At 44.1% G+C, this 72,089-nt stretch overlaps 2 protein-coding genes across 2 annotated transcripts; one reads left to right on the top strand and one right to left on the bottom strand.

The window, feature by feature from the left end:
- Nucleotides 1–27,519: 27,519 nt before the first annotated feature.
- KIAA0753 (KIAA0753 ortholog) lies at nt 27,520–61,887 on the bottom strand. The gene is made up of 16 exons (XM_066599615.1): nt 61,694–61,887; nt 57,353–57,902; nt 55,161–55,267; nt 51,178–51,240; nt 49,555–49,776; nt 48,977–49,178; nt 46,739–46,938; nt 44,764–44,924; nt 41,539–41,646; nt 38,312–38,401; nt 35,958–36,027; nt 35,716–35,850; nt 33,828–33,906; nt 33,628–33,748; nt 32,724–32,936; nt 27,520–29,423 (listed from the first exon to the last, which is right to left on the bottom strand). The coding sequence occupies exons 1-16, from the start codon at nt 61,754–61,756 to the stop codon at nt 29,300–29,302; spliced, it is 2,508 nt and encodes an 835-aa protein (XP_066455712.1). The 5' UTR covers nt 61,757–61,887; the 3' UTR covers nt 27,520–29,299.
- Nucleotides 61,888–62,133: 246 nt separating this feature from the next.
- Nucleotides 62,134–71,368, top strand: TXNDC17 (thioredoxin domain containing 17). Its single transcript, XM_066599614.1, has 4 exons — nt 62,134–62,465; nt 63,573–63,654; nt 64,601–64,676; nt 71,124–71,368. The coding sequence occupies exons 1-4, from the start codon at nt 62,321–62,323 to the stop codon at nt 71,190–71,192; spliced, it is 372 nt and encodes a 123-aa protein (XP_066455711.1). The 5' UTR covers nt 62,134–62,320; the 3' UTR covers nt 71,193–71,368.
- The last annotated feature ends 721 nt before the right edge of the window (nt 71,369–72,089 follow it).

Raw genomic sequence — 72,089 nt, 5'->3', positions numbered from 1 at the left:
AAAGCTCGGAAAAACGGCTGTCATGTGGTTCGGCTGTCACATGGCTCGGGATTAGCGATGAGCGAGCACCAAAATGCTCGGGTGCTCGTTACTCGGAACGAACTTTTCGCGATGCTCGAGGGTTCGTTTCGAGTAACGAACCCCATTGAAGTCAATGGGCGACCCGAGCATTTTTGTATATCGCCGATGCTCGCTAAGGTTTTCGTTTGTGAAAATCTGGGCAATTCAAGAAAGTGATGGGAACGACACAGCAACAGATAGGGCAGGCGAGGGGCTACATGTTGGGCTGCATCTCAAGTTCCCAGGTCCCACTATTAAGCCACAATAGCGGCAAGAGTGCCCCCCCCCCCCGCACTGTCAGCATAAAGATCGTTCTCCTCTGCCATAGCTGTAACCGCTGTGGCAGAAGAGCAATACAGCAGGTTCCACTGAAAGCAATGGGCTGCCGGCGATCGCGGGATGAATTGTCGGGAAGGGCTTAAATATATAAGCTCTTCCCTGCAATTCATCCAGAAATGTGTTACAATAAAAATATATACCGGCCTATAAGGCGATGGGGCGTATAAGACGACCCCCCAACTGTCACCTTATACGCCGGGAATACAGCGGAGCAAAGAATAAAAATCATTACTCACTTCTACTGGCGTTCTGCGGTGCTCCTGCAGGCTGTCGCTCCCTCCTGGTCCCCGGCAGAGCATTGCTTTCTGGACACAGGGCTTGAAATCCCCGCCTCCAGAAACACACGTGCCTTCAGCCAATCACAGCCATTCAATGACATCATTGTCATTGGCTGTGATTGGCTGAAGGCACGTGTGTTTCTGGAGGCGGGGATTTAAAGCCCTTCGTAGAGAAAGCAATGCTCTGCCGTGGACCAGGAGGGAGCGACAGCCTGCAGCAGCACCGCAGAACGCCAGGAGAAGTGAGTAATGATTTTTATTCTTTGCTCCACTGTATTCCTGGCGTATAAGGTGACAGTTGGGGGGTCGTCTTATACGCCCCGTCGCCTTATACGCCGGTATATATTTTTATTGTAACACATTTCTGGATGAATTGCAGGGAAGGGGGTTATATATTTAACCCCTTCCCGACAATTCATCCCGCGATCGCCGGCAGCCCATTGCTTTCAGTGGAACCTGCTGTATTGCCGGCTCCATTGAATTCAATGGGCAAACATCGTTCTTCTCTGCCACAGCTGTTACAGCTCTGGCAGAGAAGAATGATTTGTGTTCTATATGTTCTCAATGGGGTCGGCGCTGCTGCCGCCGGCCCCATTGAGCGCATATAGAGAAGAGAACAGGAATCGCAGATCGCACATAGGTGCGATCTGCGATTTCTATGGCCAAAGAAGGACTGTTGGGGTTCTTGAAGCCTAAAATAACTCCTAACGGTCTCCCTATAGCAGCAGCACTTTCCCTGATTTATGTCTCAGAAGGCATCTGTGGCGAGCCGCGGGAGGGCAGATTTTAATACTCGGGTGACACCTAATCTCGCCAGCCACTCACTGCAGGGGGGTGGTATAGGGCTTGAACGTTGCAGGGGGAAGTTGTAATGCCTTCCCTGTCTTTCTATTGGCCAGAAAAGCGCGCAAATTTCTCAGGGAAGAAAATGAAAGCACTTTCCCTGATTTATGTCTCAGAAGGCATCTGTGGCGAGCCGCGGGAGGGCAGATTTTAATACTCGGGTGACACCTAATCTCGCCAGCCACTCACTGCAGGGGGGTGGTATAGGGCTTGAACGTTGCAGGGGGAAGTTGTAATGCCTTCCCTGTCTTTCTATTGGCCAGAAAAGCGCGCAAATTTCTCAGGGAAGAAAATGAAAGTAACCCGAACACCGCGTGGTACTCGTTACGAGTAACGAGCATCTCGAACACCCTAATACTCGAACGAGTATCAAGCTCGGACGAGTATGCTCGCTCATCTCTACTCGGGATGTCAGAAAAACAGGTCTCCTCAAAAAAAAAAAAGGCTGAAAATATGCCAGTGTTCTGAAATTCGACTAGTGGGTAAGCCTCCCCTAAAAGTGCAAGGGAAAAAAAAGCACAAAAAGTAGAAGTGTTGAAAAAAAAACACAAAAAACAAAACAAAAGCAAAAAGGAAAATGTAAAAGAAAGCCAAGCAGAAACCTATAGGGTTGATCCTTGTTGATGGTCCTCCTCATAAAGAAAGCCTAAAAGCTTGCTGGAGCCCTGAAGGTTGACCACTGGACGGCACTGTTGAACAGCTCGGAAAAAAAAAAACGGTTGTCACATGGCTTGGCTGTCATGTGGCTCGGAATCACACATGGCTCGGATGTCATGTGACTCGGGATGTCATAAAAACGTGTCTCCTCAAAAAAAGGCTGAAAGTATGCCAGAGCTCTGAAAGTCGGCTAGTGGATAAACGTCTCCAAAAAGTGCAAGGAAAAACAGCACGAAAAGCTCAAAAAAGAAAAAGTGTTGAAAAGAACCCACAAAAAACAAAAGCAAAAAGTAAAAAGAAAGCCAAGCAAAAGCCTAGAGGGTCGATCCCCTTGATGGGCCTCCTCAGAAAGAAAGCCTGAAAGCTTCTGGAGCCCTGAGGGTTGACCTGTGGACGGGGCTGCTAAAAGGCTCAAAAAAAAAAGGGTGTCACATGCCTCGGCTGTCATGTGACTCGGGATGTCACATGGCTCGGATGTCATGTGGCTCGGGATGTCACGTGTTTCGGCTGTCATGTGGCTCGGGATGTCACAAAAATGGGTCTCCTCAAAAAAAGGCTGAATGTATGCCAGAGCTCTGAAAGTCGGCCAGTGGATAATAGTCTCCAAAAAGTGCAAGAAAAAAAGCACGAAAAGAACAAAAAAGGAAAAGTGTTGAAAAGAACCCACAAAAAAAACAAAACAAAAGCAAAAAGGAAAGTCATAAGAAAGCCAAGCAGAAATCTAGAGGGTCGATCCTGTTGATAAGCCTCCTCTGAAAGAAAGCCTGAAAGCTTGCTGGAGCCCTGAGGGTCAACCTATGGATGGCGCTGCTGAAAAGCTCAGGAAAAAAAACGGGTGTCACATGGCTCGGATGTCATGTGGCTTGGGATGTCATGTGGTTCGGCTGTCACATCGCTCGGGAAGTCAGAAAAACGGGCTTCCTCATAAAAAAGGTTTAAAGTATGCCAGAGCTCTGAAAGTAGATTAGTGGGTAAGCTTCTCCAAAAAGTGCAAGAAAAAAAGCACAAAAATGGAAAAATATTGAAAAAAACCCACAAAGAAACAAAAGAAGAGCAAAAAGGAAAACTAAAAAGAAAGCCAAGCGGAAACCTAGAGGGTCGATCCTGTTGATGAGCCTCCTCGGAAAGAAAGCCTGAAAGCTTGCTGGAGCCCTAAGGGTTGACCTCTGGACGGTGCTGCTAAAAAAAGCTCAGAAAAAAAAACAGGTGTCACATGGCTCGAAAGTGATGTGGCCCGGGATGTCACAAAAATGGGTCTCCTCAAAAAAAGGCTGAATGTATGCCAGAGCTCTGAAAGTCGGCCAGTGGATAATAGTCTCCAAAAAGTGCAAGAAAAAAAGCACGAAAAGAACAAAAAAGGAAAAGTGTTGAAAAAAAAAAACAAAACAAAGCAAAAGCAAAAAGAAAAGTAATAAGAAAGCCAAGCAGAAATCTAGAGGGTCGATCCTGTTGACAAGCCTCCTCTGAAAGAGCCTGAAAGCTTGCTGGAGCCCTGAGGGTCGACCTCTGGATGGCACTGCTAAAAAGCTCAGGAAAAAAAACGGGTGTCACATGGCTCGGGCGTCATGTGGCTTGGGATGTCACGTGGTTCGGCTGTCACATCGCTCAGGATGTCAGAAAAACGGGCCTCCTCATAAAAAAAGGTTTAAAGTATGCCAGAACTCTGAAAGTAGATTAGTGGGTAAGCTTCTCCAAAAAGTGCAAGAAAAAAGCACAAAAATGGAAAAATGTTGAAAAAAACCCCACAAAGAAACAAAAGAAAAGCAAAAAGGAAAACTAAAAAGAAAGCCAAGCAGAAACCTAGAGGGTCAATCCTGTTGATGAGCCTCCTTGGAAAGAAAGCCTGAAAGCTTGCTGGAGCCATGAGGGTCGACCTCTGGACGGTGCTGCTAAAACAAGCTCGGAAACAAAAACAGGTGTCACATGGCTCGGATGTGATGTGGCTCGAGATGTCACAAAAACGGGTCTCCTTAAAAAAATGGCTGAAAGCATGCCAGAGCTCGGAAAGTCGGCTAGTGGATAAACGTCTCCAAAAAGTGCAAGAAAAAAAAGCAGGAAAAGCACAAAAAAGTAAAAGTGTTGAACAAAAACCCACAAAAAAACAAAACAAAAGCAAGGAGAAAAAGTAAAAAGAAAGCCAAGCAGGAACCCAGAGGGTCAATCCCGTTGCCAGGCCCCCTCAGAAAGAAAGCCTGAAAGCTTGCTGGAGCCCTGACGGTCTCCTCAAAGAAAAGGGTGAAAGTATGCCAGAGTTCTCTGAAAGTCAACTAGTGGATAAACGTCTCCAAAAAGTGCAAAAAAAAAAAAGCACAAAAAAGAAAAAGTGTTGAAAAGAACCCACAAAAAACAAAAGCAAAAAGTAAAAAGAAAGCCAAGCAAAATACCTAGAGGGTCGATCCCGTTGATGGGCCTCCTCAGAAAAAAAGCCTAAAAGCTTCTGGAGCCCTGAGGGTCGACATGTGGACGGGGCTGCTAAAATGCTCGAAAAAAAAAAATGGGTGTCAGGGCGCCTACACACTTGCGTTGCCGATTTTCGCGCTGGAAAAACGCGGCTTTTCCGCACGTTTTTCGCGCCGTTTTTTGCAGCCCTCCATTGACAATCATGGGTGCATTAAGAGAAAAATAAGAACACGTATGCAACTGACAGTTCCTATGTGAAAAAACCCCACGAAACGGAAAAAAAAAACCCAGATGGACAAGAACACATTCTATACTAATTGCTCTTGAGAAAAAACGCAAAACATCACAGGAAAAAAAATCGCAAGTGGGTAGGCACCCTCACATGGCTCAGCTGTCATGTGGCTCGGGATGCCACATGGCTCGGCTGTCATGTGGCTCGGGATGTCACATGGCTCGGCTGTCATGTGGCTCGGGATGTCACATGGCTCGGCTGTCATGTGGCTCGGGATGTCACATGGCTCGGCTGTCATGTGGCTCGGGATGTCACATGGCTCGGCTGTCATGTGGCTCGGGATGTCACATGGCTCGGCTGTCATGTGGCTCGGGATGTCACATGGCTCGGCTGTCATGTGGCTCGGGATGTCACATGGCTCGGCTGTCACGTGGCTCGGGATATCAGAAAAACAGGTCTCCTCAAAAAAAGGTTGAAAATATGCCAGAGCTCCGAAAGTCAACTAGTGGGTAAGCCTCCTTTAAAACTGCAAGAGAAAAAAAAGCACAAAAAAGTAAAAGCATTGAAATAAACCCACAAAAAAACAAAACAAAAGCAAAAGGAAAGAAAACCAAGCAGAAACCTAGAGGGTCGATCCTGTTGATGGGTCTCCTCAGAAAGAAAGCCTGAAAGCTTGCTGGAGCCCTGATGGTCGACCTGTGGATGGCGCTGCTGTAAAGCTCCGAAGAAAAAAAAAACGGGTGTCACATGGCTCGGGATCATACATGGTTCGGATGTCATGTGGGTCGGGATGTCATAAAAACGGATCTCCTCAAAAAAAGGCTGAAAGTATACGAGAGCTCTGAAAGTCGGCTAGTGGATAAATGTCTCCAAAAAGCGCAAGAAAAAAAAGCACAAAAGGCACAAAAAAAGTGTTGAAGAAAAAAGCCACAAAAAACAAAACAAAAGAAAGTTAAAAAAAGCCAGGCAGGAACCCGGAGGGTCAATTCCGTTGACGAGCCTCCTCAGAAAGAAAGCCTGAAAGCTTGTTGGAGCCCTGGGGGTCGACCTGTGGATGGGGTTGCTGAAAAGCTCGGAAAAAAAACCTGCTGTCATGTGGCTCAGGATGTCACGTGGCTCGGGATGTCAGAAAAACGGGTCTCTTCAAAGAAAAGGCTGAAAGTATGCCAGAGCTCTGAAAGTTGACTAGTGGATAAACATCTCCAAAAAGTGCAAGAAACAAAAAGCACGAAAAGCACAAAAAAGAAAAAGTGTTGAAAAGAACCCACAAAAAGCAAAAGGTAAAAGTAAAAAGAAAGCCAAGCAGAAACCTAGAGTGTCGATTTAGAGATGAGCGAGTATACTCGCTAAGGCTAACTACTCAAGCGAGTAGTGCCTTAGCCGAGTATCCTCCCGCTCATCTGTAAAGATTTGGGGGCCGGCGGGGGAGAGCGGGGAGGAACGGAGGGGAGATCTCTCTCTTCCCCCCGCTCCACCCTGCTCACCGCCGCAACTCACCTGTCACCCGCGCCGGCCCCCGAATCTTTACAGACAAGCCAGAGGATACTCGGCTAAGGCACTACTCGCTCGAGTAGTTAGCCTTAGCGAGTATACTCGCTCATCTCTAGTGTCGATCCCAATGACAGGCCTTCTCAGAAAGAAAGCCTGAAAGCTTGCTGGAGCCCTGAGGGTTGACCTGTGGACGGCGCTGCTGAAAAGCTCAAAAAAAATAAACGGGTGTCACATGGCTCAGCTGTCATGTAGCTCGGGATGTCACATGATTTGGATGTCATTTGGGTCGGGATGTCACAAAAACGGGTTTCCTCAAAAAAAAAAAAAAGGCTGAAACTATGCCAGAGCTCTGAAAGTCGGATAGTGGATAAACGACTCCAAAAAGTTCAAGAAAAAGCACGAAAAGCACAAAAAAGGAAAATTGTTGAAAAAAAAACACAAACAGGAAAGAAGAAAAGTAAAAAGAAAGCCAAACAGGAACACAGAGGATTGATCCCGTTGACATGCCTCCTCAGGAAGAAAGCCTGAAAGCTTGCTGGAGCACTGAGCGTCGACCAAAATAAAATGTCATAGTTTGGCAAATATGTGATTTTAAAGGCAGGATTTTTTTTCTATACTACACATGAAAATGAGGATTTGAAACCAAAAATGGATACCCCTGTTTGTCCTGTGTTCAGAAACATATCCGTTGTGGCCCTATGGAGCAGCCGGAGGCTTTCAGAACAGACATATTGCTTGAAGATAATTTTGTCCACATAGCACACTTGTAGAGCCCTTGGGCTGCCAAAATGACGGAGGACCCCACTTTGAAAACTAGGCCCCTTAACGAATTCATCTAGGGGTGTACTGCATATTTGAACCCCACAGTTTTTGAATGAATCTAAGCAAAGCAGATGGAAAAAATTACAATTTTCATTTTGGCAATTTGTTATTTTAAAAACATTTTTGTACAGCACACATAGGAATGAAGACTGTCACCCCAAAATGGATCCTCCTGTTTTTTCTGTGTTCAGAAACATACCCATTGTGGCGCTAACCTTTTGTCCGTATGCAAAACCGGGCCCAAACCAAAAGGAGCATTACACTTCAACTGTTTTTTAACATGATTGCCATTTGCAACTGGATAATGGCGATCATGTAACCGTGGACCACTCACTGCGGAGCTCAGTCGCTGCTCCAGGGCCCTCCTCAGCTTCTGCACTTGCATCTGCCATTTTTTGCGATGGGCGTATGAGCCGAAGCTGGATAAGGAGTCTATTGGGGGACATCACCGGAGGCCTTAGATAAGTAATTTCACCTCCACTCATGGATCGGATCCATGATGGGAGGTGAAACTTCAATTTTGTTTTACTTTTACATGATCGCCCTTATCCTTTGGATGATGGCGATCACGTGACCAAGGACTGCGTACTGTGCTTTCATGTGAAATCTCCAGGCTCTCGGCTGCGTTTAGCCAGGAGAAGAGAGATTTTAAATTACCCTGGCAATCTGCGGCTTTTACGCATGAGTCCGGCATTTTGGCGGCGGGCGTGTGCACAGAAGCCATGGCAAGGTCCATGGATAAATCCGGGGGCCTTAGATACGTAATTTCATCTCCCCTTACGGATATGATTAGAGATGAGCGAGCACGCGCGGACAAAGCAGCTACTCGAGCGAGCATTGCTCTTCTCGAGTAACTGCTTACTGGTCCGAGCAGGCTCGGCGGGGGGGGGGGGGGGAGTGAGAGATCTCTCTCTCAACCCCTCGCTAACACCCGCCGCTCCGCGCTCGCCCTACCATGCTCCCGAGCCTGCTCGGACCAGTAGGCAGTTACTTGAGAAAAGCGATGCTCACTCGAGTAGCTGCTTTATCCGAGTGATCGCTCATCTCTAGATATGATCCATGAGGGGAGATAAAAATGAAACTTATAACATTTTTTTTTTAGACTTTTTTTTAAACTTTTACGTGATCGCTATTATCCATTGGATAACAGTGATCATGTGACCGGGAACCACATACAGCAGCTCCTGGTGACAGCTCTGTGCTCTGAGCTACTCATACTTGCCAGGAGCAGGGAGTTTTTAATCTTCCCGGGCTTCTGTGCATGTGCGTGACGTAATGACGTCAGTTCCTGGAGGATGAGAATGCCACAGGACATCGCAGAGGACAGGGGTGAGTATCCTCAGCTCCCGTTACAGATCTGATCCGTAAGGGAAGCTGAAACTAACTTTTTTTAAACTTATCATTGACTTTAATGCGATCACCGGTATCCAGGGTACCAGCGATCGTGTGGCTGGGGAGGGGCTTTCCGCGGTCCCCCATAAAAACTCCAGGATGTCGGCTACCTCCGGTAACTGACAGCATGGAGCTGTCACGTCCACAGTTTGCAGGGTTTTAACCCCTGCAGGGAACATGTCTTTACGTCCCTGGGGATTAAAGCCCAGCAAGCTAGGATTGAAAAAGGCAATGGGGTGGTCACTAAGGGCCTAAACCATCATTTTCTCTTCAATCATGCTAACATCAGCATGCCATTGTGAATCTGAGAAAGTACAGGCTCATAAAATGGAAGAATCTGTCTTAAAATGGCCGCTAGATACAAAATGGAGCATTATAAGATGTAAATAAGCTTGTGTGTAGTGAAACAATTATTCAAGCAGAAATAGCTTTAGAGCAGTATATTCGGTGCAATGTGTAATGATGTGTCTCTCTCTGTTCTTTTTCATGAGAACCAAGTCTGGACAACAGTTCTTATCAGAAAAAGTCCTCCCACACCTTCAGAAAGACTTGGACAAGGGAACTGACTGTCTTGCAACCACCTGAATAACAAAGTGAATACAAGGGAGGACGAGATAACGCTGAAGAGAAACAGACGCTTGAGAACATAACAAATATATTCTCACCAAACAATGCATGATTCTTAATGTTTTTCTAACCCAATGAGATTAACCCCCGTGACTAATGACGTATTCATTTCCTGTATTAGAACTATACCAAAGTGAATAAACTCTCAGTGTACGCGCCTTAAGCAGAGTGGGCTGTATATACTTGCCGCGGCTCATCTCTACGTATCTGTGGGAGCTGATTACTATAAATCATATAGTTTTTGACCTCCCTGATGCATCCAGGTACATACTAATTTGGAACCCAAGGCTTGAAAGGTTAATGTGACCGGTCATGTGTAACGGTCCTTAACAAATCGGTACCTGAAACAATTATTTTATTTCTTCCTGACAGGTTTATGAAGCTTGTAAACATCCTGTTGATTTAGCCATGCATGCTCGACTTTTTATATCATGTTTCTTAATGCTTCTGCATAGCTTTTCAAATCTTCCAAAAGAAGCTTCAGCCATTGCCCTAAAATAACAAGTTCTATAATATTTTTTCAACACATCTTGAAGGCATGACTTGAGTAAGGACTAAATTAAAAGAATCACGAGTTCTAAAGACCTGTATTTCAACTACTGAATAGAATAAGTGGTCATGATGAGACATGAGATATAGTTCAACAAATGTAAAGAAATGGTCGTTTAATAAAAAATTCCTTCCTGCGCTCACAGAACCTACTTAAAAGACATAGTATAAATATTCCTCCAGATAAAGGAGACTTACTTTGGAGGAGGGGGTTATGATGTCCAATATTCCCCCTCCTGGTTCCAACACATCTATGCAGCCACCAAAGAATTTTCCTTTCAGCCAAAAGGTTTCTTCTTTTGTATTTATTAAAGCCAGCAATATGACAACGCGTTTCGGTACACAATGTACCCTTATCAAGTCATATAAAATAGTTAAAACAGTAGATATATAGCGTTTTTACCTGGTAAATCCCGGTGTTTCTCCTTCTCAATCCCCTTGGGGGGAGGAGGGAGCGGTAGGTTATCGGCGCATTCTCATCGTCATAGAATGCGACTCCGATCGGTCTTACGTGCGACGTCATCCCGTCTGGATGTGCGTCGCTACGTTCTGGGATCCCAGATACGTCATTACGTATGACGTGGAGCATCACGGCGTGCTGCGTCAGCGCTCCCAGTTGCCGTCATCGCATCACGTGATGTATCCCAGAGTTCCGAACATCACGTGATGCGATGACGGCAACTGGGAGCGCTGACGCAGCACGCCGTGATGCTCCACATCATACGTAATGACGTATCTGGGATCCCAGAACGTAGCGACGCACATCCAGACGGGATGACGTCGCACGTAAGGCCGATCGGAGTCGCATTCTATGACGATGAGAATGTGCCGATAACCCACCACTCCCTCCTCCCCCCAAGGGGATTGAGAAGGAGAAACACTGGGATTTACCAGGTAAAAACGCTATATATATCTACTGTTTTAACTGTTTTATATGACTTGATAAGGGTACATTGTGTACCGAAATGCGTTGTCATATTGCTGGCTTTAATAAATACAAAAGAAGAAACCTTTTGGCTGAAAGGAAAATTCTTTGGTGGCTGCATAGATGTGTTGGAACCAGGAGGGGGAATATTGGACATCATAACCCCCTCCTCCAAAGTAAGTCTCCTTTATCTGGAGGAATATTTATACTACGTCTTTTAAGTAGGTTCTGTGAGCGCAGGAAGGAATTTTTTATTAAACGACCATTTCTTTACATTTCATATGGGGGTTCCTTTGATGGACCCTTGAACTCTTTCCAGCGACTCTCCTCTTGGAAAAAGTGGATTATTGCAATACAGACCTACATACACAGTCCTATGGAAAATTGATCTGGAGGTGAGACATCTGGTTTGATACACCAGGAACTTTCTATTTTTTTCCTTTTTGGATCATTTAGGGTTCTATTGTTTCTTTGGCGCTTCCTCTTTTTTCTATTTCATAGTTTAACAAATGGCTAAATGGACATGTGTTTAACATAGGTGAGATGGTGCAGGAGCAGACCACTGAGTTAAAAGGCTACAGGAGCCTGACAAAATGTGATTTCAACTCTCCAATAAATGCCCCAAAGACCTGAGATGAGATATCGTTTTAATAGATGGCTAAATGGACATGTGTTTACCATTAGAGGAGTCTGTGAAATTTTAACTATACCAGGGTCCATCATGTGAATGTGTCTCGGCTTGCCTTTGTTAAAATAACTAAATCTTCTAGTTTGTATAGTACCAACTTGTTCCGCAGCGCTTACCCTCCACCAAGCTGGGTACTCATTTTAACGATCTCGGAAGGCTGAGTCTACCTCGAGCTGGCTACCTGAACCAAGTGGGGATTGAACTTGCAACCTTCAAGTCGTGAGCGAGGGCTGAGGACTGCATACTGCTGCCTTTACACCGTGCGCCACACGGGGTATTTAAGCATAACATAAGCACATTCTGTCGAAACCACTTGGAGCCATCATCAGACTCTTCACAAAGCTGCCACTAAAAGTATCTACAATTTTAATTTGTTATTTAATAATGTAACTAAAGGCTCATTTAGACACAACGGTTATCGCTCAAAAATCGCTCAAAGCCGTCTTTTGAGTGATAATTGTGTCTAACTGCACTTACATCGTGCAGTTTTCGTTAAGCTGTCGCTGATCTTTCAGCATGCTGAAAGATTAGCGATCAGTTATCAGGAATTCACAGTGGAATACAGCTGATACTATTGTTTCAGCTGTATCCTGCTCCCTGAAGACAGGTTGGGTATGAAGAACAGAGCTGTCCAGCTGTGTCCTCCATACACCGCTCGGAGCGCTTGGCTGTATAACAGCTGGGCGCTCCGTGCAGAAAACTATTGGATGTAGAAGACAGACGGGCCACCCCGCTTGTCTTCAGCATCCTCTGCTCAGAGAGCAAAGTGATCGCTCAACGTTTGAGCGATCAACTTGCTCTGTTACAAAGCACATAATTATCACTCAAAAATCACCTAAAAGACTTTAGAGCGATAATCATTGAGTCTATATGGCCTTAAATGAGTATAACAAAAATTGCCTCTTTGTGAAGGTTTACAAAATTTGTTTTCTTTTGTTACATTTAATGTAGAAATTGAACTCAGACCAAACGCACTACCATTGCCCATTTTTAGTGTGTAATTAAATTTTTGTTTCATATCGTTCTTTTTTCAACACATCTTGAAGGCATGACTTGAGTAAGACTAAATTAAAAGAATCACGAGTTCTAAAGACCTGTATTTCAACTACTGAATAGAATAAGTGGTCATGATGAGACATGAGATATAGTTTAACAAATGGCTAAATGGACATGTGTTTAACATAGGTGAGATGGCGCAGGAGCAGACCACTGAGTTAAAAGCTACAGGAGCCTGACAAAATGTGATTTCAACTCTCCAATTATAGTAATTGCCCCAAAGACCTGAGATGAGATAGTGTTTTAATAGATGGCTAAATGGACATGTGTTTACCATTAAGAGGAGTCTGTGGAATTTTAACTATACCAGGGTCCATCATGTGGATGTGTCTCGGCTTGCCTTTGTTCCGCCGCACTTTTGGGTAAATTATTTATTACCCCCTACCAAGCTGGGTACTCATTTTACCGATCTCAGAAGGATGGAAGGCTATGTCAACCTTGAGCCAGCTACCTAAACTATGGGGGAATTGAACAAGGAACCTTCAGGTCGTGAGCGAGAGCTTAGGACTGCATACTGCACCACACGGTGTATTTAAGCATAACAAAAGCACACTGTCGAAACCACTTGGAGCCATTATCAGACTCTTCACAAAGCTGCCGCTAAAAGCATGTACAATTTTAATTTATTATTTAATAATGTTACTAAATGATTAAAACGTAAATTAAAACATAAATTGCCTCTTCGTTAAAAGTTACAAAATTAGTTTTCTTTTGTTATATTTAATGTAGATATGGAAATCATTTTTAGGCCTTAGCTCAGCGCTGAGCCAATCAGGGGGCAGGTCTGACTCACACCCCCTTCACACCCACTGCAGGCCGGCCGTGCGGAACTCCGGCTGCCGGGAGCAGGTGAGTATGTATATTTTTTTTATTTTAACACTTTTCTGGATGAATTGCAGGGAAGGGCTTATATATTTAAGCCCTTCCCGACAATTCATCCCACACTCGCCCGCAGCGCATTGCTTTCAATGGAGCCGCTGTATTGCCGGCTCCATTGAATTCAATGGGCAAACATCATTCTTCTCTGCCACAGCTGTTACAGCTGTGGCAGAGAAGAATGATTTGTCTTCTATATGTTCTCAATGGGGTCGGCGCTGCTGCCACCGGCCCCATTGAGCGCATATACAGAAGAGAACAGGAATCGCAGATCGCAGATAGGTGCGATCTGCGATTTCTGTCCTATAATTTATCGGACGAGCGCATAAAAAGCGCTCATGTGTCCGATACCATTGCAAAGCAATGGTTTTAAAAAATCACCGGACGCATGCGCATGCGCAAATCGCGCAAAAAAACGCCCGTCTGACTAAGGCCTTATTGTGTAATTACACTTTTGATTCATATAGTTCTAAGTTTACATACACGTGATTTCTTCTAGTCATTCTGTAGAAACAACCGGACTGTATTCGTTGGCACATTCTTCATTTACATCGGCTTTTCTTTTATTTGATAGACGTGTATAAAATCAGAATGTTAGAAACGAAGCTGTATATTTTGTTGCATGGTTTTAAATTTCAGATGGAAGCTCAAAGCGATAATACCCAGGCAGCTGTATCTGATATTTCTGATTCCGAACTAGGTAAATATATTGTGTTTGCATTTGTCATTGTTATCCCGTTCACAATGTTTACGCGTATGTTTGTTAATTTTATCATTTATCATTTTTCCCTGTTTAGGCTGAACTTTGGGATTTTGAATTTGATGAGCCGTGCTTCATGAATTTGAATAGAAATGCTACGATAGATGATCCTACTTTTGTTGATGATATTTTAAAAATGGCGACCAGCGGAGCGTTTTATGTAAATGAGTGTGAACATTTCTACAACTAGGTGTAGGCATGAAACTAAATATGCTTGTTATGCAGAATCAGATTCTTGTCTCCTACTATAAAACCTAACTTTTATTGAATATCAAACATTGTCAGTCTCAAAATTAGATTATGGGCTAAGAAGTATGTAAGATCCATATCCCCTCCCCTAAAATATAAAACATATAGGGGCCAATCCAATTTGGGTCCAAACATCTGAAAATGCTAAATGGATGTTTCCTACTATTGCCTTCAAAATATATATAACTTCTCCGCTGATCTCCCTAATTAAGGGGTTAAAATACAGTCAACAGGGGGTTATTTGCCCACTGCGTCTTTACCCAATTCATTCATTTCAATGTAATATGCGGCGGCTCCAGGTAATGGAGATACAATAATATATCCCCCCTATGAAATATAAAAGAGAGTGGGGTCTATTATAGCTATATCCATGCAGTAGAGAATAATGATGGATGCCTCCTACCTAATCTTTTTATTTATTGTAATGTGGGGTGGCACAGGGTCCATGTTGGTACTAGCATGTAATTTCTGTTATGCATAGGTTGCTATGTAACAAAGATGCATTGATGCGGACGTACGTCACTGGTGATTGGCCTCAGAGGAATGGGGAAGAGGAGAAGGCGTCTGCTAGCGTGGTGATGTCACGGCACTACCTAGCAATGAGGACGCTTACTAGCACGTCAGTCATGTGATCCTTCCGCAGGATCGGGCCCTGAAGGGGGGCAGGAGGGCGGGATTATAGTGTGATGACCTCATCGCGCTACCTACAAACCAGGACACTAGACAGCACAGCAACTACGTGATCTGCAACATTGGAGACGAGCTGCGGCGATCGGCCGTATGCGTGGAGGACAGGAGAGATGGAGTAAGGTCTGGAACAGCATGGAGAGCCGATATACATCTTTCAGATCTGGGTATGGTTATATGTTTTATCAGACTGCTAGGCACAACCCAGTGGGTGTGAACACAGTTCAGATAAGATCAGGTGATTGGCTTATTGTGGTTTTACCCCCAAAGAAATGGGAGGAGTTAGGGCTATATAGAAACTGACATAGCACTCAGCTCACTACTCGTCTCAAGGCTGGGGACGCTGCTACAATACTGTTTGTTATTTTTGGTGGGGGGGAACTTGGGTTAGGTTATATCTGATTACTATGAACCCCAATACTATCTTTAAGAATCTGGTTAGCGATTCTAATTAACTCGCTAGCAGAACCTCAGTACTATTTTTTAAGAACTTGGTTAGCGATTCTGACCAAAGTCGCTAGCAAATCTTTGGGTTGACAGGAGTCAGTGGGATCAGGTGTGTTTAACCTGGTTTCGCCCCTGCCAGACCTAAATCTAAATGGAGCATCAATTCACCTTAGCTATGAGTAGGGAAGTTTAAGAAAATTGCTTTTGTGACCTCATTGGGATTGTTGCTGGAAAGTCATTTATTATAAAAGATACACATGTTGTTGCATGTTGCTTAGGTCCCCTGTCCACGGGCGTTGCGGTATCCCGTGACGGAGCTCCGCTGCGGGAGCCGCCGCCCAGGAGCAGGAGCCGCCGCCGAATCTCCGCCCGTCAGCCCTATCTGATAGAAAGGCTGACCGCGGAGAATCGGGGCAATTCGCAGCATGCTGCGAATTGCCCACCGTGAGCGGAGAATCGCAGTGCTCGCGAACAGTGTGCCGGCGCTTTCCATAGCAGTGCTATTGAAAGCCTCAGAGGGCGTGATTCGCCAGCGGTTTACCGCTGGCGAAATCACGCCCATGGACAGGCACCTTTAATGGTCTTTCCTGATTTGGGTAATTACTGCACTGTTTCATTTCTCTGCTCCCTCAACGACTGGGTGTGGGTTGAGATATATATATATATGTTATTTTGTGTGTATGTCAGTTTTTTTTTTATTTGATATTTAATAAAAGTTAGGTTTTATAGTAAGAGACTAGAATCTTTACAGTGAAAAATTGAATTACAGAATAGATTCTTCCGCGACAGTGAAAGTTATGCAGAATCAGAGTTGAATGTGACACCTGTGACAGAAGACAGAAAGTCTTAGCAATAGGTTTGTAACAAACAAGTCATGCCAGACGAATCTAATTTCCTTCTATGACAGAATCACTGACTGGGTTGATCAGGGAAATGCGGTGGATATAGTAGATCTTGACTTTAGTAAAGCATTTGACAAAGTATCTCATACCATACTTATTGAAAAAATGACCAGATATGGGATTGACAAGGCAACTGTTAGGTGGATTCACAACTGGCTGAGTGATCGTGCTCAAAGAGTGATCATAAATGGCTGCACATCCAAGTGGAGAATGTATCAAGTGGGGTACCACAAGGCTCTGTCCTAGGCCCAGTGTTGTTCAACATTTTTATAAATGATTTGGAGGAGGGAATTGATGGGAAACTGATCAAATTTGCCGACGACACAAAGCTAGGAGGGATACCTAACACCAAGAAAGAGTGAGAGAGAGTATTCAAAAAGATCTAGAAAAGCTTGTACAGTGGGCAGTGTCTAATAGAATGGTATTTAACCCATTAATGACATGGCCTATTTTGGCGTTGAGGACCAAGCGCTTTTTTGGTATCTTTCCATCTCCATTTTTCAACAGCCATAACTTTTTTTATTTTTCCGTCGACGCGGCCATATGAGGGCTTGTTTTTTGCGTGGTGAGCTGTAGTTTTTATCGGTGCCACTTTTGGGTACATAGACAATATCGTAAAATTTTTTTATTTTTTTTATGATAACGGAGAGAAAACGCATCTATTCTGCCATAGATTTTTTTTCCTTTTTTTTACAGCGTTAATCATGCAGCATACATGACACACTAAATTTTTTCTGCGAGTCGGTACAGTAACAACGATACCAAAATTGTTATATTTTGTTTAGGTTTTTACACCTTTTCTTTTTTTTACACTATTTGAGTCCCTCTGAGGGACTTGCAGAACTGTGTCTATGATCGCTGTTATAAGGCATGGCAGAAGTACTGCTCTGCCATGCCTTATCGCTTGTACAGCGATTTATAGGCACAGGCAATACAGGACGGGCTCTCGCGATGACATCGTGAGTGCCGGCCGGAGACACAGGGAGTCCGCTCCCTTTGTGAACTCTTTCCCTGCCGCGTTCTACTTAGATCGCCGCAGGGAAGGGGTTAACAGGGGGGGGGCGCATCTCCGATGTCCCCCCGCTGTTGCAGCGGGATGCCAACTGTGACAGCCGGCTCCCGCTGCGGGATAGCGCGGGATCTTATGTGATCTCGCGCTATCCCCAGGACGTACCAGTACATCCTGTTGCGGGAAGTACCAGGCTCCCAGGACGTACCGGTATGTCCTGGAGCGGGAAGGGGTTAACAAGTAGAAATGCAAAGTCCTACAACTGGGCAAGAAAAATGAAGAAAGCACTTACAGAATGGAAGGAATTGAGCTAAGCAGCAGCCCATGTGAAAAAGACTTGGGTATACTAATAAATCATAGAATGAACATAAGTCAACAATGTGATGCAGCAGCCAAAAAGGCAAACCCAATTCTGGGATGTATTAAAGGGGTTGTCCCGTGCCGAAACGGGTTTTTTTTTTAATAGCCCCCCCGTTCGGCGCGAGACAAACCCGATGCAGGGGTTAAAAAAGAAAACGGGATAGTGCTTACCTGAATCCCCGTGCTCCGGTGACTTCTTACTTACCTGGTGAAGATGGCCGCCGGGATCTTCTCCCTCGGTGGACCGCAGGTCTTCTGTGCGGTCCATTGCCGATTCCAGCCTCCTGATTGGCTGGAATCGGCACGTGACGGGGCAGAGCTACAAGGAGCCGCTCTCCGGCACGAGCGGCCCCATTCAGAAAAGAAAACAGGACTACACAAGCGCGTCTAATCCGGCGATTAGACGCTGAAAATTAGACGGCACCATGGAGACGAGGACGCCAGCAACGGAACAGGTAAGTGAATAACTTCTGTATGGCTCATAATTAATGCACAATGTACATTACAAAGTGCATTAATATGGCCATACAGAAGTGTATAACCCCACTTGCTTTCGCGGGACAACCCCTTTAAGAGAAGCATAGAGTCTAGATGATGCAAGGTAATTATCCCCCTCTACTCTTCCTTAGTCAGACCTCATCTGGAATACTGTGCCCAGTTCTGGACACCCCACTTTAAAAAATACATAGACAAACTGGAGCAAGTTCAGAGAAGAGTTACCAAGATGGTGAGCGGTCTGCAAATCATGTCCTATGAAGAACAGTTAAAGGATCTAGGAATGTTTATCTTGCAAAAACGAAGGCTGAGAGGAGACTTAATAGCTGTCCACAACTATCCGAAGGGCTGTCACAGTGCAGAGGGATCAGCCCTATTCTCATTTGCACAAGGAAAGACTAGAAGCAATGGGATGAAACTGAAAGGAAGGAGACACAAATGAGATATTAGAAAAAAACTTTCTGACAGTGAGGGTGATCAATGAGTGGAACAGGTTACCACGGGAGGTGGTGAGTTCTCCTTCAATGGAAGTGTTCAAACAAAAGCTGGACAAATATCTGTCTGGGATGACTTAGTGACTCCTGCATTGAGCAGGGCGTTGGACCCGTTGACCCTGGAGTTCCTTTCCAACTTTACCAGTCTATGATTCTAAGTGTTTGAAAGCTGTTCAAAGCCAAAAAGAGAGAGAAAATGCAGTAAGCACAGAAAACAGACATTTAAAGAGAATATTACGCCAAAAACGCTACAGAATATTTGCGGAGCATTGGAACCTAAATCTGTTGATAAAAGAAATATGTCATCTGTTACAACAACAGAAGTCCCAATTACACACAATGATTGCCGTTTGAACAAACAACTCAACGACTTTTTAGCTTTCCAATGATGAGTGTTTACACATAAAGATAATTGTTTGAAATCCTTGACATTTACCTCGTTGGCCAGGTCATTTGGTAGTAGTTATGTGTAAAGATAATGGACGATTGTTTGCTCAGGTGTGTATGTGTTTATGAGAAGAATCTCTCCGAGGTTTTTAAATTAGTGCGGACAGGTCACGGATTCCGCGTTGTTGCCTAGCTAAGAAGTTACACAGCAATTAGCCCATCCCTGAAAACCAACTGATAAGCTTTAGCAATATTGCTGATTTTGAGAAATACTTGGGAGTAGCTGTTAACCCTTTCTAATCCAATTTCCCTGCCACCCGCACACTCCCCAGCTCTTCTTTATTTTGAGTGGGAAAGCTCGTTGTGGATTCCTTGGAATTACTCAACAGAAACACATAAAAATGGACTGTCCTGTTGATTTTAATAGACATTTTTTGAAATTTAAAGTGAGTTATGACCGTTTTACATCAGGAAGATCATTTTTAATAATCCTGTAAATATATGTATATTAATATAACATACATTATATTAGTAGATTGACCCGATGTTCGCTACACGAACATAAAATGTTGTAAATGTTTTAAGAACTGTCGAGCCGAGGGTTCGGCTAAGGGCTTAGTCACACGAGCGCATCAGCGCCCCTGTTACTGCAGGAAGAAGACGGCCGTAGTTCAAGACGGACGTCCCTGTACAGCGCCGGGAGAAAGAACATGTGACCGGCTTCATTGCTGGTCATGTGTTCTTTCTTCAGCGCTGTGGGGAATCGTCCGTCTTGAAGTACGGCCGCCTTCCTCCTGCAGTAAGGGCTCAGTCTCACGGGCGCATCGGTGCCTGTGTACTGGTGCCGATGCGCCCGTGTGACTGAGCCCTTAAACTGTTCGCTGTCCATGCCTTGGTCTTCCAAGTTTTGGGTACATGGGAACAGTCAATTAGTGTATATTACATGTCGGTATATTACAGCACTTAGTTACTGTGGAGACTCCAAAATATCCGGTGTATCCTGCAGTAATATCTTGTCTTTCTGGTATATCCTAGAGATTGGATCTACTACAGAGAGAGAATGCAGTCACTGAGCTGTAGACCACTATATACCTATGTGTAGCAGAGCTGAGTGTATATATATATATACCTGCGTGTAAAAGTTAAGTGGATAACTCTAAATGTTGCGAATTTACAACATTGCCTTTTGTTATTAACACTGCAATAATGGACACACGTTTGCAGCCTCCTTTCTTATGAATTTCAGCAAGTCTATCTAACTAGCTACGTTGTAAAACTGTTACATAACGCCGCCACTCATTTATCACACAAAGCCGATAATATTGTTTGGTTTTATGCATGTTGGCCTGCATGATGAGATGTCTCATTCCTCTCCTAACATCAGGTTTATGGAAGGTTAGCGGCTGACATTTATAGATGATGAGGTATTTCCGCCCGACAAGGTTAGTTTGACTGTTGTTGATGTTCTCATGGAGAGCGCTAGTGAAAATTGTGAAATAGAGGAAGCATTTGCCAAGTATGTACATCATAGAGATCTAAGCATTTTCTATCTGATACAGAACATACTTTATCAAGGTAAAAAAAAGTAGAACGATTAATTTAAACACTAAGTACATGGCCCTTTTAACCCCTCATGGACGCTGTACTTTTTAAAACATTTTCATTTTCGTGTTTTTCTCCCCACTTTTAAAAAATCATATCTCTTTTATTTATCCATCAACCTAAGTGTCTGAGGGCTTGATGTTTGCGGGACAAGTTGTATTTTTCAATGGTACTATATAATGTACTGAAAAAACTTTTTTTAAATTTTAGGTGGAGTGAAATAGAAAAAAAAACACAATTCTGCCAACTTTGGGGGGTCTTGTTTCAGCAACAAACACACTGCAGAAAAAATGACCTGATAATTTTATTTTATGGGTCAGTACGATAACAATGATATCGAACTTATATAGTTTTTATTTCTTTTTACCGTACTGCTTTTTTTAAAAAAAAAATAAGATAACTTTGGAAAAATCTTAAAATATTTTCTGCTTCCACCTTTAGACAGACATCATTTTTTTTATTTTTCCGTCGACGTAGTTGTGCAAGGTCTCATTTTTTGCGGGACTTCTTAATTTTTCTATTGGTACCATTTTGGCATGCATATGACTTTTTAATCGCTTTTTTTTTCTTAGGGACAGAGTGACTAAAAAAAGCACAATTCTGAGGTTGTTTTTTTTTTTTGTTTTTTTTTTTTGTCGACATTCACCGAGTGGGATAAATAATGCGTTATTTGATATATCAGACTTTTATAGATGCAGTGATACCAAATCTGTTTTTGTTTTTTTTTATTATTTAGATTGTTCTATTATAAATATGGCAAAAGGGTTTTTTTTTACTTTTATTACCTTACATTTTTTTTAAATTAATTCTTAAACTGATTTTTACATAATTCTGTAGTCGCCATAGAGGACATAATTTTGTGATGGTTTGATTGCTCCTGCAGTATAATGTAATACCATATTATTAGATTTTACAGCGATCTCACAGGCAATCTATCGAGCTGGTATCAGGTACGGATTGATAGGCAATCTGCAATGGCAGTTCTGGGGGTTTTAGAAGGTCCCCGGTTGCCAGGCCAACCGAACTTAATTGGGGTATTTAAATGCCACTGTTAGAATTGTCTCCGTCATTTAAAGGCTTAACAACCGCAATCAGTGGGAGTTCTGATTGCAGCTCTTGCAGGCAGGTGTTGGCTGCAAGAAACAGCTGGCACCCGCATTGTATATAGCGGGATCGCCTCCTGATTCCCTTCCATGCAAACCCCGAACCTCCATGACGTAACGGTTAATAACCCCTATGATGAATTGCAAAGACAAATGTACTCCGGGAATACACGCTTCCTCTTAGAAGAGACCTTATGGGTATTTTTAATAGATTTAAGAGGCAATACATGGAGGAACTTCTCTTAAGAACTGGCCTGCTTCCACCAGCTTTACCAGCGGCCTATATTCACAAGAAAATTGCCTCTAAAAAGTGAGATTATCATCACGCTGACTATTTTCAGCTCTGTACACAATGCTGACAAAATGTCTGTGAGATTACACCGTAATTGGGGGCTCCTAAAAGAAAGCTGGTGAAAGCAACTCCTACAGCTAGAAAGACTATTTTGTACAATGTGACCAATGATTTAATCAGAGCTACAGGGAAAATCGCTTTAAATGTCTTAAAAGGGCGAATGGCTCTAAAAAAAATGTCAAAAGAAATATACTAAAAAAATGGCAAAAAGCTATAAGACACCTTGGTGATAAAACTCCGTCCACAAAGAAAAAGAAACGGATACTGAATCCAGTGATGCAGATACTCACAACATGTGCAGGGAAAAAATATAGGAAGACACGCACAGATGCCTGCAAAAATGCAACACCCATTGCACAAATACAAAGGGGAAATGCGCTTATACACATGTGAAGCCGGCTTCAGGCTTTACAACTCCAATAATAACAAGTCTGCTTTATGGCCAGTGATGGAACGTACAGAGAAAATAATCACATCTATGCCAGATGTTAGTTTTTCACTTTTAAAAAGTTTACAAAGATCTGTGCAATCACCTAGACCACAGTGGGGTGGGCACTGTAAAATGGTGGGTATCATGGTGGCCCAGCAGCTTTCCCTCACTAGTGGAAGGCGGTGCAAAGTTGGAAAATAATAAATTTAGTTTTGGGCTATTTATGCTACCCACAGAGTTGGGCAGGGTAAGATGGTAATTTGTTTGTGGTGCCAGTCCGTATACAGGCTGAAACCTATGCTGCAAAAAATAATAATAAAAATGATCCTTTTCCCTGAAATGTAGTGTGGTTCCTCAGTGCAGATGTTACGGGGGTGGGAAGGGTCTCCAGGAGGCAAGGTCAAACTATAGAATACTTTATTTTACTGGAGTGAAGGATTTTCAGTTTCTTCATAAAAATAGCATTACTTTCTCTTGAGGTAGACTTCACTTAGGTAATTCAGTTACATCAATTTGAACAAGTGCAGGCATGACATGCAGAAAACAAATATGAACACTGATGGGCTCTTTATAGTAAGTAAGCTCGGGAATACTTTCTGTCCTCTATACTAAGACTTCCTGCTTTTCTCTCTCTCTCTCTCTCTTTCCTATCTTCTATTCTTTTAAGTATAAAGCTCCACTTTCAGCTAATTACAGTTACTTTAGGCCATTTCTTATTATTCTAGTTCTGTTTCCATTCTTTATCCTGTTGAAAATCCTGCTTTATCTTGCTCTTTACTCCAAAACTTATGTAACTTTGGTACTCACACTTTCCTCCTGCCCACCACACTGGCTTCTTCCTTCTTCACACCCTCTCTTCCTCTAGCCTTTCTCCTAGAACTCCATGCTGTAGACTCCCCTCTAACTCTCCCCTCTCTCCTTTTATACTAATCACCATTAACCAATCCGTGTGGAGGGATTGTCTACCAATTACAGGCTGACTATCTTCTGACTACCTGATTCATACATCTAACTTAGGGCTTCTTCACACAAGCGTGATTTTAGTGCAGAATAAGTACATGAAAAGATCATGGCTATACTGCACTAAAATAGCGTGAACGGGCGATTTCCAGCTATCAAGTCTCAAGCTTAATTAGCCGTGAAATTGCCCATTCACACTATGGGAAGCTGCGTGTTATCCAGCTGCCATATGAGTCTATGGAAACTCTTGTACAGCACGCACCAAAGATAGGCCAGGTCCTTTCTTTTCTCACAGCGCGGACCTTAGATGCAAGATTTGCATATCTTTGTTAGGTGCAAACTTTTTGCGCATCTAAAATTCCTTTGTCTGAAAGTTTCTATAGGAAACCATTGGTTCTATTAGTCGCAATCTTTTCATGCGCCTATTCTAAAATCATGCTCGTGTGAAGGAGGCTTTAGGTTGTGGTTTCTCAAGCAAAGTATGGTAGACCAACAATAAAATTGAACATACTGCCCTAGCTGGCAGGTCCATTGCATGAATTCCTACCATAAGATGTGGAAAAGAAGTACCATTTAGCTGGAATCCCAAAATCAACTTTGTGCTGTATGAAGTTTGAAAACGTTTTTCTGTTTTTATATTGGGCTGCACACTAGAGATTAGCGAACGTACTCGGTAAGGCCGATTTCGCAATCGAGCACCGCGATTTTCGAGTACTTCACTACTCGGGTGAAAAGTACTCGGGGGCGCTGTGGGTGAGCGGGGGGGGGGGGGGGGGGAGAGGGAGAGAGAGAGCTCCCACCTTTTCCGCGCGGCTACCCCACGCTCCACCACGCCACGCCGCGCCCCACAGCGCCCCCGAGTACTTTTCACCCGAGTAATGAAGTACTCGAAAATCGCGGTGCTCGATTGCGAAATCGGCCTTACCGAGTACGTTCGCTCATCTCTACTGCACACCCATCTGAGAAACAATATGTATTACCAACATTTTTGAACTGTATATAGCATTGTATTTCATTTTTAGAGATGAGCGAGCATGCTCAGTAAGGGCAGTTACTCGAGAGAGCAACGCTATTGTTGAATAACTGCATGCTCGTCTGAGAAAGTTGCGGGGGGGGGGGGAGGGGGGTGAGAGATCTCTCTCTTCCCCATCCCGCGGCACCCCCGAATTTTCTCCTACGAGCATTCATTTACTCGAAACTAGCGTTGCTCTCTCGAGTAACTGCCCTTACTGAGCATGCTCTCATCACTATGCATTTTAGAATAAATTACTTTCCTAAAGAAGTGCTAAGGTATTTCATTAAATGTAGCGTACACTTTTTTTTTTATTCCTGTTCCAAAAGCCATCTCAAAATGAAACTTGCACCAAGGGGAGATTGTATTTACCCCAATTACATATTTTATTCCTAAAAAAATGAATGTGCACCTTTTTTTAGGTTTTCAAAGTCAATGTTGTGACCTGGAAATGAAAAATGTAATATTTTAATTTTTTCTTATGAAAAAGTGTGCTCAATTATAGGCAAAAAGAGCCTAAGAAAGTTCTACCATAATTAGAAGCAAACTATGATTTTTTGTTGACCTGGTAAGCACACATTACACATTTTTCTTATGTTTGCAAACCTGCTGAATGAATACTGCGTATCACTGAAGGCTAAAGTTTTACATCTGTAAGTTAGTGTATGCCTTCTACCAGCTTACCAAATTTCATGAATATTTGAGATGGTTGGGTTGAAAAGTTCCTTTTGGTTTTGATTTGGCATGCAGTGACCCACTTGTGTGGATGTAGATGCTAAGAGACATGAAGTCTTTTGTAGATGCTATGGTGATAATGAGTGAAGGAAGCCTTTACACGAGCGTGTGTGTACATAGGTGCGTACCGATGTACATCGAAAAACATGCATCTATGAAGGCAATGGTCTGCCGGCACACCTGAAGTAATTTTTCAGGGAAGAGCTTTAAATATAAGCTCTTACCTGAAAATCATCCCTTTTAGTGTAAATTAAATTTAAAATATATATATATATATATATATATATATATATATATATATATATATATATCTCACACATACACACACACACAAACCACTTACCTGTCTGCCACTGCCGTGTACCCTGCGGGGATGAAGAACACGTATGCCACATGCGGCAGATGTTTCCTTCATCCCCGCGGGGAATAAAGAACTCCCCACTGCCTGCCTGTAAAACACGGACATGTAAACACACCATAGGGAATCAATGTTTCTAATAGGAGCGTGTTTTTGTGCGCACAACTGTACGCAAATAAACACGCTCGTGTGAATCCACCCTTAATGAAGTGGCAGTTGTGTGCGTGATGAATCTCTATTAATTTTCAATGTGACTGCCAAAAATCACACTTGCACGCAGATGCAATTTTCATGTGAGGGCGATGTGATTTTTAATTTTTCCTATTGAAATAACATGCAATTTTCACACGCGTGTAAATCACATGTACCAAGATGCAATGCATTTTTCCCCCCGCAAAATGCATTGAATTCACATAGGAAATTGCATGTTGACAGCACAATATCTGTCCCAGTTTCTCAGACCAATATCGTGCTTGTCTCTGTGAATACAGCCTAAAGGAACTGAATCACTTGCCTAAAGTCTCCATGTGATAATCTTCTTCTGCTAAGTAGACCGTGTTCTTGTATCATCAGATTTCACATACGTTTAAGTGATGTCTGGGTTATTTCCCTGCAGCTTTCCATTATTAAAGGGGTTGTCCCGCGAAAGCAAGTGGGGTTCAGCACTTCTGTATGGCATATTAATGCACTTTGTAATGTACATCGTGCATTAATTATGAGCCATACAGAAGTTATTCACTTACCTGTTCCGTTGCTAGCGTCCTCGTCTCCATGGTGCCGTCTAATTTCAGCGTCTAATCGCCCGATTAGACGCGCTTGCGCAGTCCGGTCTTCTCCCTTCTGAATGGGGCCGCTCGTGCCGGAGAGCTGCTCCTCGTAGCTCCACCCCGTCACGTGTGCCGATTCCAGCCAATCAGGAGGCTGAAATCGGCAATGGAACGCACAGAGCCCACGGTGCACCATGGGAGAAGACCTGCGGTCCACTGTGGGTGAAGATCCCGGCGGCCATCTTCGCAAGGTAAGTAAGAAGTCACCGGAGCGCGGGGATTCGGGTAAGTACTATCCGGTTTTTTTTTTAAACCCCTGCATCGGGTTTGTCTCGCGCCGAACGGGGGGGGGGGGAGGGGGCTATTGAAAAAAAAAAAACACCTGTTTCGGCGCGGGACAACCCCCTTAAGTGTGATGCTTAGTTCACGGACATCCCCATGGCACACTGTATGTCTAAGAAATTAACAGGTTGCTTTGTTTTTAATGTAAAATGTTACAAGATGCGCTGACTAAGTAAAGACAATTTAGTTACCAAATTCATTTCTGACTCCTCTCAGAGGAAACCCTACAGCGTGAAAGGAGACAAATGTATGAAAGCTGTGCCATCAATTTTAGAGTCTCAGTCACGCCAATCTGAATATCATGAAAGTTCATTTACACATCCTCTTCGGCAAATTGGTCTTGTCAATACCTAAACAAGTCAAGTGTTCCTTCAAGAATCTGAGGGGTGCCCCAAGTTTAAACTGGGTAGTGAGGGATGACATTCACCAACAACTCAGCAGGACACACTCCATCCAAGCTGTAATGCCAAAGGTTTCTGTACCACCTATAAACAAGCATTTCCCTCTGGTTCTACCAATGATTCAATATGATAAATCTGGCGCAACTTTAGTCTGCCTGATCTATGTTCCTTCGATAAATTTCACCTTGAGCTTCAGCAGCTCTACAACAGCTATGCTTTTCGATGAAGCCTTTGCTGCCCATCACGTCACGTTGAGCAGGATTACTATGGAAAACCCAGGAGTTGGTTTAGGATATACCCAAACTGGCACTACCATTATTGTAACATTAGAAACAGGTTTTTTAATGCTCCTGCATTGCATCATAAAGTAGAACAAGATGACAACACGTTACATAAAATAATTTATTAAAAGAATAAATACAATGTACCAAAAGAGATCTCTTGCAAAAAAATCCTGATTTTACATAAATGTCCAGAAAAATTATTTTCCAGAACTAATCAGCAGTAAAATATTGTAATTCGCATTAGAAATTACATTCTAGTATTCTGATTGATAGTTTCCATATGTGAACATTTCATTTCTTTCCAATCTTAGCGCACATTAGGATATAAAGCTGACTATATATGATCGTTCTGTTAAATCAGAGGAGGGGGTCTATTCTATTAGTTTATCCAGATTTTCAGATGCACTGTAGTTGCCTTTGCTAAGTACTCAGCTGCCACAGTAACCCTTCTGAACCCTACTGTGTGATCCCCCCTCTGTGTAACTACTTAGATGCTATGGTCACTATTGATCACAGCATCTAAGGGATTAAACAGCCAGAATCAGAGTTCTCAGATTGCAGCTGTACATTACAGCCAGAGCAAACTGCTGATGGCATGGGCACAGCTCCTGTACCATCCACACAACAGAATAATATGTCCATTTGTGGCAAAGCATTCATAGAATGGACATACAATTAGGTTTATGCTCCTGTTCATCATGTTCATATGGATTAAATGGGGCTACAGCAGTAGGACTCTCACTGAGCTAACATTTACCACTTATCCAGTGGATAGATAATGCTCATGGTAGGAATTCAGGTCTTGCCATTAAAGAAAGAGGCTGAAAATAAATGCAGCAGTCTTCATGGAAATACTCATACCACAATTTATCTTGAGGAATGCAGAAAATGTGTAGAAGGAAAACTAAATATAACACAATCAGTTATAAAAAGTAAGAATAAAAAAAATGCCATATACACTGAAGAAAACTTTAAATATAGTGAGGGCACGTAGCAGGACTGCAGGCTAGTGGAGGCCCAACATGGCCAGTTTAAACTGGGAAAAGGTAGCCAGATACCAGGGTGAGGATAGATGGGGCAGGAGTCCTCCAAGAGCAGGAAGAGTAGACAGGAGGGGGTTTAAATTTCGAGTGATGTAACTTACCAAGTTTTAAATAGGTGCAGCTGCAGGGAGGCATTTAAGTTCCTGCCGGACCAGCTGCAGCCTGACTGCCCTTTAGATAGGTTGCTTACCTTGGAGAACTGGGAGAGGGGCTTTTGCTAATGCTTTGTCACGACAGCCAGCAGTAGGGAGATCATGCAGGGGAGACCATCAGAGATATGGTACACTTTAAGATGGTGGATTTGGGACTCAGTAGAGTAGTAGTATTACCAAAAAGGGCAAGTCCCAGGGAACGAGGAGTATGGAATGTAGTACAATGGATGTGGTTGTCATCTCCCAGGTCGGCACGTTACTGTTGGGAGATTGCTTATCGGTACTGCCCATAGGGGCCTTGACAGACCTTCCTGGGATTTCCTAGATATAATGAATGCATAAGTATTGTGTAAGAGAGGGCAGTGGGGGGAAATTGGGCTGCACAGCTGGAAGGGGATACCCATTGATAACCTAGCCATGTTTCATGTACACAAGTGACACATCATGTTCTAGCTTTTACTTAGTATCAGAGGGTTTGTAGTCAAGTGTGCAAAGTGCTAGAACTACTTCCTCTCAACATGTAGGGTTCCTATATTTTTTTTTACATGATATAAAGGTGCATAGTATGTATTAGTCTCCTCTTGTTTCCTTTTATTCTAGGGAGAACAGATGATTCATACAATCTATTTTTTATATGTGTAACTTTGTAAGAAAAAAAGAAAAAAAAATCTTTAATAAATATTAAAAAAAATAACTTTTTGCAATTAACATGTCATTCAACTTCATTTCCAGTCTAGCCGTTTTCTGTAGGTTCCATGAACTCCGATGTAAATACAGCCTCTGCGTAGCCCTCACACAGGTCATGTAGTTCTGCAGCGACCTCACCTAGGGCGTCATTTATCAGGTCCTCTGCTAGGCTGCAAAATAACATGAACATGGTTACTAACATTGGAACTTGGGGGATTCATTTAGTTGTCAGGTTTACCATTGCCTGGAGTAGAAAAATGTAGGTGTATATTAGGTTGTCTCACAGAAGATAAGCAATTCTAAAAATGGAAGCCGCCTCTTTTGTGATGCAAATGCACTATCCCTCATTACAGATACAGTCACCATGCTTTTGGCGTCCCGAGTTGATAAAAAGCCAACTCCTCATGTTACTGTCATTTGTTTCACATTCTGCTTATTGTCAGGGCACCATTTAGGGGAAAAATAGATAAAACGCACAAAAAGACAGTGGGAGTCAGCACGACGGAATATGTAAGGAAAGATTTGCATATGATAAAGTGCTGCAGATGTCAATTAGCCAAGAGGCCAGTACTGACTAAGGGCCCATTTACACACAAAGATGATCACTAAAAAGATGGCTTTGAACGATCATTTCGCATAAACTACTAATTGGTACTAATGCCAATTAGTAGCTTGTTAATGCATGTGAGCCGCCGAGAGCTATAAGGCCCTTTTAGACAGGGCAACTGTCGGGCAAACAATGCCCAACACTCGTCCCCGCATAGACTAGCTCTCATGCAGCTGCATGGGAACTAGTACTGTTCGCTCTCAGCGGGAGGCCGATTTTTCTTCTGTTGCTCCCCCGCCCCTCTCCATTGACATAACATAGCGACTGTTCAGTACTGAACAGCTGCTATTTACAATGAACAATTAGTGATCAGCTCATCATCCATCGTTTATGCTGCATCAACGATGAACCATGGGCTGATCACTCAGTGTAAATAGCAGCCATTCAGTACTGCACGACTGCTGGGTTAAGTCAATGGAGAGGGGCAGGGGATTGAGAGGAGAGAAAATCTCCTGCAGACACCCCGCCCTCCTGCTGGCCGCTCTGTGAGCGAGCCAGCACTACTAGCTCCCGTGCAGGAGCACAGGAACAAGGACACACAGCGACGAGTGTTGGGCATCATTTGCCCGACATTCGTCCCGTGTAAACCCACCTATATTCAGAGAACAGCGGGTGGTCTGTTCTCTGAATACATTACCTTTGTTCTGCCGCGGGGGTGACAGCTGAGACCGTTATCAGCGCTCCCCGCAGAGAACACAGTGTAAAGTCTCTGATATCAGCTCTTCTGCCGAACGATGGATTTTATGCTGAACATAAAATCATCGTTCTGCAGAAAAGGGAAAGATGGGCACATTTATACGCAACGATTATCGCTCAAAAGATGGCTTTTGACAGAGTTTTGAGCGATAATCGTTGTGTGTAAAAAGGGCCATAACCAATGACACACGCTCCTTTGGGTCAACTTTAGTGCCATTCACAGGCTTGTTTTAATCAGGACTCAATTTAAAATGTCACCATCATTAAAAAAAACTTTGAAGAAATCAATAGTACAAGTGAATATAAACATAAAAAATGGCTCTGTCCACCTACTAATCACCTGCACTGATTATTTGCTCTCTATTAAGTGGTAAAATCAATCTTGAAAGAGGCAGAGAAGAGATGGATTTTCAGCTTCACTGAGGGACCAGGTTACAACGGCTGTTCATAGGAATCTATGAAGAGGGAGCAGCTGCAGACACGCAGAGAGGAGCAGACGGTAGAGATACTGCCACTTCTCGTAAGTGTTTACGGTCTCATCCCAGTACTGGATTCACAGCTATCCTCCAATATAATTCCCTACGTACTATTGCTGTGCCATTGTTATGTGGGAGAGAGTGTGTGTGCTGTGTATGGGAGACATCATAACAGTATCCATCTAGTCTGGAGTAGAGCTGAGGCAAAACTTTTAGGTTGGCTTCACACAGACGTATTTGCGTGCGCAATACGCAGGAGAATAGAACCCATTGATGTCAATGAGTTAGTCCACATTTCCATATTTTGGCACGTGCATTTCGATCACAGAAAAAAAAAAACATAGAACATGTTTTATTTTTCTGCCCATTTTCACAGCAAAAAGTAAATAAAAAACAAAAACAAACAAAAAAACACACTTTGCCATATTTATAATAAAATAATCTAAATAATAATACATTTTTGTATCGCTGTGTCCGTAAAAGTCCGATCTATCAAAGTAATGCATTATTTACCCCGCACGGTGATTGTTGTAAGAGAAAATAAAAAACCCCCACCAAAATTGCGCTTTTTTTGGTCACCTCGTCTCCAAGAAAAAAAAATGTAACAAAAAGCGATCAAAAAGTCGTATGTTTTCCAAAATTACAGAAAAAAAACCTACAAACTATGTAAATTTGGTATTGTAGTAAACGTGCCGACTCCTAGAATAAAGTTATCAGGTCATTTTTGCTGCAGTCCCTACACCGTAGAAAAAAGACGCACCCAAAGATGGCGAAATTTCAGTTGTTTTCCATTCCACTCCACTTAGTAATTACTCTACCACATAATGTACCGTATATACCGGCGTATAAGACGACTTTTGAACCCCCAAAAATCTGCTCTGAAGTCGGGGGTCGTCTTATACGCCGGTAATACAAAAGAAAGAAAGTGTCAAAAAAAAAAAAAATCATTACTCACCTCCCCCGGCGTTCTGCGGCGCTGCTGCAGGCTGTCGCTCCCTCCTGGTCCCCGGCAGAGCATTGCTTTCTGAATGCGGGGCTTGAAATCCCCGCCTCCAGAAAGCTAATACTGTGATTAGCTAACACACGCCGTCAGCCAATCACAGCCATTCAATGACATCATTGAATGCTGTGATTGGCTGAAGCCACGTGTGTTTTAGGCAATCACAGCTTTCAATGATGTCATTGAATGGCTGTGATTGGCTGACGGCGTGTGTTAGCTAATCACAGTATTAGCTTTCTGGAGGTGGGGATTTCAAGCCCCGCATCCAGAAAGCAATGCTCTGCCGGGGACCAGGAGGGAGCGACAGCCTGCAGCAGCGCCGCAGAACGCCGGGGGAGGTGAGTAATGATTTTTTTTTGCTCCGCTGTATTCCCGGCGTATAAGGTGACAGTTGGGGGGTCGTCTTATACGCCCTGTCGCCTTATAGGCCGGAATATACGGTACTGAAAAACGTAAAAAAAAAATTCTTTCATTGGAAAATTAAACTTGTCCCTCATATAGCTATGTAGATGGATAAATAAAAGTTAGGATTTTTTTTAAAAGGAGGGGTGGAAAGAACGAAAATGAAAAAAAAAAGGGGGGGGATCCTTAAGGGGTTAAAGTCATGTGAAACCATTTAAAGATGGGGTGCTGATCATGCGTCTTGTGCCTGAAAGGATCTTCTAGATAAGTTATTGACCTTTTCATTTACCTCTCTGTGATGTGCCATGGATCGAAGTCTCCCACTTGCTGATGGGAGGTCAGTCTAAGGTGTCGGTTAAAATTTTTTGAATAATCATGAATATTCTGTAGCATTTGGGAGGGAACAGACAGACGCAAGAGTCCTTTAGTGCAATCCAGAGTACGCTGGGCAAAGTGGTGAGGAGAATGACGAGCCAGCTCTTCTTTGTGTATTTGTAGGGAACTTTTGGGGAAAAAAAAAAACACACACAAATCAACCAAAGATGAAAGTCTTCTATACTTTTTCATGTAGCAGCATGAATGCTCACAAGAGTGCGAATTTCAGCACGAATCTACACCCGATCATACCAGTGTAGATTTCATTTTTTAATTTTAGGACAGTCCAAAATGCGCCAAATTTAAAAAAAGGTGTGCATCTTTAATAAATTCATTGCAAGGTGGATACATACAAATATCCATTTATCACACATTGCAGACTCCCATATAGACAGACAGTCAGACAATATGTCAGTTGCATCCAAAGGACAAAAGAGATTTCAGTTGAAACTACATAGATGTGACAGTATACTACCGTGTTTCCCCGAAAATAAAACAGTGTCTTATATTAATTTTTGTTCAAAAAGGTTTAACTTTTTTACATGTCTAGCTGCCTGGACACTATTTAAATTGACTTTTTTAATTAACTGTTAGTAGGGCTTATATTTCAAGCATCCTCAAAAAGCCTGAAAAATCATTTTGCATCCTCAAAAATTCTGAAGAAAATCATGCTAGGTCTTATTTTCAGGGAAACGGGGTAGCTGCACAGTAATGAATACACAGGACTACTAGGTAAAATAATACTCTCTTTTCCCAGTGTTTTGGCCAATTCTCAAAGAAAATATAGCGGTTCGTTACTGAGATGTCTCTTTACTTACTCTCCTTCAAACGGTTCCTCCAGTAGAATATCCACCACCGGCTCCCGTTGTCCTACAGGTTTGGTGATTCTAATGGGGTGGAGAGTAAGAGGTCTCTGGTCGGTGACTGCATGAGATCTCTCTAGAATGGAAGGACCAAGTAATGAAACAAAATACAAAATTCAGGCATAGAAATAAAGCACAGGGATCAGTAAACCAACCTTTTTCTTCTTGTGCCCAGAATTCCATATCTGAATAGTCTATCCGAGTAAACCTCTGCCGAACTGCATCTTGGTATTTCTAAGTAGTAAGAAAAGAAAAAAAATCTATACTGTTTAATAGATCCCATTTATTTCAATACAATGCTATTATGGATTAACGGCCCTCATGAACACTGGGGAAAAGTCATCGAAATGTGTCAATTTGGCCAATTACTGTAAGTGTAGGGGGCATCTCTTGATTCTCAGAGGGATCAGTCATCTAGAGTTTCAAGCTCCGATCCTTTTGTTTCCCATGGAGATAAACCAATGAGCTGTTGGCCAAACAAATGATGAAAGTGTATGGAGCTTCAAGTCCTTTATTGTAAGCAGCGGTTTTAAAAGGGGATAGTCAAAGACCATAGCTACTTTCTTGCAGGGCATTAGACATGCATGTCCACATGTTGTATGTGGCTGTGCAGCTTGGCCCCACTAAATACAAAAATACATCTCACCTATGGACCGATGTGGCTAAAGATCAGAAGGCCTGGAAAAAAACAGAAAAGTTGAGGGGAAAAAAAAAAAAAAAAAAAAAGTTTTCCTCCCGTTCATTTCCAAATCCAATTTTTCCAGAAAAATTGAAAAAAAAAATGTAGAATATGTTCTTCACCAATGATAAATAATATATCCATGACATGGTATTCAAACTCTATAACAAAAAATGGCTTTGGGGGAAAAAAAAAAAACCTGTTTCTTTCCCCCAATTTTTCAGTTTTTTTTCCAGGCCTTCCCATCTGTAGGTGTGGCACAGTTTATGGAAGTAGGGTCAGATGCCTCAGCCGAAACAGTATCTGTGTCAAGTTCAGGACTGTCACAGAAACTTTGTGAACTCGAAAAACAGCGTATGCATCTACTGGCTGTAATCGTGAAAAAGTGCATGTGTATGTGATGTGATTCCCTCCAGGCTCACATGACAGCGCTGCAACTGACAAGTCTGACGGAAACAGACTCGTAGTTGTTCAAAGAGGTTAGGGATGTTTTCTTGTAGAGCTTTATGGCGACTGACTGCTTGATGTTAAGCCTGTAATGTCAGACTGCTAAGCTGCAATTTACGATAGAGAATGTGGTCATGTTGTGACCCGAATCCAAAAAAATGACATTCGGCAAAATTGCAAACTTTCAGGATTTCAATGTAACCACATTCACCATCAGTATTAGTGATTTAGCACTGTGACCTTGAAAGCCTTATGCTGCACAGTTAAAGTTGCCATCTATCCCCAGCATTTAAATGGGTAGGATATGGAGACCTGCTATTAAAGCGTACAAAGATTTCTATTTTTGTATCTAATATAATTTATTACAGAAAAATGCCTATTTCTCCACTTATCAGCCACTTCTCCTCTCCCTGTCTCTTGCACTGAGCCCTCACTGTATTCATTGATGTACACAGAAGTTTCTACATTGAGAGATCAGGTTATAGATGCAGCCCATAGAAATATGGGGAGAGGAGGGGGGAAGCTGCTGGAGAGAGATTGGGACAGATGCAGAGAGATACTGCTGTAGGCTATGGTAAGTGTTTTAGATCTCCCCAGTGCTGCATTCCAGCTACACTGCTCAGTAATCTTATATAATGCCCCTCCAATGTTGCTGCTTCTGAGGTTGCACTACGGCAAGCTAGGAAAGAGTAGATCTCCTCTTCTTTATGGGAGATATCATTAGCAGCTAGTTTGCACCAAAATGTGGAGCTAAGCTCAGAGAAAACAATTAGAAACTGTGCCTATAGAAGAAAAAAGTACTTAAAAACTATAAGATACAAGTCAGGTAACGGACAGAAATATTCCTCCTGTACATACACAATAGTTTATTCTGAATAGTCACTTGATAGTTTAGATACAGTTTAAAACCTCATTACCTCAATTTCCTCTATTCTCTGGATCACAGCCTCCAATTCGCCGTCAGGTTGTTGAAAGCTGTGTGGGTACTCCTTGTTGGGCGGACTCCGTTCCTGCAGGCTCTCATCTTTTCCTGATATAATGTCCGGCTCCAGCTGAAAACATAAAATACTTTGTGGTGAGGGAAGTATTATGCAGATTGGCATTCTTCTTTTGGTCACCAGCAGTTATTTGTACAGAATCAAGGAAAGTCATATTCTACCTGCAGCCTTGGTACATTATTGCTTGCAGAGCGTTCATTCGGAAATCCCTTTGAAGCATCGGCCTCCTCCCTTTACAATAAAAATGGGGGAAAAAAGAAGTAAATATTATATTTGTAAATACGATCAATGTAACATCAGACAGTTCATATAAGCATCATAGGGAGGATCCTGAGAAGTCCTTTTTGAGATTAGAGTAGGTGACTAAGGCCTCATGTCCACGGGGAAAATCGGGCCCGCTACGGATTCTACATGTAGAATCCGTAGCGGGTCCCTCCTGCCCCGCGGACATGAGGCCTGAAAATAAGAATTTAAAAGAATTTACCTATCCGTAGCGGGCGGGGAAGCTCTGCTCTTCCTCACGGCCGGATCTTCTTTTTCGGCCGGCGGATGAATTCCTCACGCCGGCGGCACGTCGTCGACGTGCCACGCGCATGCGCCGGGCACATCCGCCGAGCCGAAGCAAGGGAGATGCGGCCATGAGGAAGAGAAGACCTTCCCGGCCCGCTGCGGGTGAGTAAATTCTTTTAAATTCCTATTTTAGGTCTCCCGCGGATCCGGACGGCTTCCATAGGCTTCAATAGAAGCCCGTGGGAGCCGTCGCCGTGGGAGATCCGCACGAAAATGGAGCATGGTCCAGATTTTTTCATGCTCCATTTTTTTTAAAATCCCTTTTATTGACCATCCGTGGGTATTTATCTACCCGCGGGTGGTCAATGCATCCCTATGGGGTGCGGATCCGCGTGCAGGTAATCCGCTGCGGATCCTAAATCATATTTTTCCCGTGGACATGAGGCCTTACACGGCTCTCCTCAAAAGACTCTTCTATTGGCTAACACTAAGATTTCATTTCACTTAATAAAGTGACTTTCTCCACTTATCAGACTTCTTGTTAGGGCTGGTAGGGGCAGATGGACAGGGGACCACTACGCCAGCCCTCTCCCGTGTCCCTACCTACTTGCCCCCCTGGGCTAGGCCCCAGGGCGACAACTGGGCAACGGTCCCTGTGCTGCACTAGTGACAGAGACCCCAAGGAAGGAGGGACCAGGAGACCGGCAGGTGAGCACCGCGTAGCTGACTGGAAGCAACAAGGAAACAAACCAGAGAGTAGTCGAGATACAAGCAGGGTCAAACCAGAAGACACGTGAGGAGTACAGGAGGGCAAAACAGAGGTAAAGTCAAATGGAAGGCTGAAGTCAAAACACACTAAAGTCAGGTCAAAGATTGTGGGTGAAGGCAGACAACTCAAACCAAACACTGGCAACCAGTGTCTGGGTCAGCCAGGTCTATATACAGAACTCCCCGCCCAGAGGGGCGGGGCAAAGTCACATGACATCTGGAGGGGATCATAAAACCGCTTCCCGACGGTGGCGCACACCAACCCGAGCGCCGCGCGGCCAACCAGCGGACAGCCGAGCACGGCCGCGACCAACCACCAGCGTGAGGGAACCCCGGACAGAACTGCTAGCCCCGTCTCCCGCAGTACCCAGACGAGCACCCTGCACCAACCGGACCCTGACGCCCCCAGTGGTAACCCCATATCTAACACTTCTCCTCCCACAGACACTGATCATTCACTGTCAATTCACTGATACAGTTCATATAAAAAATACGACTGTACTCTGAGGAATCGGGTTACGCTTGCTGCCCATAGATGTCTATGGAGAGGAGAAGGGGAGGACAGAGCTGCTGTAGAGTGAAAGCCACAGATATTGCTTCTAGTAAGTGTTCTCTCACCCCAGTACTGGATTACCAACTACACTGCACAGTACTGGGTACTAATGTATAATGTCCTCCGTGCTGCTGCTTCTGAGGGTAGGTTCTCACAGTGGAATCCACTTTAGATTTCCATGCAGATCCTGCCTCTAAGCAGATTGCATACGGCTTTACCCCTTGTCTATGGGGAATAAAAAAACTAACAACAAATGCATAGAATTTCTTACACGGATTTACGTTAAGCGAATGTTACTTTTTTTCTTTAATGCAGATTCGAAATTCACGTTGTGAAGACAGCGAAGCAGCATCCCAGTCAAATATTGTACGTGGATTTTGGTTCAGATTCCGCTTTAAAAACCCTATGTGAACATACCCTGAGGCTGTGCTACCGAGAGATGGGGAACAGGATCTCTTCTATGTGTGCAGTACATGGGAGTCATCATAGTAACTAGTATTCATATACGGAGTTCAGGAAAAACGGAGAACTCGAGATGGAGCATGCAAGATGCATCTATATGCAATAGTATCTATTCCTCATTTACATACATGACGGACGATTCCAAAAAGTCATCTGTAAAGACAGGCACGCTTTCAAAGGTGCCACTTGCTCGTATTATCATCCTAATTCCTATCCACTCACCTGAGATTCCGTAAACGGACTATTTCCTCCCTGTAGAGATCATCCAGTTGTTGCAGTCGTCTTGCTGTCTCAGATTCCAACCAAGACAACCTTTCAACAAACAGCAAAAGAAAGCGGAAAAGTCAAACTTTTGACAATGCAATCAGAAGCTGTATTTGCTGAGATGTTTTAAATAACTTATACAATAGTAACAAAGTTATAGTAACAGATTCTATGTCCACATTTTATTCTGGGTTTACTTCCTGAAGATTCTCTCCCTATACAAATGAGTTTTATATACAGTCAAACCTCTAGTTTTGTTGGTAACCCATCTGAAAACAGTCGGCCAAACTTGAAACCAATGGAACTAGAGGCAATTATTTCCATAGGAAGCAATGTAAATCCAATGAATTTGTACTAGACATTCCGATTTTGGGGGAAATATAAGCCCTTCCTTGAAAATAAGCCCTAGCTACACTATATGACTACTACAGGGACTTTTTATGTGTGGTGTTAGGTGCTAAAAAGAATATCTTTCTAAGCCATTTCAATAGGAGAGCACATCCGTTTCCCATTGGACTTGTGTATGGAGGAGATCACTGTCAATCATTCACCCTCTCTGCATTGCTTCACAGTGATAGGCCCAATTGCTTCTCTTGTCTGGATGGGTTGTCCTCTCATTTGGTCCGCCTCTTTACTATATAAGTTCTGTCTGTGAGTGCCCGGCTCCCTATAGCTAACCCCTTGTCTCCCTGATGATGCTGTTTCGACAGCGCAACATGTTGGAGCTTTACTGTTAGGAGTTATACAGCTAGTGTTTAGAGATCAGTCTCTGATAGTTAGTCAGAAAGTTTATCTGTACTAAGAATATAGGATTGGCCATCCTCCATAGAGGACTTCAGTTACCAAACTATTATATTATACAGGAGCAGTCTTGATACTGCCATGTTTATGGACTGACCTTTGCAGAGTGTAAACACTCTAGGTGTTTGTCTGTCCACAATATAGTAGAGGTTTATATTTTATTTAGAATAGCAAAGAGTTAACGTTGCTTATTGTTAAATGGTTGTGATTGGCTTATTAAGCGCCGGCTGTGATTGGCTGAGCCACGGCTTTTCTGAGCCAATCACAGTATTCTCTTCCTGGAGGTGGAGTATTCAACCCATGTTACCAGGAAGATAATGGTGTTTCAAGTCAACACAGAAGCCTGGTGGAGCGCCTGGAGAGCTGCTAGAGCAGACCTGGGCAAAGCACGGCCCGCGGGCCACATCCGGCCCGCTGAATAGCTCGGACCGGCCCGCAAAGAGTGTCCTGGTGACTCACCAATGAGTCCGGTGTCAGCAACGGGAAGCAGCGAAACTATGCACTCCGAAGCCTTGTCCATTTTGTTCACTTCTGTGCTGTGCTAATAGTTATTCAGGCCTTACTTATTCAAGCACCTCTACCAATGACGTAGGCTTGAATAACTTTATTAAACAGCACATAAGTTAACAAAATGGACAAGGCTTCAGAGTTTGTAGTTTCACTGCTTCCCGATGCTGAGTAAGTGATGCCACTGTAACTTCTGAGTGCCAGGATGCTCGTTGCGGACCTTGGGGAGTGCCAGGACAATCGTTCCACGCTCGTCATTGGTAAGTGTCAGGACTTTTCCCTTTGCATTGTAATTAGAATAATAATACTAATAATATTCACTTTTTAATCTCTCTTCTTGGGGCAGCTCTCTGTGCCCTCTCCTAGGAGCATACTACTGTGTATTAAAAAAATCTATTTTCCGAGGTTAGCTGTTAACCCTTAAATATGGCGGCTAACATTAAAAAAAGAAAAATTGATGCAGAATGCCGAGTTTTTAACAAAGAATGGACTTCTAAATATCTATTTACTGAAACCAAAGGTAAAGCTGTGTGTTTAGTTTGTGGAGAGCAGATAGCTGTATTTAAAGATTACAATTTGCATCGCCATTATGAGACTAAACACGGAGAGAAATACAAGAACTTGACGGAGGCAGAGCGGGCACGGGTATCTGAAGATTTGCTAGCAAAACTGCAAAGTCAGCAAGGATTTTTTAAAAAGCTTCACTCATCCAGGGATGCAGCCGTAAAGACCTGCTTTGTAGTATCCTACAAAATTGCAAGAAACAGTAAGCCATTCTCTGATGGGGAGTTTGTCAAAGAATGTTTGGTGGACTCTGCAGCGCTAATTTGTCCTGAGAAAAAAGAAGCATTCGCAAATGTGCCCCTCTCCAGGCGAACTATAACGAGACGGGTCGAAGACATAGCGGGGAATTTGGAGCTTCAGCTGCAAAAGAAAGCGGATGATTTTACCTTTTTTTCCTTGGCTCTGGACGAGAGCTGTGATATCCGAGATACAGCCCAGTTACTTATTTTTGTACGTGGGATAACAAAAAACTTTGAGATGATGGAAGAGCTGGCAGCTATGCGATCAATGAAAGATACTACAACGGGGAGTGATTTGTTTACAGAGGTAAATGCATCCATGGACAAGCTAGGACTAAAATGGAACAAATTGGTAGGTGTTACAACCGATGGCTGTCCAAATCGGGCGGCTGGAATACGGCCCCATTAAGGCAATGTGCATGGAGCCTTCGTATGTTGGTCTGGCCCTCTAAAACCATTCCAATTTCTCATGTGGCCCCATGGGAAAATTAATTGCCCACCCCTGTGCTAGAGGGACGGGGACGCCGCCTGTGAGGTCAAGTGGGCCGCTGGCAAAACTAGAAGCAGCCAGAGAAACTGGAGGCAAAATCCTGGCTAGTAAAATTGGCAAAACTGGCTAAAGAAGAAGACAACGAAAGTAGAGGTTTGACTGTACTTTACTATAACCATGAACTAATCTGGCACCTATCATGTTCTACTAAAGCCACCGTAAGGCAAGAATTATAAAAATGTCTTTATTTTCTAAGACAAGGTAGAATTAATTGGATAGGTTTAGGCACATTTAGAGGGAAAAACAACATTGTACTTTGCATTTTATTGGATGTAGCCTGAGGCCCTGTCTATAGAATCATAGAATGGTGGAGTTGGGAGGGACCTCCAGGGTCATCGGGTCCAACCCCCTGCTCAATACAGGATTTACTCCTGTTAACACTTTTAATTTTAGAAGACTGAAATGATAGATGCTCTCTTTGTGTAGCAATGGAACAAGACAGCAGAGACAAAACATTAGTGTGAACAAAGCTTAACATTTTTTAGATATACAGCAGAGATACTACAGAATGAGGAAATAGTTACCGGGAGCCGTCCTTGTTTTCTGGTTCCATCCTCTGTGAAGAATCAATTTGATCTATTTTTTTAGATTGAGTAGCAGTACAATTTTTGGGTTCTGTGTTCCAGTTCACCCTGGGGATGGGGACAGTGTAAAGTTAATGTCTATTCTGTGTCTAGACTGGATTTACTAGAAAGGCCCCCTGTCCATGGGCGAGGCGGAATATAGCTAGCGATATTCCGCCGCCGGGGAGCAGGAGAGAGAACTGTCAGTTCTCTGCGGTGAGCCTATCTGACAGATAGGCTCACCGCGGACAAATGCGGCAAATCGTAGCATGCTGAGATTTGAGTCCCATGAGTGGAGAATCGCTATGTTTCTCTGCTCGTGGACAGGGGGCTGCGCTTTCCATAGCAACGCTATGGAAAGCGTGCACTGCGTTACTTGCGGCCGGATTATTGCCGCGAGTAACTCAATGCAAGATCTGACGTGGACAGGAGCCCTAACTCATTTCCAAAAACTTTTGACCCATCTTAGGGACACGTCAAAAGTTTTGATTGGTGGAGGTCCTGGTGCAGAAACCCCACCAAGTCACTAGAAAGCAGCAGAAGAAGAGCTCATCTGATTGCTGTCTTCGCTCACTAGCTGAAACTGGGCTCAATAGTAAGTCTATGAGCCTATCTTCATCTGGCAAGCAGAGAAAGCGCCTGGATGAGCGCTTCCATTGCTCTGTTATAGGGATCGGTTGGTGTTCAGCAACCAGACCCCACCCATTCAAAACTTTTGCCATGTTCCTATGACAGATCATAAGTTTTTGCAAAGCAAATTTACACTTTGAAAAGATAGATTAAACCATTCTCAACCCAGGACATAAGTTTATATTCTGGTCGGGAAAAGGGTTCCGGCAAATAGACGTACACTTACGTCCTACGGATGGCGCAAGCTCAGCCTCTGAGCCGGCGCCATCTGCAGTGGGAGCCGACTGTGACTGAATGTCAGTGATGTTGATCGCGGCATGTGAAGGGCTGATAGTGAGAGGACACTGCTCTAGGTATGTCATCAGCCCTCTCCTATGTAATCGCAATCGGTCAATGGGTTGCAATTGCAAAGGGACACCAGACAATGGCGTCCAGGTCTGCCATAGCCTATGATCGCTATTATTCACGATAATACATTGCCATACAGAAGTACGGCAATGTATTATCATAGGCTCACAGATTCAGGTTCCCTACAGGGACATAAGAATGTAAAAAAAAAAACAAAAAACGCACTTTCCTGTTTACTAAAAATATAAATCGCACCCATAACGACCTATACAATAAAAAAAAAAAACACTACGGTATTTATGCAAAATAAATAAATATATATTTAAATAAATATTTTTTTAAAAATTGTTCCAAACTGGCAAAACCTAAATTAAAAAAACTATATAAATTTTAAAATGTCATAATTGTACCAACCCGCATAAAAAAAAAAAATCATCACGTCATTTATGCTGCAGGAAAAGAATATAAAACCCAAGACAATGGCAGAATTGATTAAGCTATAAGACTAGGAAGGCATTACTTCAGTAACCGCTGTACACATACCCAAGATTTCAGTCATCCAGGGGTAAGGCACAACACTCAAGCTATATTCACAAAGTATTTTTGACCTCTGTTTAACGATATGATGGATGAGTAATAGCGGCATCTGTCAGATGTCATAGCTCATGGGTGATAGACGCTGCTGTTAGGCACCAGTTTAATGCATCTAAGAAGTTTTTTTACCCTAGAGAGAAACGAATAGGAAAAAAAAAAAAATAAAAAAACAGCAGAAGGGGAGGAAGAAGCCCAATGGTCCCAAAAAAATACAGTCAAGTTGGAGGAAAACAAAAAGTCCGCCCTCAAGAGAAGTCACAAAAGAGAAAAGAAAATTCCTGTATTGTTTAACCCCTTGAGTGGCACGCCCGGAAATTTTCCGGGACGAGCTCCACTGCCCATAGTGATATACCCCGGAAGATTTCCGGGCTATGTATCACTATGGGAGCTGCAGAGCACAATGCCACAAGCTGTGACAGTGTGCTCTGCCTGCACAGACCCACAGAGAACAAAGCAAGGGCTTTGAAAAAACAGCAGAAGATATTGCCGACATGTCGGCAACCTCCTGCTTTGTTTACAGGTTGCCATAGAGACCATCGGCTTGGATGGTCTCTGTGGCAGGGAGAGCTGGTTGTTAGCTGTCAGAGGACACCTAGGTACTAGCTCTTACAGCAGAGATCAGAGAAAACCTCCGATCTCTGCTGTGTTAACCCTTTACATGCTGCAGTCTATGTGACTGCAGCATGTAAAGGGTTGTCACTGCAGCATGTAAAGGGCTGTCATCATCGGACCCCCGGAATGTGATCAGGGGTCCTGATGGGTCCCTGTGGAAGTCCCCTAAAGGGACAAAAAATAAAAAAATTTAAAAAAAATTAAAAAAAAAAAGTAAAAAAAATTATTAAAAAAATAAAAAAAAACACTTGTCTCCCTTTACTTTGTAAAAAAATCAAAAATACAATCACACATGTGGTATCCGTGTGCGTCGTAATGACCCAGAGAAGGAAGTTAATACATTATTTAACCCCTTAATGACATGGCCCCTTTTTTCTTTTTTCCCCATTTCTTTTTTTCTTCCCTCCTGTTTAAAAAATTACAACTTGTCCCGCAAAAAACAAGCCCTCATATGGCCGTGTCAATGGAAAAAGGAAAAAGTTATGGCTCTTGAGACGCAACTGCAAAACTAGTTGAAATTCAATGATTAGACCATTTTAAAAAACCTGCCCTGGTAGGCACAACAGGGTGGTAGAAAACCCGCCACTCAAGGGGTTAAAGGGCATTCCATATTTTACTACTGACCTACAGCTGACATCAGGAGAAGGAATTTTCTTTGTCACACAAAAAAAATGCAACAAAAACTGCCTACGCCTCAGAAGCAAAAGATTAAAAACATATAGTCAGCAGTCTCCACACACACCACACCGGTAGTCGTGTCTGATTCAGTCCTGCTTTTCTGACTGATTTAAGAGCGTATTCCCATCTTATAAAAGTGATGGCCTATTGCCAAGATATACCCTCATTTTATCATTGAAGAGATTCCGACCTCTGGGGCTTTTTTTATTTATTTTTTCCTTGTAGTTTATATTTTTTTCTTTTTAGCGCCCCCTATTGGCCAGTTGAAATCTCATGCCTATAGTCAATGTAACTGCATTCTCTTCTAAGAATTTCATTACGGACCTTTTTGTGGAGGCTGGAGGAGATGTTGGGTTGGTTGGTACCCAAGGAGTCGTCTTCTCTTTGGCAACTGGACGATTCTCCTTTAGTTTGAAGGACACCGTTTTCTTTTGAAACCGTGATGGTTGGAAAGGATCTGGTTTTTTTCGTGGCTGCCGGAAGCCCTAGAGGGACGGTTCAGAAGAGTTATGTAAGTTTTGGAAGCCAAGATTAAATCAAATAAAATACGACATATACCTTGAATACTAGGAAAGATTTATGTAACTCCCAGGCTGTAATAAAGCGATGTGGTGTCCATTCCTATTCTCTGCTTTAGTAAAATGTCCAACGCTTCACCGTAATACTTTATTAATCACTACTGCAGGCTCTAGAAGGTTGCTTTAACACACAGCGCGATTATAAAAATGCCTTATTTTATGTGGAGTTTTCTGTGTAGCGAGACATTTTATTAAGGCCGCCTGCACAAGAACGGGTCGGATTCCGCATGCGGGAGCCCACAGCGGAATCCGACCCTGTGCCCGGCCGGCATCTATGTGTACCTGTCTTTTTCACCTTTCATCTGTACTGCGGATGGTCGCAGCGAGCCACCGTCGGACACATGCAGTACAGACTTCTTTAAAATGTTTATTTTTCCCATGCTGTCGCTAGGCGATGACTTGAGTACCCACGACCTATCCACAATGTCAATTGCGGATGTGCCACAGGACAGATGGCTTCCATGGACTTCAATGGAAGCGGTCTGTGCGGACACCGCACGAAAATAGAGCATGCAGCGATTTTTCCTTCACTCACGGAAACCGCAATTGGTTTTCGCGAGTGTGCAGGAAGAATCTATTTCCCATAGCATGCTATAGACGGTATCTGCTGCAGATCCACAGTGTGGACACCGACCGTGGATTTCGCAATGCAAATGCGTTTGTGTGCTGGTGGCCTAAATATGTTTAGTGGAAACACTCCTTTAGCACCTAATCCAGGGGGAGGGGTGATAGATGTAAGATAGGAAGAAAAAAAAAAAGTCCAGCTCGTCCAGTGGACAGTTAAAAACAATAAGCTTTATTCCAAATAAACGTTTAAAAAAATCTAATAAGAGTTCAAAAATGACTATAATGCAAGAAAAACGTATCTAAACGTGTTTCTGGCGCCATCGAGTTGTACCTTTTTTTTTCTCCTTATGTTATATATCCACCTGGTTAAGCGTCTTCATGCCCTGTTACTCTAGGGAAATTGGTCAGTGAGCGTTTTTTTTCCTTTGCTTGAAAACGCAAGAAACCCTACAGGTCCGACCATCCAAGGATCTTACAGAGATCATGAAAATGGCAGTCCAAGCGTACATGGCTCAATGGTGTGTAAGCATTGCCACAGCTCCATTAGCCGTCTATAGAGATAACCCAATGCTGCACTCAGATATTGCAGTCAGTACGATAGAGGTGAGTGGACTGGGGGCCGTGCACCCGCATCACCGCTCCATTTACTACGGGGACTCGGGCCTGCCAGTCTCGTGCTTGCTGGGGTTCTGGCGGTCAGATCCCCAGCCATCATACATTTATTACCTGTCGTCCTGCAGATAGATGAAGAACGAGTTTAGTGTGAAAATCCCTTTCAATGTGCTGTGCAGGATTATGAAAGCTGCTTTATTTCAAAAACAGCGCCACACGTGTCCACTAGTTGGGGGTGATACTGCACCCTATTGACTCGAATAGAGTGGAGCTGCAATACCAGACAACACATGGACAGGTGTGGCGCTTCGAAGCAGCCATGATCTTCTAATTCTACACAACCCCATTAACACAAACGGGGACAAAAGAACCGCTGCTAACCCTTATCTACTGCAGAACTTTGCGCCACACCAAACTCACTTGCCCGTCTTCCATTGGAACCAGATACCTGAATTCCTATATACAAAAACACATGACTAGGAAGTCAGAACATCTACATAAGGAAAAATATAGGATCGTGAGTTTTCTGCTACATTTTGCACCTTGGGTCTCTGGGGAATCAGTACTCCTTTGCTCTTGTTCTGCCCCGCATCACTTCTCTGCAAGCCTTTCAGGTGTCCAGCTTGAATTAATGCTTCCAAACCTGATCTCACAGCCGATCGCCTTTCTGGAGAAGATGGTTGTTGCAGCACGCTCTGAGGTTCTGTGGGGGCTGAAATATTCATTGGTTCCGGAGGGTCATCTGTATAAAGTAAACAGGAACAACAGGATTTTTTGTTACTCAGCATAAACTTATTTTCTCGGACGCTTACTGGGGGACACAACGAAGACCTTGGGGTACAGCGCCTGCCACCAGGAGGCGAACAGTAAGCAAACGAAGAGTTAATTCCTCCTTCCAGCTATACCCCTCCTGCAGCCACTAAGCTAAATCAGTTTGTAGGCAAGTGGTAGGAGAGAAGAGCCCTTACTGAACATGTAAACCAAAATAAAACATACAACCAAACAAAGAAGCAAAGGTGGAAGCCCAGAACAGACAGACAGACGCTCCACCCAAAACAAATGGGTGGTTGCTGTGTCCCCCAATGAACATATGAGAAAATAATTTTACGGTGAGTAACAAAAAATTTTTCTCAGCTGAGTCACTGGACAACACAGCGAAGACCTCGGGACATTCAAAAGCTTTCCCTAGGGGTGCGCCAAAAATACTGGTGATGCAATCAGGGGACTACCGCTTCTAGAATCCAGACCGCAACCTTGCATACCTAAAGAGTAGAAGCGCTATGGTATACCACCCAGGATGCACCCAGCACTTGAGTAGAATAAGCTGTAACCCGCAGAGACAGGGTCTTGCCCTGGCGTGGTAGGCCTCTGATCGCTGACCTGATCCAGTGGGCGATTGTGGACTTAGAGGCTGCCAGACTTCACCGAAGGGCATCTGTGGTAACAAGTGAATCAGAACGATGGGAAGATTTTGTGTGAGATAGATCAGCAGTGCGCATACGACATTGAGCTTGTGTAGACGGCATTCTGTAGGGTGTGCTGGCTCTGGACAGAAGGTGGGCAGAACAATGTACTCATCGGAGTGGAAGGGCAAAACTGCCTTGGGGAAAAAGGATGGAATCGGGCAAAGCACGACCTTGTCCTGAAGCAGCAGAAAAGGGAGATCGACGTGACAAGATGGCGCAGACATGCAGCAGATGGAAGTGATGGCTGCCAGGCTACTAGAGGAGATGAAGTATTAGAGGAGTTGGTGGAAAGATGTACAGGACGAATTATTGGCTAAGGGGGGGGGGGGGGGGGGAGTAGCTCACCTCCTTCCCTCCTCTGCACAATGACCTTTGCACTTGTCACAGAGCATGCCCACAACACTGTTGCATAGAAGTTAAATAACATTTAGTGTCTACGGGCTACTAAGGTGCTGTAAAGTATATTTCTGAATACCGTTAACAGTGGCTAGGGCAAGATGGCCACTCCATAGTCATGTACAGAAAATAGAATAAAAAAAATAAAAAGCAGAGTATAAAAAAAGAATATGCATCTCTATTCAATTAGTAAGAAAAAATATGGTGATACACTCCCTTTAAGCCACTCGGCTGATTCTCTACTCCTAGTGGCATTGGGCGACCATGCAATAAATGACAGTGTCTACCTGGTCAGCGAAATCCCCTTTTAATTACATTGCGTTCAGCATCATACTGAGTTCCCTAGTTGTGGTTGCTGTTAAGACATATAGAAGTCAGAAAAGGGGGTCTTCAACTTTTCAACCCACTCCTGTCACCCAGAACACAAAGCCGCTGCAAAAAACAGCTCATTCTCATTAAATACATTCATTCCCTATCCACAGCAAACCCAAATGCCCCATGTGAATGTAGCAGCAGTAGGCATGCTCAACCACGGCTTCCTTCACTTCTACAGGACAGGCAGAGATCGACACACTCGGCAATCTAACTCTGTCTCATCTAAGTGAATGTTGCGGCAGTTGAGCATACGTACCACCACTTGGGTGTGCCGGTCCCATGTTCACGGGGATCCCAGTGGTTGAACCAACAGTGATCAGACATTTTTCCCCTATGTTTTAGAGGTAAAACCCCTTTAACCTTAGACCCATAACAGGACATAAATCTGCATTTTTAAGACATTGCCACTGATTTTTCCCCCAATCTCAGGTAGTGCCCCCTTGTGCTAGTGTTTAGCTTCCTAATAAATACACTTCCCTCCCGAATCTTATTATACCTGTAGCATATATAAAGACTTGAATTCTGAAGATAAATCTCACTTACCAAGGACAAGGCATCTATTCACAGGTGACTGACTCGGCCCCCGATGCTCAATTTGTTTATGAACGGGTCGGGGGTAACGAACGTTTCTAACAGCCGTATCTCTCGACAACTTTACGACTGGGGAAGTCTTATTTGCAGCCTTATCTGGCAATGGCTTCCTTGCGTCTGAAGACGTTTTAGCTTCAAGAAGTACGTCCAAGTCCTGACAAGAATATATGAAGATAGTTGGAAACAACATGGGACAACGTGGCTCTTAACCCTTTCTTGCAAATATTCAAAACAGTATGTTCATTTTGACAGTGCATTTCTGTAAGTGGACATAAAGTTACGTCCATCACCATCAGCAGTGGGTTTCGTCACAGATGACGTCCTCTACGTTGTTAAAAACGTTAAATCAGCAAAAAGGGCTTTTTATGGCCCGTTATAAATGTAGCAACCCAAAATGGAAAAAAAAAAGGCCTGTAGTCCTAAACATCTGATATAGGCTTGATCCAGAAGGAGTTAAACAATATGGCAACTTTAACACAACGAAGACTTCAGTGAATTCTATTCGTTAAACAACGGGCACCTAAAATTACCTCTACTTGCTGGAGAATGGAGATAATTAGATTGGAAGCAGCAGGATCTCGTCCGGTTTCGAGCTTTGCAGCGCAGAGTGATAACTGGCGGATGATGTATCCGAGCTCCTTGTAGAAAGAGGGGATCTGCTGCTCGCCACGTTCACTCAGCTGAGTGATAAATACCTGCAGGGCCCGGATGGCTCCTCGGTGAACGGCTGCCAGTCTAGACATGACATGAGACTGATAAGAAATGGGGAAAATAAATTGTAGTCCTTAAGGGGTTAAAAGTGCGTAATATAATCACCTACTATAACACTTATTTGGTTGTTTTTATTTTACTTTTTCCTCTTTGCACTTTGGCAGTTTTTTTTTTTGTTTTGTAGCTGCATTTTGTTTTCCGCTTATCAAAAACGATGCTATATACTTATTACGCGGGTTGTTACAGTCATGGCGATATGAAATGTCTATATTATTCAATGTCCGGCAACTTTATATTTATGTATAAATATATTCATATTTTTCTTATGGTTAAAAAAAAAAAATGCACATTTGAAAGAGGTTATCCCACCAAAATCATTTATCACCCCCAGGGAACAAGTCAGCTGTGCAGTCCAATTGCCCCCTGGTGAATGGTGCTGTGGCGTATGTGTGGGACTACTGCTCCATTCACTGTCTATGGAGGTAACCAATCAATGCACTTCTTAGAAGGGCATGGAGTGGTCTCTATATATTTGCATTGCTTTTTCATTCAATAAGGGGAATGCTGGGTGCACAGCTCTCATGATCCCTGAGGGTCTCCTGGCAATCAATCATTGATCACTTATGCTATGGAGAGGCGATAAATGATTTTTGATGGGATGACCCCTTTATATCTATATTACAACGAAGAGTACACATAGAGAGGCTAGGCCATACTATGTCATGCCCCAATACCAGGACTTCTGGGTTTCATCAATAGACCCTGGGCTGTCTGCCTATACTAGGGACAGAGTGGGTCTGGATCATGTTGTACAGATACCCGGTGGGTCGTTTGTCTTCACATGCTGCCATCAGCAAGCATTCTTGTTTTGCCTCCTCAATCAGTTAAATGGGTTTTCACAGGGAGAATACAATAGATGATCGACTGGGGTCTGTTCCTCAGCACCCTGACCGGTCAGCTGATTGTGTACCCACTGACAGCGCCGCAATTACACAGCGGTGGGAGCGGAAGCAGCAGAAGTCTCTGCTCCGACCTATGTGTAGTGGCCGGCGGTTGTAACTGCAAGAATGACTGGCGTTGATTTCAATGAGAGCCGCGCTGCTTCCACTCCAACCTCTGTGTAATTGCGGCACCGTCAGTGGGCACACAATCAGCTGATCGGTCGGGGTCCCAAACTACGGACCCCTGTCGATCAACTATTGAGGATTTATCCTGATAATAGGTCATTAATAGTATTTTTCCCAAAAAAAACCCTTTAAAGAAAAACTGTAGAAACACAAGTGTTGCAATGGATTTGCCTGCTATCTTAGGTCTGGGTAGGTCAACACATTGGCCAAGTTCTTTTGTGCCAATACCCTTCATACATTTTGACCACAAGAGTGCACCTGGCAGTCATCTGTGCCGCTGCGGTCACAATATTTTGTTATACCTGTTCCTCTTACCTTCTTTGTGTGCTTGATTTTCTGAGGGCTCAGCTTCTCTAAATCAGCTTGAATTTCTTTTACCTATTAAATATGAAAACAACTAAATTATACGTTAGTCAGCAATATAAATTTACCTTTATTGTCTAATCACTAAGATTTAAAGGGGTTGTACCAGATTTAAAGTTCTTCTCTATCCAGAGGATAGGGAGATAATCTCATCACCGAGATCCCCGCTAGTCTCCAGAACGGGGGTCCCATTGCCCCTGACCTCCTTGCTGCGGGGTTACTGCACACCCTGAAGGAGAAGGAGACTGAATGGAGTGTCGATCTGGCGCTCCGTTCACTTTCATTGGGACCGCCGAGATCCCCGAGTCGCAAACTCTTGGGTATTTCTGTTAGCCACATTGAAACGAATGAAGAGGCAACCACCCATGCTTGGCCAACACTCCATTCATTTAGACATCACTGTAGGGGAAGAAGTGACCGGCAGGGGGGGACAAGGGACCCCATATTTTAGCGCAGCGGCGGCCCCAGCGGAGAGACCCCTACTGATCAGCAAGTTACCTCCTATCCTGTGGATAGTGCAGTACTTGAAGTCCTGGTACCGGCCCTTTTAACCAAAATGCACTACAATAAATAGATTTTCTAATTAAGAGCGCCGGTACATGCAGGATTCTGTTGCCACAAAACCAATTTGAGCTTCGCTGATTACCAGTCAGCCCCTGGACTCAATGAATGTGACCAGTCCAGGCATTCAATGGACCTCCGCCTGGGTTTTGTGGCATGTTGTCTCTTCACACTCCATGAATGGGCCCCCTATCACTGATTAGGAGGATTGCGAATGGTGAAGTCAGTGCAGACATGTGATCAGTGTGCTCATTCACAATGATGTGTTCTTAAAGGATGCAGCTGCAACCATTACCACTGTTACAGAGTTTCCCCAAAAATAAGCCCTAGCCAGATTTTGAGGCGGCTTGAAATATAAGCCATACCCTGAAAATAAGCCCTAGTTACACTACATTAAAAAAAATGGAATACATTGCATAGCAGGGTCGGTCCAGGTCCCTCCAGCTCCTCTTCATAGCTCTGACGCACACTTACCGCAGTCCTTGGAGCTTGTACAACATCAATTCCTGGTTACGGGATTCATAAATCCTGCGTCTAGGAGAAGATGACTGTGATTGGCTGAGCAGCAGTAGATGAACCAATCACAGCCATTGCTTCCTGGAGGCTGGATTTATGAATCCCATAACCAGAAAGCGATGTTGTACGAGTGCCGAGGACCGTGGGAGGCATGCGGCGGAGCTATGAAGAGGAGCGGGAGGGACCTAGACCGAGCATGCTAGCTAAGTATAATAAGACCTCCCCAGAAAATAAGACCTATTGCATCTTTTGGGGCAAAAATTGAAGGGGTTTTCCAGGGAGAATGCTATTGATGACCTATCCTTAAAGATAGGTCATCAATAGTTGATCGCCCAGGGTCTGTCGCTTCAGACCCCGACTAATCAGCCGAGTGGGCAAATGCTGTCAGCGCCGCAAATACACAGAGGTCGGAGCAGAAGCAGCAGAAGTCGGAGCGCCGAACTCTGTGTAGTGGCTGGCGCTTGTAACTGCAGGAACAGCTTGCGTTGATTTCAATAAAAGCCGTGCCTGCAGTTACAAGCGCCAGCCACAACACTGCTTCCGCTCCAACTTCTGTGTATTTGTGGTGCTGACAGCAGGCGCCCGCTCAGCTAATCGGTCGGGGTCCCGAGCAACGGACCCCAGCCGATCAACTACTGATGACCTACCCAGGGGATAGGATATCAGTAGTATTCTTCCTGGAAAAACCCTTTGATATAAGATGGGGTCTTATTTTCGGGGAAACACTATACAGGGGAATAATATTCCACCTTAAACAAGTGATTAAAATAATCTGAAGAATAGCAAATAGAAATGAGCGAGTATACTCGCTAAAGGCAATTGCTCGAGCGAGCATTGCCTTTAGCGAGTACCTGCACGCTCGAGACGAAAGGTTCGGGTGCCGGCGCGGGGGAGCGGCGAGTAGCGGCAGTCAGCAGGAGGGAGCGGGGGGAGAGAGATCTCCCCTCCGTTCCGCCCCGCTCTCCCCCGCAGCTCCGTGCCAGCTGATGGCACCCGAACCTTTGGTCTCGAGCGGGGAGATACTCGCTAAAGGCAATGCTCGCTCGAGCAATTGCCCTTAGCGAGTATACTCGCTTATCTCTAATAGCAAAGTTAGCCAGAATTCTTCAACATGAAATGCGACGACCAACGGGCAAATTTTCAAATTTAGAGTGGAAATCCTACTGGTTGTGAGAGAAGTTAGATAAAGGCCGGTTTCAGACAAGTGTCTTAACACCTCCGTAATATGGATTTGTAATATGGACGTGTTACGGATGACACTGCAGCCATATATCAGTATTTCGAAAAATAAAAGGTTTATTCTTACAATCCATCCTCTGTTTAACCCCTTTCAACCGAAGCCCGATTGCACCTTAATGAACAACAAATTTCAGGTCTTTTCTCATTGTCATATTCCTAGAGCAATAACGGTAACTTTTACGTTGCCGTAGCCATATAAGGGCTTGTATTTTTTTCAATGCCATTATTTTTGGATACATATAATGTACTGCATAACTTTCATGACTTTTCTTTTAGGGGGATTGTGGGGGGGGGGGGTTCTGCCATTTTTTCTTTGGATTTCATTTTTACAATGTTCCGCATGCAGAATAAATAATGTGAAGGTATTATTCTCTGGGTCAGCGCGGTTCAGACAATACCAGGTTTATGCAGTTTATTTCTAATGTTTTGCTATTTTTGTACAACAAAAAAAAACATTCTCTTAAAAAAATTTTTTTATAGGATTTACTTTTGTGTCTCCGCATTCCAAGAGCCATAGCATTTATCAATGGAGCCCTATGAGGGCTTGTTTTTAGCATGAAGAGCTCTACTCTTCATTTATCCCACTTTTAGGAACATACAATATTTTGATCACTTTTTATTCCTTTTTTTCTTTTTACAGGCAAGAATAATAAAATCAGCAATCCTGGCATGTTTTTTTTCCCCTTTTAACTTTACAAGGCATTCATCGTGCGGTATAAATAGTATGGTAAATTAATTCTGTGGGTCAGTGCAATTATGTCGATTCCCAATATATATAGTTTTTTTGTTTGTTTTTTTCAATCACAACTTTTTCACATTGTTCTTAAAAAAGGTTTGTTTTTTTTACTACCACATTCAAAGACCACTAACTTTCTCTTTTTTTTTGGTGAACGTCTCTTTCTTTCTTGCGGGACGAGTTGTACTTTTTAATGCTACCATTTGTTGATCCATATGACTTTTTGATCACTTTCTATTTTATATTTGCCATGTTTTTTGCATTCTTTTTTCAGGGTCTGCACCACATCGGTTAAATAGGTTATTCAGGGTAGAATACTATTGATGACCTATCCTGAGGATAGGTCATCAATAGCTGATCAGACGGGGTCCATCGTTTGGGACCCTGACCGATCAGCTGAGCAGGTGCATGGTGTCAGCATTGCACATACACAGAGGTCGGCGTGGAAGCCTCCTGATTTCAATGAGAGCCGTGCCTGCAGTTAGAAGCGCTGACCACTACACAGAGGTCGGCACAGGGACTTCTGCTGCTTCCGCTCCGACCTCTGTGTATTTGCGGCGCTGACAGCAAGTGCCCGCTTAGCTGATCAGTCGGGGTCGTGTGACAGCGGAGCACTCGCTCCCTCTGGCACCAGAGACCAATGCAGGTATTCTGATACAGCTCCATGAAAAGGTGCATGCATCAGAATATGGCTAACTTCACACAGGCGAGTGCGATATCAGGCTGCGAATCACGGCCTGATAGTGCGTTCGCCAACATGCGATTTCCCCGTGGATGCGAGGCGTTTTTATATCAAAATTGCCCTGCATCACTTCGAGGAAGTAGCGATCCTCCAGCGCAGCTGATAGCGTATGGACAATCGTTAAGGGGGTTAAAGCTTTACCTGTTGCTGTAAGACATAGAGCATTCTGGCTGATCGGGTTGCTCGCTCCTGCTGGCGTATGCGGCCTCTGACTTCTTCTAAGGGATCCAAAAAGTCTCCATGGTGATCTGAAAGAGATGCCAGGAGATACGTAAAAACAAAAGCCCGTATAAAAAAAACAATCAAACGCATTCAGTCATTCGGGTACGACTCGGAACTTAAAATTAAATAATACAGTAACGAGTGAAGAACTTTGTGGACTGAGTGTATATCAGCTCATGTAGAAAAACAGAAGCAGAATCCTCTATTCACAGGGCAAATGTTTTTACTGACCCAAAACCAGCAACGCCACGTCTGCCTTAGGCCGCTTATAGAGGAGCAAATTACAGTCACTTTTTTTTTTTTGCACCCATATTACAAATTAGCATCTTGAAGTCGTACTGTGAGTTTGGGGCAGTAGACCCCTGCTCATCTGTAATACCATCATATGCTTGTCTGGAAGCTGCTTTAAAGGGACAGTCCCACTTTAGACATCTATAACAAATCCCCACATGTCTGCGGCTCTCTAGAATTACTTCATGCTTGCCCGTTCTCATAACTCCCACAGAAGTGAATGAAGCAAGACGTACACACGCATGGCCACCTCTCCATTCATTCTCAGCCTGGAGCCGGCATCCAATCATCTTCCAGAGATGGGACTTGCATCTATCAGACAATTATCCTGCGGTGCGAATACCTCATTAAATAGGAGTCCTACATGCTGATGTTGGGTACGTACGGATGCTCCTTGAGGTTTTCAATGCGGTGCCGTTTTGGACCACTTTTGTTAACCCCATAACACATCAGGAGGTACATGTACATCCCCCAGGTGTAGGGTTTATACAGAGCGGGATCAGGAACCGATCCCGCTCTATATACGGCAGGTGTTGGCTGTCTTTGAGATGAGATCACAAGGTACCATTCAGTTGTTATAGCAGCCCAAATATTAAAAATTAAAAAAAAACAAAAAAAAAAAAAAACACCTTTTCCCAGATTTAAAAAATAAATTAATAAGCAAAACATATATGATAATCGTCGTGGCCATAAAAGTCTGACCTAAATCAGAAAAACTATTATTTTTCCTCAATGGTGAACATCATTAGAATAAATGCACAAAGTCGGAATTCTGCTATTTTGGTAACTCTGTCTCAGAAAAAAATTTTCATTAAAAAGTGACCAAAAAGGCCCAATGTCCACGTGCGGATTTTAATTATAAAATCCGTGCGTGTCTCCCGTGTGGGAGATTCGCAGCTCCAGGAGCCCATAGGGATGCATTGGCATCCACAGGGCAAATAAATGCATGTGGATGTGATCTTTTTCCTGGCGTGCGGGTCGCACGCGCGGGAAGAAATCGCAGCTTGCTCCATTTTCCTGCGGATCTCCCGCACAGACGGCTCCCACTGAAGTCAATGGAAGCTGTCCGGACCTGCGGCACACCCGCAGCTGTCATTGTGTTGATCCGCGGGAGAGCAGGAGGCTAAAAAAAAAACTAAAGTGTGCACGCCGCATGCGCGCGGCACGCTGCCAGTGTGCCGAGCACATTCGCCATAATGAAGAAAGAACATCCGGCCGCGATGGAGGAGAGACCCGCAGCGTCCAAACAGATGAGTATGCTGTCATTTTTGGCCTCATGGCTGCGGACAAGGGTGGAAACCGCTGCGGGATTCCACAGGGCGTACCCGTGGAATTGAGGCCAAAGTCGTATGCACTCCAAAAAGGTACCAATCTGTCAAAAAACAAGCTCCCCATACAGCACCACCTACGAAAAGATTTTTAAAAGTTATGGCGGTCAGGAGATTGAGACAGAAAACATGTATTTTTAACCCTTTGCAATCCATTTTTGGATTCAGGGTTTTCCTAGGGGGCTCTCTCTTTCTGCCATTATACAATGGTGCCACCTGCTGGCTAGAGCCAGTACTGCAGTATTGGACATGCTGGAGAGGCCCCTGACAACAGAGCGGCCAGTAATATACAGTAAGAATACCCTGCCGGACATCTTCCGACAGAATGTCTTTAGATGTCAGACAGCGGATTGGAAAGGGTTAAAGAAAAAATAAAATAGTACAGCAAAAATAAAAACTAAATAAAGTGAATGAGAGTTATTTAATTTTTGCTGAATATGAGCGGGAATTTCTGCATGTGTCATACATAGCAGAAAAGAATCCTATCCTTACCTTTTTTAGCAAGTTCTTCAATTTTCTTCATGTAAGTGTGCAGCTCCTTCTGAAGACGTCTCACCTCATGCTCGCTAGCGTCCACCCCCTTTTTGGGGCTTCCTCCAGGACCAGGATCCCTTGTAGGTGGCGAGTCAGAGACGTCTACATCTACCCTGCTTCGATCTGGGGTATACACATATACCCTGGCCCCTGATCTGGTCACTTCCGGTTTCACTGAACTGCCGGCCTTCCGCTCTTTGCCCGGCATCTTCTTGCCGGGACTGTTTGCCGTCACCCCACTTCTGGGAGCTTTTGCTTCTATCTTCGCCCTTAAATGCTTCCATCTGACATCTTGCTTTGCGAGCTGGACGGCCAGGTTTAGTCGATCCTCGGAGACAACACTAAAGGATACAGATGAACCGGAATTTCGGAGCAAATCTTCGGCGGCCGAGCCGTCTCCATGTTTCTTCTGAGGGGTTGAAATCTTCTCTATGACAATAGGAGAGGGGTTTGTGTATTGGGCGGCCAAACGAGTCGGGTGCGTCAAGACATCCAGATTGAATCGAAGCTGTGGAAAAAGAGAAAGAAAATAATATTTTGCTCCATAGAGCAATACTTGTCTTGTCAATATGTCAAAATAGCAATGATAATCCTTCATTTATAAGTCAGAGGGGACACAAAATAAGTGGTAACATACAAAAGTAAACCTACAGACAACATGAAGAATAGGAGCGAGGGTCCTGCCACCTATACATGAAGTTGTAGGAGTGCTCACCAGCCTGTATCTATGTATATACAGTATGAAAGTGCATTAGGGTGTATGGGGTGGTCGGGTTCTCAGGGGGGGGGGGGGGGGGAGAATACAAAAGTAGGGTAGAGGGAGAAGAGATTAAATTAAGGACATGGTAGGACTCCCTGAAGAGATAAAACTGTGCGTGTTGGGAACTAACCTGATTGTCTGGGGTAGCGCATTCCAGAGAACTGGTGCAGCTTGGGAAAAATTTGGGGGACATGAAGGTTTGGATTAAATTGGAACGTAGGGACCTTTTACACAGAACGATTACACTGTGCAACATAACTGATATCAGATAGGCGGCTCATAGTAACTTTAGTGCGTTGAATTCAAACATGATGGCCGTTTTTTTCTGCCACTTAAGGTTTTCCATTTATGGGGAATAATGTAATCCGATTGCTGTTGTAATGTATTTTTGGGGAATCTGCCTATACAATTAATCCAGTCGGCTCGCCATTAACCTTGCCTAATAAAAAGAACAGAAGTGATTGCGCAAATATTCCGCAATCACTGTTACACACTGCGTGCTGACTGAACACTATAAGGGTAGGTTTTTGTTACATATAGGGTATGTTTCCAAGTGGCGTAAACACTGCGGATCATCCACCAGTAAGTTGTAATTAATGAACTAAATAAAAGAATCAAAATCATAAAACAAAAATACACGTTAGTATCGCTGCGTCCGTATAGGTCTGATCTATCAAAGTAATGCGTTATTTACCCAGCACGGTGAACGTCGTCCGGAAAAAAATGCAATAAAAAGCGATGAAAAAGTCATATGTTTTCCAAAATGGTACTAACGCAATTACAGGAAATCCCGCAAAAAATGAGCCCTCGCACAACTATGTGGATGGAAAAATAAAAAAATTTTATTGTGTGCAGAAGATGGCGGCAGAAAATAACAACAAAATTTAATGTTTTTGAAAACAAATAAAAGTAGTACAAAAAAAAAACAAAAAAACTACATAACTTTGGTATCGTAGTAATCGTACTGACCCATAGAATAAAGTTATCAGGTCATTTTTGTTGCAGTTTGTGCGCCGTAGAAACAAGACGCACTGAAAGATGGGGGAATTTTGTGGGGTTTTTCTCATTTTACTTGACTTGAACTTTTTAAAGGTTTTTCAGTACATTATATGGTACATTAAATAGCAGCATTGAAAAATACAACTCATTCTACAAAAAACAACAAGCTCTCAGACACACAGCTACATCTATGGATAAAGAAAGAAGTTACGATTTTTGTAAATGACAAAAAAAATGCTTGGTCACTAAGGAGTTAAATAACCTAACAATGAGACGCGCCGCTATTATTCAGTTTTACCGGAGGAATCAGCAGGTTTTAACTTTACAGAAACAGATCGATTACTTTCTGCGACGAAAATTCTTTACAAAATTTGTTGCACAGCGTTATCATTTAAATAATTGTTGAACCGGGAGAAAACGAACAAAGATGGCCTACAGATGAACCATAATTCATTCATTAGCAGGGCTTATTCACACGACCGTATATCGGCCGCGTATTCATGCCTGGCCGATACACGGCGTCTCTCTCTGCAGGGGGAGGAGGCTGGAAGAGCCGGGAGCAGTGCTCTGAGCTCCCGCCCCCTCTCTGCCTCCTCTCCGCCCCTCTGCACTATTTGCAATGGGAAATGCGGGGGGCAGAGCTAAGTCACTGAACTTAGTTCCACCCCTCTCCTGTCCCCTCTCATTGCAAATAGCGCCGAGGGGGTGGAGAGGGGGCGGGAGCTCAGTGCACTGCTCCCGGCTCTTCCAGCCTCCTCCCCCTGCAGAGAGGGACGCCATATATAGACCGGCGTGAATACCCGGCCGATATACAGTCGTCTGAATGCGCCCTTAATTTGATGCAGACTTGAAAATCATTGTTCGTCGTTTACCAGTCGTCGCATATAAAAGGCGATCATTCAGTCGTTCGCGGTCCATTCCCAGGAATTTACAGAAATTCGGCCCGATATGGCGCTCGCCAGCATGTGCTTCCACGGCGATGCAAGGAGTCTCTGTCAAAAAAAAGCCTCCCATCACTTCGGTAAAGTAGCAAGGATCGGCATCTGTTTTTGATGGTTTTCAATGGGAACCCTGGCATCGCGTATACCGTGCGATGCGTTTTCCTGTCTCATCGAAAACAATGGCCGATGTATTCCGAAAAACGTGAAAATAATAGGACATGTCGCTATAAAATGTTTTGGTTTCTACAAAAAGAAAAACGACAGATTCTGGAGATGTTTTGGAGGTGTGGGTTACCCGGGCATGTAAGTGATTGACTATAGGGAGTGAAGGAAAGGTCAGAGCCAAATATGACACCAAGCGGTTACGGTGCGACCACAGGCTGAGATGGATACACCAGGATTAGGTCGGCTAGGAGGAAACACGAAAAAGTTACGCTTGTGAAGTTTCAGACGGGGAGGGCATGATGCAAGAGACGATCTAGCAGCGAGGGTGTGATGTCACGGGTCAAGTAGTACATGATTGGGTGCCGTCCGCGTAGAGATGGTATCGAAAAGCTGATAGTTCGTCCGATGGGGGCGGCGTAGCTGGAGGAGAGGAGAAGACCGACCCCTGAGGAACCTCAACAGAAAGGCGAAAAGGAGAAGAAGTAGAGCCAGAAAAAAAAAGCTACATAGCCTTTTAACGTACGGTCACACGGCGGCATCCAACACGGAATTTTCCGTGCAGATTCCGCCACGCAAACCGCGGCAGAAGTCCATAGCAAAGCCGTATATTTCTGCCGTGATTCGCATGTAGATTTATCCCTGTCGATGGGCAAAGTCTGTGTGGAATTTGCAATGCGATTTCGCGCGGTTCCACTTTCAGAAGGCACTTCCTCCGATGGAGACGTGCCAGTATTTCTGGCTATGCGTGCGTCATTTCTGATACGTCTCCGTGTGAAGGCCGGGCTCACACGACGGGTCGGTTTACGATGCGGATTAGGTCTGTGAGCCCAGCCGGTGACCCTGCGTACGGCACATAATTGTATTACATATGACCGCGTGCGCTTTCAGGCGGTCTGGCGCAGTAGAGCTTTTAATTTTTTTTTATTTCCCGCGCCGTCACTTGGCGATGACACAGGTACCCGCAGCCGTAGAGCACAATGCGCTCTATGTTCGCGGATTCCACGGCAGAATAGAGCATGCTGCTAATTTTCTACTGCTCGCAGAATCCGCAAGCCGTACCCGCCAGTGTGAAGGAAACCTTGAAACTACATGCCTTTCAATGCCCGTGAATCGCCTGTGCGGACGGCGATCGCGGAGTACGCAATCCAAATCCTGTGAGACCGGACTATAAAATAATGTTACTTCTGAACGTGGATCCGAGCGGAATCATACTGGAAATTCTGCACACGGATTCAGCCCAGGGATAAATCTACGTGCGAATACACAGCAGATATATGCGCCTTTGCCGTGAACTTCTGCCGCGGTTTTGGAGGCTGCATCCATGCAAACACTTCGCTTTGGATTGTGAACCCTAATTTGGACCGCTGATGACATCACAGCTCCTCACCTGGCTGGGGCTTAATATATGATGACATCATAAAGAGGAACACTCACCTGTGTGCTCCTGTGGGGACCCTGAGGAGGCGCTGCTGCACTTGGCTGACGCTCCACAGCCATGGCTGTCAATAGTCTGCAGTAAGGAGTCTATGGCAGCTCCACTAGACACTCACAAAGAACTCCTTCATTCCTCCTCCATTTGTCCAGTATACAGCAGTTAAAACCGGCGCCATGACAACTAGCTCACCACCTACGGGTCACCACCTAGCCCAAACTTTGTCAGAAATGACTAACGCGGCGGGAAGAGCTGTGCTTGCGCGGCTGCTGTGTCAATAAAGTTTTTTTCCCGATTGAATACCTTAATTTAAAACGTAATTTAGAGCTCGTTTATAGAACAGGGTGGGAATTTTGTATCGGTAGCCCAAATATCATATCATTTCCATTGTTTTCCATGCTAACTAACGTCCTGCACGCAGATACCTCAGTAAAGATGGCCGCCAACGCCTCACCGCTGTAGTTCTACGTACAACTTCCAGCAGGGAATTCTTCATTAACTCTTAATGAGACGGTTCGGGCTCGGTTTACCACAGATAGCTGCTAGTACTGGGTTGTGCTGGGTCTTTAAACGTGGAGGCAGGAAGTGTGGAGTATCAGCATAGTCGCCCTCATTCAGAGCGGCGTGTCATGGAGAAGCACACGGAGGTGAAGGTGCACGGCTATGAGGAGTACTGCCGGGAGCTGGAGAAACACAAGGGGAAGCCGGTGTTCACCTTGTTCTGTGGAGATAAGAATGAGCAGGGGGTGAGCTGGTGCCCCGACTGTGTTAAAGGTACTAAAGTGCTCTCTGCTGTCCATAGACTTTAGGGGAAGTCAGCAGCTGTATATATATATAAAAAATCCATTGCGATTTTACGCTCACGGAGGAAAAATTGCAGCATGCTCTATTTTTCGGCAGATTCTGTGCGGACGGCTTCCATTGAAGTCAATGTAAGCCGGCCGACCCGCAGCCCTTCCCCAAGTCATCACTGCGGAAAGGTGATTCACTAACGACGGTGCGGCAAAATCTGTACTGCACATGTGCGCCGGCCGGACCATCGGCAGTACAGATTAAGAAGATTCTGGACAGGTACGCGGGGTCACCGGCCGGGCCCAGGGGCGGATTCCGCTACAGGATCCCGCATGCAGAATGCGACCCAGCCATGTGCGTTTGGCCTAACACGGACCGGTAACCTGGTTCGATCACGGGTTTACTGACCCTCACTTAGGGCATTGCAGAAATCTATAAAGCTCTGAGTTTGGGCCAGTAGACCCGCAGACGGGCCAAGACGCTTGTCTGCATTCAGGTCACATAGATGTGCTGCGATGCACTAGTATGCAGCTAGACTGAAACTATACAATGTGACACTCTTAGGCCGGCTGTCCATGGGCGATGCGGTATCCCGCGGCGGAGCCGCTGCCCGGGAGCAGGAGCCGCCGCTGGTCAGCCCTATCTAATAGACTGACCGCGGAGAATCGGGGCAATTCGCAGCATGCTGCGAATTGCCCGCCGTGAGCGGAGAATCGCAATGATTCTCCGCTCGTGGACAGGTGCCCGCACTTTTCATAGCAATGCTATGGGAAGCGTCGGCCGGCGTGATGAATACACTGTCCAATACTCATTTACTCTTCAAGACTGTGTCAAAGTTTCTCCGGACTCCCCCATCCTGCATCGTTAAGATGAATCATTGATGGAATCCTTTCTCCTCTCTGGATCAGGAGTCCTTGCACCGTGATGTACTATAATCACTAAAACGACGCGACACAAGTCAGAACACGAGGCTCCTTTCTGGAGTTGAATAGCAGAGGAGGAGGCTGTTTCTTGCGCTATAACTTTTTTTTTTTTTTAATTAGGGGTTGCCTTTACATGCCTTAAATCGATATATATTTTGTCTTCTAGCTGAACCGGTCATTCGCAAAGAACTGGCAAATCTTCCTGAAGGGTCTACATTTATATATTGCCTAGTTGGAGAGAGAGCTTAGTAAGTAACTCTTATTTCCGGGCATCGATAGATTTCTGTACTGTAGGCTTCAAGGAAATACAACGTCTTGTTCTAAACATGTTGTTTGAACTTCTCTGAGATGGCATAAAGTGCAACCGAAATGTATGACTGTATATTGGTGATCAATGAGTACTACCACTAACGCATACAAGTTGGAGTTAGGCCGCCTTCACACTAGCAAGAAAATTGTGTGAGATTTGTGCGTTGCGAGACGCACAAATATGAAACCCATTCTTTTGAATTGATTCATTCACATTTGCAATGTTTTCTTGTATTTTGTTTTTTTAACTACCACAGATGTCAGACTAACTGGCCTGTAGTTCCTGGCTTTTTCTCTACTACCCTTCTTATGGATGGGTACAACACTCGCCACTCTCTAGTCATCGGGAATATCACCTGTTAGAAGGGAACTGTTAAACAAATCAGTTAAAGTTGCAGCAATCACAGATTGGAGTTCTTTAAGAACTCTGCGGTGGGCGCCATCTGGGGCCATAGTCTTATTCAACGTCAAACATGCAAGTTCACCTACAACTTCAATCTCCAAAAACTGTAGATCTGAGCCCTTATTACTAGAAGTACAAACAAGCCTAAACATATGCAGATTATTCCAGAGATCATTATTGCCCCCCACCCCCATATGTCCATCCAGTTCAGCCTATCACACCTCCACCCAATGTTGATCCAGAGGAAGGCAAAAAAAAAACTTCATATCAGTCTAAAAAGAATAATCTAGGTATATTTCATAATGATCCACGTTTTACATGAAGAGCTTTCTCATATTAGAGGTTTTCCATATGGAACCTTTTCATTCAAGCTTAACTGCTAAGAAGCAGTGGCCAGGAGTCGCCTCGCCAGCTATGTACTGTGATCCACGCTTGGGACGAGAGCAGGTAACCATGTTCATCTCTTGCATTTTGTCTTGCAGCTGGAAGGACCCAAACAATGAGTTCAAAAAAAACTTGAAGTTGACTGGTGTCCCAACTCTTTGTAAGGTTGGAACGGTAAGTCTTCTGTCTCCACCTTAGCCTTCACATGGTAACTGTCTAGGAGTAAAGAAAAAAGGTTTGGTACGGTGTTAGCCAGTAGAGCAAAATGTGATTGTTCCCAGCAAGAGAAACCAAGTCATCTGCATCGGATCAGGTAGACAACATTGGACATGGAACATGTGAATGCCCATGGGATCTTATAGTCCTGCTGTGTGTTGGGGATTTGTACCCTGTCCGCAGTTAGTACATGTGAGCAGGTCTTGCAGCTCTTTACCTTACAGGGATAAGTTCCTTTTTGTGTGTCAGAGGGTAATGCACTCCTGATTATAAAGTTCCTCAAGTTAGGAGGTTGCCTGTAAGACAGAAGAGGAAGGTCCTGGAATATGGTTCTTAGATGGTCATCCTTGTGTAGGGTATACTTGAGTTTCTTTGTAGTCTTCTTTAGTACCTCTAGCTATGAATTGTAGGTCACTACTAGAGGTACACGATCGCTTCCTTCCTTCTCCATCTATTGAAGTAGTTGATTTCAGGGTATCCTGGTGGCTCTGGTGATTTGGTCATCAATTGAGGTGGGATGGTAGCCTGGTTTGAAGATGTCCTTTTAAGATGGTATAGATGTTCCTCTCGGTCTGTTGGGTTGGAGCAGATCCGGTTATATCTGATGGCCTGCCTGTAGACTATGGACTTTTTGATATGTTTGGGGTGGAAATGGTTATATCTGAAGTATGCGGGCCGATCAATAGGTTTTCGGTATAAGGATGTCTGTATTGAGGAGTTTGAAATTGTTATGGTGTTGTCAAGAAAGTTGACTTAGCGTCAGATATTTCAGATTCATGGTGGCGTGAAATGCATTGAATCTCTCATGGGATTTTACTAGTTCTTGTTCAGTGTTGGTCCAGATGATTATGATGTTGGCAATATAGTGGAAGTAGGCCAATGGCTTGCTGGGGCAGAAGGCCAGGAAGTTGCTCTCCAACTTTGCCATGAAAAGATTGGCATATTGTGGTGCCATTTTACTGCCCATGGCGGTTCCGGTGAGTTTCAGGAATATCTTTTCCTGAGGAAAAAGTGCGTGCGTGCGTGTTAGATATCACAGCTGATTCTACCGTGTTTAGCCTAGGAAAGAACCCTAAGTGGGTTTGAAAGCTCGCTATAACATCATACATTTTTGTTAGCCAATAAAAAGTATCATATCTCCAAGATTACTTGTCTTACTGAGAACAATCACATCTTGTATAGGACTAGAGATAAACCAGATCATAGCAGTTAGTAAGCAATCTTCTGCCTGGGTGTGCACGTATTTCCACCACATATTAGACATCGGGGTCTACCATTCAACAATTTGAAATTCTTCAATAGTCCAAAACGCTTATTCCTAAACCTTTCCTGATGAGTGATTTAGTCCAGTTATTTGGATGTAATATCTGTCTATCTCTTATACCTTTTTAAATTATTGGAATCTTATAATTCTACACTAGACAAAAGGTAATTCTATTAATTTCTTTACAAACACCAATTTCCTGTATTACTGCGTTTCCCTGAAAATAAGACAGTGTCTTATATTAATTTTTGTTCAAAAAGGTTTAACTTTTTTACATGTATAGCTGCCTGGACACTATTTAAATTGACTTTTTTAATTAACTGTTAGCAGGGCTTAATTTTGGAGCAGGGCTTATATTTCAAGCATCCTCAAAAAGCCTGAAAAATCATTTTGCATCCTCAAAAATTCTGGAAAATCATGCTGTGCCTTATTTTCAGGGAAACAGGGTACTATCTGCACACTGCCTAGACCTGTCCTTTGCAACACAATTAATGACTGGGGGTGTGGTGGTTCTGGAGTGTGAGCAATGCAGATGATCCTACACCTTGAACACCTTCAGTTCTCCTATGCAGGGTTTTTTTGTTTGTTTGTTTTTTTAAAGTCTGTTTTTTATAGTACATTTATATGGAACGATTGTCGTTAAGAAGAAAAAAATCGCTAGATCTTCCGAATTGGAAAGATAATCATTCGGTGTAAACATAACCGATGACAATTGTTTACTGTTCACTTCATGCAGCATGAAAATCGTTGTTAGCACGTTCTCTAATTGTTCGGTTTAAATACAGATCGTTACATTGTTCTCGTTCACTGATGCATAGAATTGAAGAGTTGGAAGGGGCCTCCTGGGTCATCGGGTCCAACCCCCTGCTCGGTGCAGGATTCACTAAATCATCCCAGACAGATATTTGTCCGGTCATTGTTTGAACACTTCCATAGAAGGAGAACTCAGCACCTCCAGTGGTAACCTGTTCCACTCATTGATCACTCTCACTGTCTAATATCTGATCTGTGTCTCCTCCCTTTCAGCTTCATCCCATTGCTTCTAGTCTTTCCTTGTGCAAATTTAGTGAGCGAACGATTTATCTGCCCATATGAATGAGCGAACTCTGACATCGTGCAAATGATAAATGATTGGGTGTAAAAGCCCTCTTACGTTGAACAAAAGTATCAGATGGTTGAAATTCAAGTCGGAAGGCTGCCATACATATTAGATGTTCAACTGGACTCGCTGATCCTTTTCTAATGTGTATGGCGAACCTGTAAGATGGCTTTACGTGGCGTGATCTGAGCTGATTGACGAGATCGGCGCTTGCTTAAATGATCTTCTTGTATGCCAGTCTTCGTTGGCAGCACATCCCACTTTCACAAGGAAGTGTGCTGCCCACAACGATAATTTGTTTTCGGCAGTACAAAAGATCCGATCAGCGTGCAGCCGAGCGTTAACACAGGGCGATGCCCAGAGGAACAAACGTTTGGGTGAGATCATCGGTCGGTGTAAAAGGATCTTTTTAGGCTTTTGCTTTAGTTTTTTTTTTTGTATCTATTTTCCTGTCTGGATGCAATATGATTTATGAAGCCATATGTATAATTGTAACCTGTTACATATAGGGTTTGCATAATGTTTCATTATATATCATAACCACATTGTGCATAAATAATGAAGTGCCAAGATGTTCCAGCCAACCCAATGCTGGAGTGTATAGAGCAAGACCAAATAATAGCAACGCTCCAGTGAGTCTGTGGTGACACAAGTTGGGCCATGAATACAACTGGATTTATGCTCCGTTCCTGCCATGTCCCTGGGAGCAGACAAGGTACTTTACCACACTGTATCTCTAGTGGTACATTACCACTCTCACACAAGCGTCTGTTAAAATCGCCCATTTTACTGCCTGCACAGCTGCATTTTTGTACACGTTTGCCTGCATTTTTGCTGCATATTTTTGGCAGAGTGGCCTTATACCTTTTATATTCATGCACGAAGTATTGGACCTCGTTTTAGGTTTGTAACTGCTTTTGCACATTCATGAAAATCCTATTATTTCTTTATTTTTGTACCTATTCAGGTGAATGCACGCGGGTGGATTTGAATTGCGGTCTCCAGAGTGGGTGACTGCAGCAAATGCCGCCCATAGCGTGCTATGCAAAAGTGTTTCTTCATGCACCTGAGCGGAAACAAATTGCGGTTGAAAAATCGCATTACGCTCTATTTTTGTGTCGGATTCCGCGCGGATGGCTTTCATTGAAGTCATTAATTTCTAGGTTTGCTTCAGGTTATACTATACAGATATTGAATCGTCCTCACTTACAGGTTGTTAATGATCCACATATGTGGTACAAATATGCTACAAGCTATAATGGTATTCGTATAATAACCTAGTAAACCACGTCATTGCATCAGAACATGTGTGCCCATCCTGCACGGCAGCGATCAACACTCCCTGATGAGGCAAAGACTGCAGCATAAAGTTACACATACTTCCAATAAGTTACTTTCGTTAGTAAATAACAGAACTAACACACATGGGGAAAGGAATACACTCCTCCTCCATCGAAGTCCAGATTGTTTGAGTGAGCCCTGAGCCTGCGGTCACATGGGATGGAAATCCTGCAGAAATCTCGCCGTATGACTGCAGCGGGTCCGCACTAAAAAGCGGTGAGATTTCCATTGCGTCCATCTCTCTGCATAGAGGGGAGAGGCTGCCGTGGAAACGGCGATACAATTGACATACTGCGTCTTTCATACTGGGCGGCATGTCAATTTCAACACGGGTTGGCTGCAACAGGTTCTCCGCAGCGTGTGGACAAGATTTTTGCAAATCTCGTCCACTTTGCTGGTTAAGCTCGAACTTAAGATTGCCGGCGAACTTTCTGTACGGAAATTCTGTGGCAATTCCGCCCGGTGTGAACTCGGCCCAAGACTGGGTCCACACTGGGCTGACTTCTAGCGGAATGCCCTCACTGAGCACTCGGCAGCAGATCAGCCGTGGAATGCCTACCTCAAAACCCACGCCATTTGTTGCGGGTTTCAAAGTAAATTCCACAGCGGGACGGCGATCAAAGTGACATGTTGTGGATTTGAATTCCGCGCCGCAAGTCCATTTGCGCAGATTTTGTGCGGGTTATTTCCATAGCTTGTGGATGAGATTTTCCAAATCTCGCCCCATTTGCTGCTACTGTAAATGCAGCTGAATTTTCGTGCGATGGATCCACACGGGAATTCTGCAGCAATTCCGCTCCAGATGAACCCAGCCTAGGGGTGCATTCACACCTGCTTTGGGGCTTTATGGAACAATTTTAGGCCTCATGTCCACGGGGAAAATCAGGCCCGCTACGGATTCTACATTGAGAATCCACAGCAGGTCCCTCCTTTCCCGCGGACATGAGGGCTGAAAATAAGAATAACTCACCTGCTGCGGGCCGTGCGTGTCTTCCCTTCTTTGCGGACGGATCTTCTTTCTTCGACCCGGCGGATGTGCTTGGCACGCCGGCTGCGTGCCGCGCGCATGCGCCGAGCACATCCGCCGGCCCGGAGAAAGAAGATCCGACCGTGAAGGAAGGAAGGAAGATCTGCATCACCCGGAGCAGGTGAGTTTAATTCAGGTGCTGGTCTCCTGCGGATCCGGACGGCTTCCATAGGCTTCAATAGAAGCCTGCGGGAGCCGTCCCCGCGGGAGACCCGCACGAAAATAGAGCATGTCCATTGTTTTGTTTTGTTTTTTTTTTCATGCTCCAGAATTTTTTAAATCACTTTTATTGACCATCCGCGGGTATTTATCTACCCACGGGTGGTCAATGCATCCCTATGGGGTGCAGAACCGCTGCGGATTTTAATTCTTCTTTTGCCCGTGGACACGAGGCCTTAGTTTTGCTGTGTGAATAAGCTCTAAATCTGTGGGGGTCTCAGAAAACTGATTTTTGCCCTGAAGTATCTTTGTAGAATATAAGTTGTGGCTTGTGTTACTACTTGGTGCCAGTGAGTACGGAGATATCGCCCACGTTCTATAAGTACTGGCAGCATTGGTGTTCCTGGGTCTGTGGCCCATTTAGGGTATTTGGTAAGCTCCTTCTGTAGCCTAAGGATGGCTTCACACAGCGGTATGCGTATAAACGCTTGCTCGCTGGAACACTACATATTCACGTTTACACAAGGTTGAATTGGGTAGTTTGCACCGTGTCTACGCATAGTTCTGTACTACTTAGGCATGCAGGGCCAGATCAAATGCGCTTAACACACGCTTTCCGTGGATTAAAAGGCTATTAGCATAATGAGGTCCAGATGGGGTTTTTTTTCTGGTTTTGCGCAGTGCTTCATGCATCCTCTTGCGTTTCTGCACACCTCCTATAGATTTCTTAAGGGCCTTTCATGCGCAAAACACAGAAAGATAGAGCAGGTCATATCTTTGTCTGCGAGCGAACAACTCGCTTAGAACAACGAACATATTGAAATCAGTGAGTTCTATGCTCTGTTTTGTGCGTATATTGACTGTGTGTGATGCCGTCCTAAGTGACAGGCAAGTACCCCTTAGGCCCAATATCCACGGGCGGGTTTGATCTGCAGCACCTGCATGGGGCGCCCGCACAGGAGATCCACAGATCAAGCCACCCGTAGGGAAGCATTAGCGTCTGCAAATTTAATTTAAGAATGTGGATTTCATTTGCGGACCTTTTTGGTTCTGAAAACAAATCGCAGTGTGCTCCCTTTCTCTGCGGATCCCGCAGGGACAGCTCCCATGGAAGTCAAAGGAAGCTGTCCCTTCCGCGGCCCGGCCACAGCTGACACTGCAGAAGTGCCACGGGAAAACGGGAGATTAAAAAAAATGGTACTGCACATGTCCAGCGTTGAGCCGGGAGGACCATGCGCAGCACAGTAAACCCGGTAATGGAGGTATCTGTACGGATGCTGCTGCCGGGGAAAACTGGTAAATGGGGCTCACTGGCTGTGGGCAGTGCAGGATTCCCCGCACGGAATCTGACCCACCCGTAGATATTGGGCCCTAGAGTGGCACGCACTTCATATGAGTGAACAGAACAGCCTCGAGGGCCTTCCACGACTACAGGAATTCGAGGGACTCCCCATCTGTTTGTGAGATTAGGAGTCAAAGAGGATATATAAAATAACTTCTTGTTTTCCTTTCCAGCCACAGAAACTGACAGAAGATGAGTGCCTCAAGCCTGATCTGGTGCAGATGCTGCTCTCAGAAGACTGAAGGATCCTCAGACACTCCTGGGATACACGGAGGATCTGTTGTGCAAGGAGAGCGAGCGTTCATCCAGGTCTATAGATGGGCAATGGCACTTTATCCACATTCGAAAACTAGCCGTCCTGGAGGCTTCTAGGCCTCCCAGTATTTCATGGCATTCCATTAAAATGCTTTCTAGTCAAGGTTGCTGTTCTTTAGTCCTTTACTTGTGTACACGGTACTATTCATGCCAAGAATGGGAAAAATGACATGGCTAGTCAGCATCTGAAACCATGACAGACTTGTTGCAGAAAAACCTGCAACAAATTAGTCTGCAATTTCAAAGGACGCTCCAATGTAGTGGCTTGGTTTTAGTGAGAGCCGTGCCTGCAGTTACAAACGCCCGCCACTACACGAGGTCGGCGCGGAAGCTTCCCCGACGATCTCTTATTGCAGTGCTGACAGCATGCGGCGGCCCCACCCAATCAACTATTGATGACCTATCCTGATAGGTCATCAATAGTATTTTTGACCGGAAAACCCCGTTTAAAGGGGTTCTGTAATTAGAAAAAAATAAATACTTGCCTATTCCTCCCCAGGCAGTCTTACCGCATCTTCTCATGGCTTCTCTGGTCAGCTTACCGCAAGCTGGCTGGATCCTCTTCTTCCCGTTCTGGAGCATCCATTTTCTGCATTCGTCTTGCGGCAGGTCAGTGTAGGCTACATGACTAGTGACGTAGTGTTCACTGCCTAGTAGGGAATGCCGAGGCTGTGTATGGATGCTGGCCTGCTGTGAGTGTTCATATACTATGGCAGCGAGACAGTACAATCTTAGCAACAGCTCGGCATTCTCTGCTAGGCAGTGAACATTACGTCACTAGTGATGTAGCCTACACTGACCTGCCGGAAGGAGAATGGACACTA

Source organism: Eleutherodactylus coqui, chromosome 4 (assembly GCF_035609145.1).
Source record: "Eleutherodactylus coqui strain aEleCoq1 chromosome 4, aEleCoq1.hap1, whole genome shotgun sequence".
In the NCBI taxonomy this organism is placed as follows: Eukaryota; Metazoa; Chordata; class Amphibia; order Anura; family Eleutherodactylidae; genus Eleutherodactylus; species Eleutherodactylus coqui.
The sequence above is the reverse complement of the archived record's forward strand: the minus strand, read 5'-3'. Positions and strand labels throughout refer to the sequence as shown.

What these genes read in the sequence shown, in the direction of transcription:
- TXNDC17 (XM_066599614.1), top strand. Translation starts at nt 62,321, where the DNA reads ATGGAGAAGCACACGGAGGTGAAGGTGCACGGCTATGAGGAGTACTGC. An exon ending in GTGCCCCGACTGTGTTAAAG is followed by an intron (nt 62,466 to 63,572) that starts GTACTAAAGTGC and finishes TTTGTCTTCTAG; the next exon opens with CTGAACCGGTCATTCGCAAA. An exon ending in CTCTTTGTAAGGTTGGAACG is followed by an intron (nt 64,677 to 71,123) that starts GTAAGTCTTCTG and finishes TTTCCTTTCCAG; the next exon opens with CCACAGAAACTGACAGAAGA.
- KIAA0753 (XM_066599615.1), bottom strand. Translation starts at nt 61,756, where the DNA reads ATGGCTGTGGAGCGTCAGCCAAGTGCAGCAGCGCCTCCTCAGGGTCCC. An exon ending in TGATTCCCCAGAGACCCAAG is followed by an intron (nt 44,925 to 46,738) that starts GTGCAAAATGTA and finishes CCGTCCCTCTAG; the next exon opens with GGCTTCCGGCAGCCACGAAA. An exon ending in CCTCCAGCCTCCACAAAAAG is followed by an intron (nt 41,647 to 44,763) that starts GTCCGTAATGAA and finishes CCCCATCCCCAG; the next exon opens with GGTGAACTGGAACACAGAAC.